General features: G+C 36.7%; 4 protein-coding genes, 2 long non-coding RNA genes and 1 pseudogene across 16 annotated transcripts; 3 read left to right on the top strand and 4 right to left on the bottom strand.

Annotated features, from left to right (window-relative positions):
- Window positions 1-24296: 24296 nt before the first annotated feature.
- LOC110618076 lies at window positions 24297-24954 on the bottom strand. Its single transcript, XM_021761105.2, has one exon. It carries the CDS (start codon window positions 24713-24715, stop codon window positions 24395-24397), a length of 321 nt encoding a protein of 106 aa, XP_021616797.1. The 5' UTR covers window positions 24716-24954; the 3' UTR covers window positions 24297-24394.
- A 2308-nt stretch (window positions 24955-27262) lies between these two features.
- On the bottom strand, window positions 27263-29389 carry LOC110618150. Of its 2 annotated transcripts, XM_021761219.2 has the most exons (4): window positions 29131-29389; window positions 28476-28698; window positions 28326-28389; window positions 27263-28035 (listed from the first exon to the last, which is right to left on the bottom strand). In XM_021761219.2, exons 2-4 carry the CDS (start codon window positions 28652-28654, stop codon window positions 27721-27723), a joined length of 558 nt encoding a protein of 185 aa, XP_021616911.1. In that variant the 5' UTR covers window positions 28655-28698; window positions 29131-29389; the 3' UTR covers window positions 27263-27720. The 2 variants fall into 2 exon arrangements, with proteins under 2 accessions (XP_021616911.1, XP_043813119.1); XM_043957184.1 differs by lacking the exon at window positions 29131-29389 and having other exon boundaries at window positions 28476-28718.
- A 3337-nt stretch (window positions 29390-32726) lies between these two features.
- On the bottom strand, window positions 32727-35585 carry LOC110616966. The gene is made up of 2 exons (XR_006350952.1): window positions 35106-35585; window positions 32727-34944 (listed from the first exon to the last, which is right to left on the bottom strand). It is a non-coding gene; the product is annotated as an uncharacterized LOC110616966 (long non-coding RNA).
- A 3849-nt stretch (window positions 35586-39434) lies between these two features.
- LOC110618265 lies at window positions 39435-42201 on the top strand (annotated as a pseudogene).
- Window positions 42202-46767: 4566 nt separating this feature from the next.
- LOC110617750 lies at window positions 46768-47337 on the top strand. Its single transcript, XR_002488430.2, has 2 exons — window positions 46768-47011; window positions 47089-47337. It is a non-coding gene; the product is annotated as an uncharacterized LOC110617750 (long non-coding RNA).
- Window positions 47338-47710: 373 nt separating this feature from the next.
- Window positions 47711-51502, bottom strand: LOC110617749. 4 transcript variants are annotated; one of them, XR_006351051.1, is made up of 6 exons: window positions 51411-51502; window positions 51222-51301; window positions 51014-51145; window positions 50781-50869; window positions 48366-48466; window positions 47711-48271 (listed from the first exon to the last, which is right to left on the bottom strand). XR_006351051.1 is itself a non-coding variant. In XM_043957646.1 (5 exons), the coding sequence occupies exons 1-5, from the start codon at window positions 51450-51452 to the stop codon at window positions 50648-50650; spliced, it is 399 nt and encodes a 132-aa protein (XP_043813581.1). In that variant the 5' UTR covers window positions 51453-51502; the 3' UTR covers window positions 47711-50647. The 4 variants fall into 4 exon arrangements, 3 of the variants coding, with proteins under 3 accessions (XP_043813581.1, XP_043813582.1, XP_043813580.1); XM_043957646.1 differs by having other exon boundaries at window positions 47711-50703; XM_043957647.1 differs by having other exon boundaries at window positions 47711-48466.
- A 353-nt stretch (window positions 51503-51855) lies between these two features.
- Window positions 51856-64520, top strand: LOC110618157 (pentatricopeptide repeat-containing protein At1g08070, chloroplastic). Of its 7 annotated transcripts, none has more exons than XM_021761233.2 (5): window positions 51856-53932; window positions 54420-54487; window positions 58991-59088; window positions 62866-63031; window positions 63619-64520. In XM_021761233.2, exon 1 carries the CDS (start codon window positions 52243-52245, stop codon window positions 53857-53859), a length of 1617 nt encoding a protein of 538 aa, XP_021616925.1. In that variant the 5' UTR covers window positions 51856-52242; the 3' UTR covers window positions 53860-53932; window positions 54420-54487; window positions 58991-59088; window positions 62866-63031; window positions 63619-64520. The 7 variants fall into 7 exon arrangements, with proteins under 7 accessions (XP_021616925.1, XP_043813571.1, XP_043813570.1 ...); XM_043957636.1 differs by lacking the exon at window positions 63619-64520 and adding an exon at window positions 62374-62446 and having other exon boundaries at window positions 62866-63281; XM_043957635.1 differs by lacking the exon at window positions 63619-64520 and adding an exon at window positions 62374-62446 and having other exon boundaries at window positions 62863-63281.
- The last annotated feature ends 7400 nt before the right edge of the window (window positions 64521-71920 follow it).

The following is a 71920-nucleotide window of genomic DNA, read 5'->3' as shown; positions in this document are numbered from 1 at the left end:
CAAAGGCCTCCCCCTCCTCCCAGGGCTCATGAACCACGAGTGCTCCCTCCTTGGGTTCCCGAGAAGCCTACTCCCCTCAACGCTTTCAGAGCCGAAGTGCTCATGGCAGTCCAGGATAAGGAGTTCCTCCAGTGGCCTAAACCCATGAAGTCGGAAGCAGATCAGAGGAATCCTGACAAGTATTGTCAGTACCACCGGACGCATGGCCACGATACAAATAACTGTTTTCAGTTAATCGCGGAGATTGAAAGATTGATAAAAAGGGGGCATCTCAAAAATTTTGTGAAGAAACCGGAGGGGCAGAGGCCTCAACCCGGTCCGGCAGCCCAAATGCCCAGGAGAACTGGAGCTAGACCAGTGAATGATGGGTCCAGTGGGACTATTAATATGATTGTTGGAGGAACTGGAGGACGGATGAATCGTCGAGGAAAGAAGAGAAACCGGGAAGGGGAGACCAGCAATGGCGAAGTTATGCAGATCGTTGAACACTCTCCCATGACCATCGCTTTCTCTTCGGAAGATGCATAGGGCATTCAGATGCCCCATGATGACGCGCTTGTCATTGAAGCAGTCATTCATAATTTTCGGGTGAAGAAGGTTTTGGTGGATGATGGGAGTAAGGTCAATTTATTGCCATATCGGGTTTTCCAGCAGATGGGAATCCCAGAGGAACAGTTGGTTCGGGACCAGTCACCCATCAAAGGGATCGGAGGAGCACCGGTACTTGTAGAAGGGAAGGTGAAGCTGGCCCTTACCTTAGGAGAAGCACCCAGAGCTCGCACCCATCATGAGGTGTTTTTGGTGGTCAAACTCCCACTGAGCTACAATGCGATTTTGGGGAGGCCGGCGTTGTTCAACTTTGAAGCTGTCACTAGCATCAGGTATTTGGCACTCAAGTTCCCAACGGAAGAAGGAGTGGGAATGGTCCGGGGCAGCCAGGAAGAAGCAAGGGCGGTATACTTGGCCACAGTAACAGAGCCAAGCTCAACTGGAGAAGCACTTGACTCGGAAGTTCTGGAGGTTAGAGATGAAACAAAAGAAGCCCGGACAGAGCCAGTCGAAGAGTTGGAGACCTTCCCCTTATCAGAAGCAGATGCAAGCAAGGTCTTCAGTTTTAATGCCAGCCTCACCAAAGAACAAAAAGGTGAAGTCATGACCCTGATCCGAAGTCACGCGCCAACCTTCGCATGGAAGCCCTCAGACATGCCGGGAATTGACCCCAAAGTGATGACACACCGATTGAATGTCCTCCCCGAGGCCAGACCAGTAAAGCAAAAGAAGAGAGTAGTGGGAAGAGAGAAGCAGCAGGCTACCCAGGAAGAAGTGCAGAAGCTACAAGAGGCAGGCTTTATTAGGGAGGTTATGTACCCACAGTGGTTGGCAAATCCTGTGTTAGTCAAAAAAGCCAATGGCAAATACATGATGTGTATAGATTTTACCGACCTGAATAAGGCCTGCCCTAAAGATTGTTACCCCCTCCCCGATATTAATAAGATGGTCGACTCAACGGCCGGTTTTGACTATATGTCTTCTTTGGATGCTATGTCTGGTTACCACCAAATCCCAATGGAAAAGACGGATGAGGAGAAGACCTCATTTATAACCGAAGACGGGACTTACTGCTACAGAGCTATGCCCTTCGGATTAAGAAACGCCGGGGCAACTTACCAACGATTAATGAATAAAATCTTTAAGAACCAGATCGGCAGGAATGTAGAAGTGTATGTGGATGACATGGTGGTTAAAAGTTCAACTTTTCAACAACACATAACGGATTTAAGGGAGATATTTGGGGTGTTAGATCAATACAGGATGAAATTGAATCCAGCAAAGTGTGCTTTCTTCATCAGGGGAGGAAAGTTCTTGGGATACATGGTGAGTGGAAAAGGCATTGAGCCCAATCCAGAGAAGGTGGAAGCCATATTGAATATGCCAGAGCCGACCTGTGTAAGGGACGTCCAGAGATTAACCGGGAGAGTAGTGGCGCTTCACCGATTTATGTCGAGGTCGGCAGAAAAGTGTTTGCCATTCTTCAAAAAATTGAGGAAGGTTCCGAATTTTGAATGGACAGAAGACTGCCAAAAAGCCTTCACAGAGCTTAAGGAATACCTCAGCTCGCCTCGCGTGCTCAGCAGCCCTATAAAAGGGGAAGAACTCCTGATATACTTGGCAGCCTCAGAGCAAGCAGTCAGCGCAGTACTAGTAAGAGTGGAAGAAGGGGAGCAGAAACCTGTTTTCTACGTCAGCAAGGTACTCAGAGACACTGAGGTCAGATACTCGAACATTGGAAAATTGGCGTATGCCTTGTTGTTAGCAGTCCGGAAATTCAAAGTTTATCTGGAAGGCCACCAAGGAGTTGTGGTGACGGACCAACCCTTAAAGAAGATCCTACGTAGGCCGGAAACTTCAGGACGGATGTTAGCATGGTCCGTGGAAATCAGCCCTTACTGTCTGGAGTACCGACCTCGGACAGCTATAAAATCTCAAGCGCTGGCTGACTTCATAGCAGAATGCTCATTCAACGAGGAGAAGGAAGGATCATCCTCGGAGATACCAAGAAAAGAAGGAGAGGGAGAGCTTTCCCAAGAGTCCAGCTGGAAGCTATATGTAGACGGAGCATCAGGCTCTGAGAGCAGTGGCGCTGGGATAATACTTAAGGGGCCGGAGGGCTTTAAAGTATGTTATGCCTTACGGCTAGAATTCAAAGCTTCTAATAATGTGGCCGAATATGAAGCCTTGGTGAACGGAATGTTGGTAGCTTTGGAAATAGGGGTAACCGACCTCGAGGTGAATAGTGACTCTCAGCTGGTGATCAACCAGGTGACGGGAGTATATCAGGCCAGAGATCCCATCATGCAGAGTTATCTCGATAAAGTAAAAACTGTGGAAGCCGACCTCACGAGCCGAGGAGTTATTACCAGATTTGAAAGGATACCTCGAGATGAAAACGAGGAGGCAGACCTGCTTAGTCGACTGACCAAAGAAGAGTTAGAGCAGCTCCTTGATGAAGTATACATACAGCATGTCAGCACACCTGCTTTCAAGAAGACAAGCACAGTACTGCAGGTGGAACAGAGCCCAACTTGGATGACTCCATACCTGAGATACTTGGAAAAGGGCGAACTCCCCGAAGATAAAGTTGAAGCCAAAAAGATAGCAGCTCGAGCTGCCAATTACCAAGTAATAAGGGGAACTTTATACAGAAAAGGGAAGTCCAGCCCATGGCTCCGGTGTGTGAGTCCGGAAGAAGCTGCAAAGGTAATGGAGGAAATACATAGAGGCCTATGTGGGGCTCACGAGGGAGCAGGGACATTAGCTAACAAAATATTCAGGCAAGGATACTACTGGCCCACTGTTAAAAAAGAAGCAGAAGAGTTTGTCCGGAGGTGTGACGTATGTCAGAGATTTGCTAATGCCATCAGGACCCCTGCCACTCCTCAAGCAAGCATATCCAGTCCATGGCCTTTCTCACAATGGGGAATTGACATCCTGGGACCTTTCCCCAAGACTACGGGGCAAAGGAAATTCGTAGTGGTGGCTGTGGAATATTTCTCGAAATGGCCAGAGGCAGAAGCAATAGCCACAATCACAGCTCGCAAGATGATAGATTTCGTATGGGGACATATCATCTGCAGATTTGGCATACCAAGAGTACTTATCTCAGACAACGGCAGACAATTTGACTGCAGCACTTTCAGAGCCTTCACAACGAACATGGGCATATGGCATAAATTCTCCTCCGTGGCTCATCCTCAGACTAATGGCCAAACAGAAGTCACTAATAGAGCTATCCTTCAAGGATTAAAGAAACGGCTGGATGGCGCAAAGGAGAATTGGGCAGAAGAACTCAATAGCACTCTATGGGCACTCCGAACCACTCCCAGAGCGCCCACTCAAGAAACCCCGTTTGCACTTGCTTATGGCACAGAGGCTGTAGTCCCAGTTGAGTTGCAGATCCCCACTCATCGAGTTCAATTCGTTAGTGAGAACGCTAATGGGGAAAAATTAAGGAGCAACCTAGATGCTCTTGAAGAAGTTAGGGAAGAAGCCCAAGTCCGAACTGCTGCTTATCAACAATGAGCAGCAATATATTACAATCAAAAGGTCAGAGAAAGAAGCTTGAAGGTGGGAGACCTGACTTTAAGAAACCTGGAGGCTACAGGAAAAAGAGCAGCCGCAGGCAAGCTAGCACCGACCTGGGAAGGTCCATTCAAGGTGACAAAAGTGGTTAAGCCCGGGGTATACCGAATTGAAGATATGCAAGGAAACCCCGAGCCCCACGCTTGGAACATCCAGCACTTAAAAAGGTATTTCCCTTGAAATATTTGTAAAGAAAAACATTGCATTTTGACAAATATAAATAAATGAAAATTGTTTATACAATATCTTTGTGAAAAACATTTTCCCATGAAAAAGAAAGAACAGGGCTCAGAAAGATATCTTGAAAATAAGACCTCAGTTAGGCACAAAACCAGCTGAGATGACGAAGCGACAGTAAGGCCCATGAGCCTGAATCTTGTGCAAAACCTTAAAGAAGGTGCCAAAAAACAGCCGGCGGGGCCCCGAGGTCACCCCGGAACGGCCGGTGAGGGTCTAAAAGATGCCTCCCGGAGCATGAAGACCGGGATCCCCTAGAACGCTCGGGAAAACAAAAAAACATCCGGCGGGGCCCCGAGGTCACCCCGGAACTGCCGGTGAGGGTCTAAAAGATGCCTCCCGGAGCATGAAGACCGGGATCCCCTAGAACTCTCGGGAAAACAAAAAAACAGCCGGCGGGGCCCCGAGGTCACCCCGGAACGGCCGGTGAGGGTCTAAAAGATGCCTCCGGAGCATGAAGACCGGGATCCCCTAGAACTCCCGGGAAAACAAAAGACAGCCGGTGGGGCCCCGAGGCCACCCCGGCTCAGCCAGGATCCCGTAAGATCTCCTGGAATCAAAAAACAACCGGCGAGGCCCCGAGGTCGTCCCGAAAATTCAAAGAAAACCAGGATCCCATAAGATCTCCTGGAATCAAAAATAGGTCGGTGAAGGACTTAAGGGCCTCCCGAAATGAAAAATTTCCCCACACCACATGCAGGGACAAATTATAAAATCCAATTCCGACCTCGGAAAGAGAAGAGCCCAGAGCTGTAAAAAAAAAAAAAAAAAAAAAAAAAAGAGACCGAGCACTCAGCTCGGATAGACTTATCTTCTCAAAAACTCAAGGTACGAAGAAAGAAACCGAACTTCCAGCTCGGATAGTCAGATTCCGACCTACTAAAAAGGCGCAAGGCCTAATAGCTAAAAAAGCGCCGATCTCGAAATAGATGCTAACAATAAAAGTTTAGCTACAGAGCAAGAGGCCTCGCTCTCAGCTCGGATAGATCTATGTTCACCAAGGCTGAAGACCGAGCTCCCAGCACGGATAGACTTACATCCTCAAAAGCTGAAGGTATAAAGGCTAATAAAAAGGCCGAGCTCTCTCCAAAAGGACTCATAAATGAAGAAATCCTTAGGAGGATAGAAAGGCTATAATCAAAGCCTCAATCAGTTTATATAAAACAAATATACAAAGTCACAACCAAGAGGGAAGGACTAAAAGCAGAAAACAGACATGATAGTTGCCATTAAAAAGGTACGAGATTTGATCTCTCAGACTATCAGCTAAGAGCTGAGTTCGCAACTTAAGATTAATTCAGAACTTATGAATAAAAATATGTAGTTTACATCACAAATACGAAAGATAAATTTCAAGAAATATGAAACACAAAAAAGAGGAAACTGATATTTCATTAATGACTGTTACAATTTATCTCTCCGGCGAGGTGGGAGGATAAATAGTCCTTAAAGGACTTACATCAGTAAGAACACCCTCGCCTGCATTATCTCTATTTACAGTCACCTCCGAAGGAAGCTCGGTGTCCCTTGGGCCAGAGCTCTCCACATTAATAGTAGGGGCAACTTCTGACCCAGGGTGGAGGCCTTCTTTCTCAGAATCAAGATCATCTTCCTCCGACCCTAGCTCGGATTCCCCTGAAGAAGACTCAGCTGGCCGGTCTATGTTCCTCCGGGAATCTCCTCGGGGCAAAGGGAAATCATCCTCCCCGTATAGCACTGACTCGCCATCTGAGTCCACTTCGCGCCTACGAAGCTCGGCCAAAGGAATATCAGGAGCCTGTCTAGCTTCTCTTAAACCGCGATTGTAGCCAGTTACATACATGCGGTAGGCCTTATCAATGATTGCCTGTTTCATTTCACCAGAAGCTTTATACTCATCAAGATGTTCTTCACAAGCCTCAGCTACAAATTCCTTAAACTCAGAAGAGTCTTTGTAGTCCTGAAGATGAGCTTCACAGGCCTGTTCAATTTTAACCTTCAGCTCATCAGACTCCTGATACTCCGCTATACACTATTCACGCTTTAGCTGAGCCTTCCCTTCGACATACTTTACCACCTCGAGCAGGGCTAAACATTTACGTTCCAAAGCCCTGACTTCATTTTTTAGCTGTTGTTGGCGAAGGTTGAACTCTTCAACCGATGAAGACAGATCTTTGATACGTTCAGAACTTGTGCCCAATTCCTGCTCAAGGACCTCCACCCGGGCTAGGGCACTTTCCCTCTGAGCCCTCGCCTCATTCAGATGAACTTGAAGCCCTTCAAAATCGGCCTTTAAGGCCTCATATTGACGCTGGACCTCAGCTTTTTGGCTTACAGCCTCATCCCTCTCCTGAAGAGCCGCTGTCATAGAGGACAGCTGCTTTACAACCTCTACACAACGAGCTTCCACCTCAGCGGCCCTCTCATCGGACTCCTGGAGAACCCTGCGAGTACGAGACAGCTCTGATTCCAGGAATTTGCTATGTTCTGCCGCCTCAGCCGCTCTGTCCTCAGCTCTTTTAGAGGCCTCCAGCACAGAATGCAACTCCACTTGGAGAGACTGGATCTGCTCCCGGGCGGCTGCCAGGTGGCCCCTCGCATCGCTGGTGGCAGCCAGGTTTTCATCGCGACGCGCTTCCTCGATCCGGCGGTCCACGGACTCCCGGAGAGAGAGGTCACGGGCATCCACCTCCATAAATAGGCCCGACACCTAGTACGGAAGAACAATTGTCAAGAAAAGAAACAAAGCAAACTCAAAGAGAAGTGAAAAAATAACTTACCATCAGAAGCATTTCTCTAATCGTGGATCCGAGCTCCTCACGAGAGCGAGATTGGAAGGACACCTGCTCCTTGGTAGAACTGGCCAAGTGACTAGTCAGGGCCAGAAGACAAGGATCCGAAGCCTCTGTTATCCCGCCGAACATCCGCTCCCAGAGAAGTGCGGCTACAGCAGAGGCCGGAGACTCAGAGGAAATGCCTGACAGGTCCAGAATGTTGTTAGTAGGGGACGACGAAGGAACAGCAGAAACACCCTTCCCCTTCCCAATGGGAGGAAGAGGTGGGGAAGGACCCGCAGCAGTCCTGGACTTCTTCCGAGCAGGAGATGGGGTAGGCGTTCCAGAAGGGGTTGGACGCTTGCCCCCGGTCTTCGATGGGACGCCCTCAGATCCCTCAGGCTCAGTCCTCACAGGGGCAGAGGCACCTTCAGCGGTAACCTCTGGGCTTTGACCCTCTAGGACGATGATCTCCATCCCTATCCCAGAGGTCTCATTGTCTTCAACAGGGGACTCAGACTTTCCCCCTGACACCCCCTCAGTAGAATGGGCAGCACCCCGCTCCATTTGTTCAGAAACTTGGGTCTGCTCCACAATAGCTAGGGAAGTTTCCCTCACGACCTCTGAGGAGGCTGGGGCAGATCTAGACCCTTCAGCAAGCGACAAAGTTGAGCTCGACCCACCGCGGCTAGATGGCTGAGCTGACTTGGTGCTGCGAGAGCTCGGCTTGGAAGCTCGAGAAGAAGCTTTGACGGGAGGTCGGCTGACCTTCTTGAAGGAAGCAGTTTGAGCCAGCTCCGCAGCAATCTCAGTTACCGAACGCCCATCCCCAAAGGCGTCAAAAATTGCATGAATATTCTCCCGAGACAGGTTAAAGTTCTTGGGGAAATTGATGCCATCCATTTTCACCTCAGAAGCTGCAAAAAACAAGAAGTTACAAAGAGTCAGCATATTTTCTGATATTACGCGCAAAGAAGAAACAGAATAACTGGACAAAGCATTATACCCGTGTCACGGATATCCCTAAGGTTGGAAGCAAACATACACTTTTCGACGTCATACTTCCTCTCAACGGAAGTCAGTCGAAGCAGCCCCACCTGCTCAATAAAACTCAATTGGGGCAAATCGTTACAGCCCGGTAAAATCTCTCCCCACGTTAGATCTACTTCCCATGATCGGCAGGACCCTAACTTCAGCTCCGCCACAAGGAAATTCTCTACCCAGCCCTTTATAGAATCCTTATAACCCGTGAGAAGAGATAACCCATTACGGGGGGAAAAGTAATAGAAGTTTTGCTTCGCCCTAACCAGGCGGAAAAAGGTGACAAACAGACAGGCCGTGGGTGTAAAACCCCAACCCAGACAGATACACTCAAAACAAGACATGAACAAAATACAGTTTGGGGATAACATCCGAGGAGTTACCCCGAAGTATTCGAAGACCTCAGTAAAGAAAGGGGAAAAAGGAAATGGCAGACCGAATTCCCTTTACTTTAGAAAGAACACTATACGGCGATTCTCTTGGGGATCGATCAAACCAGGAGGGGGAGGGTAAGGAAGAACTATCCTCTCATTGGGAAGAGGCGCTCGAATAAGATACAGTGGAGTATCTAAGAGCCTCCGGGAAATATGCTTAGTTATGTTGGAAGGTGTAATATGCGACTCAAGGTCAAAAACATAAGGAAGCTTTGAACTTGCCATGGAAGAACAAGGAAGCGTACCTGAGAACACGATAAGGTGAAAACACGCAGAAGGAGTCGCAGGAAGACAGAGAGCAGAAGAGAGCTAATTTCTTCGGAAGACAGAAAGAATTCAAAATGAAAGGCAATGATGAGACGGAACGTTGATCTGAACAGTTTTGTCTTGGAGCGGCGCGATCATTAATTGCTCTCGAAGTTTACCCTCTCAACGGCTAAGTAATAACCGGAGAGAAGGTAAAGGGGCAAAAGGATGATCGCTGGGCTTGTCTACATCTATCAAGGGCCAGGTCCACAATGATAGCCCATCACTTAAAAGCCCAGGCAAGCCCAACTTGTTCGGACCTGATTTCCAGCCAAGACAACTTAACCCACAAGATTCATCACTTCACCACATCCGTGGTAAGTATCAAGGAAATAGAAGGAAAAACTCAAAGATGCAAGCAGATGAAAGCATGATAAAGGTTAGACCTACTCATCACGTAGAATATATATAAGATTTGACTTGTTGTTAAAACAAGGGTTACGAGATCGGAAAGAGACGACAAGAGTACCTCGGATCCATACTGAGCTGAGAGCTTAGAGTTCAACTCATCAGAAGCCGAGCTCAGAGGTCGGATTAGTCCAGCTCGGACAACATGACCTGAGAGCCCGGCCAGATGAAGGAGACTCAAAGCTCAATTCATCAAAGTAAAGACCGAGCTCATAGGTCGGTCAGGCAGTCCAGTTCGGAAACTTGAAAGCCCAGTTGGCTAAGTGGATCCGGAGTTCAACTCATCAGAGCTCGTAGATATGGTTAGATCAGCTCGGAAAAAAGCAGGACAGAGCTCAATTGGTTAAAATTATAAGGCGAGCAATCTAAAGTATTTCACACATGATAAAGGAAGAACAGCTTGAGTATGAGAGCAGAACAAGAACTTCATTAAAAGAAAAGTACATTACAGCACGTTACACAGGCCTACATTACAGAATGGAAGACCACCCTTAAAGGATTTACATATCCGGATACTTCATCATCTACGATTATCACCTACCCTACTGATCAAGCACAATTTAGCCACATTTTTATTATCTCTTTTATTGCTTATTTACACATTTTCTAGCTTAATTTATGGTTTTTATCTTGTTTTTACAGAAAAGGAAGAATCTGGAAAATGGGAGAAAAAGTGCAGAAAATTTGCAAAAGGATGATTTGCCCAGTGATTTGCCCAAAAATCTGCTCCAATCACTGCCCAGATCAAGCTAAAACAGATACCCAGAGGCAACAGACAGCAGTGACATGGGCAAGCGATTTGACCAAGACAATCGAGAATCACTGGCCAAATCACTCGCAGAGGCATAGAGGACTGACTTACAGAGAAGCGATTTGCCCAGTGATTTGCCCAAGAAACTGGTCAAATCGCCGGGCAAATCACTTTGATAGCAGAAAATTACAGCAGAGCGGGAAATTGGACAGCAAACAGAAATCCGAATTTTCAGAAGTCCAAATCCAATCCAATCACTACCAACACTTATCCAAGAGCCACGAAAGAACTTCTCATCCAAGGAAATCCAATTGCAATCAAATTCAACATCAAAAGAGGAGTCCAACATCAAATCAAAAAGGGATTTCAAAACCCTAGACAATTCTTCAGCTATAAAAGGGTAGTCTCAAAACCAGCAAAGGCACTATCTTCTGATAAGGAACTCAGCACCTTCTCCCTCGCCAGAAACTCTTCAGCTGTTCTTTCTTTTCGTTCTTTTCATCTCTTTTGTGTATTTTAGTCACCATGAGTGGCTAAATTCATTATTTTCTAGTTGAAGTTGAGAATATTCAGATTTGTTATGAATTGGGAGGTTTAATACTCCATTGTTGAACTCTTATTTGTTTCAATATTTATGCAATCTGATCTTTTCTACAAGTATTACTTTGCTTTTAGAATCAATAAGGGCCCATTGCTTTTAAATTGCTTGAGTAATATTGTTTGAATGGTTTAGGTCCGTAATTGCTTGGATTGTTCAAATACACATTCAATCAGGTTGCATAATCTAAACTTGACCACGCGGTTGGCAAGGATAGAATTGGGTTTCTCTAAGTCTTAATGCAATCAACAGTTGTTCGATGCTATAATGCCCCAAGGACGTTCCTTGGCAACTTGTTGATTAGTGTTTGATTAGCGAACGTTTCCTAATCAAACTAGAACTAAGGAGGAATTTGGATTGTGAGAAGCGTCTTCCACAACCAAAACTAATTTATTGAAATCAAAAAGGAGTCTTCAAATAATCAATGACCAATTCTGAACAAACTGAATTAGACTCATACTTCAACTAGAAGCCTTTCTCTTATTGATTTATTCATCTTTAAATTACTGCTTTCTTTTGCTATTTAATTTTAATCATCAACTCAAAAACCCCCCTCTTTTAATTACTTGTTATTTACTTTACCTTGGTCATTATTAGGAAGGTCTTTAGTGTCAATTCCCTGTGGTTCGACCCTATTGCCACTATCTGCAAATTTATTTGTTGATCGTTTAATAGGTTTATTTTTGACGGCTTCGACAACCGCCTATCAAAAATTGGCGCCGTTGCCGGGGATTTGATTTAAACTAACGTATTTTCCCTTTATGACCAGGTCTGGCCGTAAAGACACTCTTCTTTACGACCCGGAGATTGAAAAGACTGCCAAGAGCTTAAGGAAGCAAGCAAATTTGAGGAACCAAGCCTCAAGACCATCTTCATCAACAACTCCACCTCACAGACCACCTACTGCCCCTGCTGAAGAAATTTCTGCACCAGCAGAAACTTCCACCACCGCACCAGCTACCATTGAGTTTGCACCAGAAACTGAATTTCTGGATATGGCAGAAAATCTAGCTATGGCAGCACCACCTGCTGCACCTGTAGAAGCTGAAAATCAAGCTAGAAACTTGCTTGTACAAGTACCCCAGCCACGGGAAAGAACTCTTGGAGAGCTAGATGAACCAGAAGGAGACCAAGCACCTTTGTGCATTGAGTATCCCCCATTGACAGCACCTTTTGAGCTTAAGACAGGTCTGATCCATCTCCTTCCCAAATTCAGAGGCTTAGAAAATGAAGATCCTCACAAGCATTTGAAGGCATTCCATGTGGTGTGTTCCACCTTGAGACCCCAAGGTATTCCAGAAGAGGATATCAAACTTAGAGCCTTCCCTTTTTCCCTTGACGACTATGCCAAGGAGTGGCTATTTTACTTGCCACCCGGATCCATCACATCATGGACTGATATGGTGAGAGCATTCTTGAGAAAATTCTTCCCAACCTCAAAAGCCATAGGCATCCGTCGAGAAATAAGTGGCATAAGGCAAAAGCACTCTGAAGACTTGTATGAATACTGGGAAAGGTTCAAAAGGCTGTGCACAAGCTGCCCTCAACATGATATTTCTGACAAATCTCTCATTCATTACTTCTATGGAGGTTTGCTACCCTCAGAAAGAAAATTTATTGACGCAGCCTGTGGAGGATCAATTGAGAAAAAATCAGCTCGAGAGATGAGAGACTTAATTTCCACCATGGCTGCAGCTTCTCAACAATTTGGAGACCAAGAGCTGCCAACAAGGAATATAAATGAGGTGAGTAATTCCATTTTATCATCCCAACTTTCTGAACTCACCAATGCTGTCCGAAGCCTTGTTGTGAGTCAAACCCAACAAGTCCAGCAGATTCAGCAGCCCAAGACATGTGGAATATGTGCCAACAACCACCCAACTGATCTATGTCCTTCCCTTCAAGAGGAGGACCAGCAAGTCAATGCGGTTGGAGGCTTTAATGGGCAAAGAAGGTATGATCCCTATGCAAATACTTATAATCCAGGTTGGAGGGACCATCCAAATTTCAGTTATGCAAGGGGACAGCAATATCCAAGCCACCAGCAAAGAAACCAAGCACAAGCTGCACCTCAAAATTCTAATGCATCTCTTGAAGAGATTGTGAAAAATTTGGCAAATACTGTGCAGAATCTTGAGAAACAAATGGGGCAAATGGCTTCATCCTTAAACAAAATTGAATCACAAGGAAAGCTACCTTCCCAAACTGAGATAAATCCAAGGCAAAATGCTAGTGCCATCACATTGAGGAGTGGAAAGGAGTTGCAAGACAATAGGGCTGAAAAAGTGCAAAAACAGGGCATGGAAGAAATTCTGCCAGAAAGTGATCAGGGCAGTGATTTGCCCAGTTTGCTTGTAGAAACTGACCCGATCGCTGGGCAAACTAAGCTGTCCAGCAGTGATTTGCCCAATTCTCCAAAGAAGGCAGACAGTGATTTGCCCAAATCAACAGACCAGGCAGAATCCAGCCAAAGGCAGAATCCAGCCAAAGGCAGAAACAGCAACCTATGGAGAAATTCAAGGTACCTCCTCCCTTCCCAAAGAGATTTGCAAGGTCCCAAAAGGAGAAAGAGGAAAAAGAGATATTTGAGACACTCCGCAAAGTGGAAATCAACATTCCCCTACTTGATGCTGTAAAACAAATTCCAAGGTATGCCAAGTTTCTCAAAGAGCTATGCACCAACCGAAGGAAACTTGCTGAACGTGAGAAGGTAAGTGTGGGGGAGTGTGTTTCAGCTGTCATCCAAAGGAAACTACCAGTCAAATGCAAAGATAGAGGAATGTTTGCGGTTTCATGCAAAATAGGCAATGTGGGAATAAAGAAGGCCATGTGTGACCTTGGAGCTTCAATAAATGTCATGCCTCTGTCTATTTTTAACTTGTTAAATGCAGGTACACTCAAGGGCACCAGCATTATGATCCAATTGGCTGACCGATCCATTGTCTACCCTAAAGGAGTGCTTGAAGATGTGTTGGTGCAAGTGGACCAATTAGTCTTTCCAGCAGATTTTTATGTTATTGACATGGAGGAAGACAAGAGCAACACTACCTCTGATATCCTACTTGGGAGACCATTCTTGAGCACAGCAAGAACAAAAATTGATGTGCATGATGGCACATTGACTATGGAGTTTGAAGGGGAAGTTATCAAATTTAATGTTTATGATGCCATGAAATTCCCCAATGATGTTTCTCATGTTTATGGCCTTGATGTTATTGATGATTTAAGTCAAGAAATTTTTGATTTTGATCAGGAAAACTTACTTTATGAAGGTCTTTGCAGGAAAGGAAAAGTGGACAGCAACATCTCTGAAGAAGACAAAACAACAGACTGTTGTAACTTGCTGGATGTGGGTGATTTGCCCAGTGATTTGCCCAAAAATCTGCTCAAATCACAGCTCAAATCAGACAGCATGCAGACTGAAAACCAGCAGACAGAAAATGCACCAGATCTGAAACCCCTGCCTAACCACCTCAAATATGCCTACTTAGGAGCTGGAAATACACTTCCAGTAATCATCTCCAGCCAGCTCAACCAAGAAGAAGAGGAAAAGCTCCTGGATGTATTGAGGAAGCACAAGAAGGCAATTGGGTGGACATTGGAGGACATAAAGGGTATCTCACCAGCAACATGCATGCATAGAATTCTCATGGAGGATGAATGCAAACCTGTTCGTGAGGCGCAAAGAAGGCTGAATCCACCTATGATGGAGGTTGTTAAGAAGGAGATTGTGAAGCTCCTAGACATTGGGGTAATCTACCCCATTTCTGACAGTAAGTGGGTGAGTCCCATCCATGTGGTACCGAAGAAGACCGGGATTACCATTGTCCCTAATTCTGAAGGAGAGCTAGTACCCACTCGTGTACAAAATGGGTGGAGAGTTTGCATGGACTACAGGAAGCTCAACACAGCCATAAGGAAGGACCACTTTCCCTTGCCCTTCATGGACCAAATGCTTGAGAGACTTGCTGGAAAAAGCCATTACTGCCTCCTTGATGGATATTCTGGATTTTATCAAATCCCCGTTGCACCAGAAGACCAAGAGAAGACCACTTTCACATGCCCATTTGGCACATTCGCATTTAGGAGGATGCCCTTCGGTCTTTGCAATGCACCAGCCACTTTCCAAAGGTGCATGATGAGCATTTTTTCTGACTATGTGGAGAGGATCATTGAAGTCTTCATGGATGACTTTACGGTGTATGGCAACTCATTCCATGAATGCCTAGCCAACTTGGAGAAGATACTTCAAAGGTGTTTGGAGACAAACTTGGTTCTCAACTATGAGAAGTGCCACTTCATGGTCAGCCATGGCTTAATCTTAGGCCATATTGTTTCAGCAAAAGGGATTGAGGTGGACAAAGCCAAAATCGACACCATCAAAAATCTGCCCTACCCAACCAGCATTAGGGAGATTCGATCGTTCCTTGGACATGCTGGTTTTTACAGGAGGTTTATCAAGGATTTTTCTAAAATAACTCAGCCTCTTTGCAGATTGTTACAGCAGGATGTACCATTCAACTTTGATGACAGCTGCAAATCAGCCTTTGATTTGATCAAATCACTCCTAATTTCTGCCCCAGTCATCCAGCCACCTGATTGGACCCTTCCATTTGAGATCATGTGTGATGCCAGCAACTTTGCTATAGGTGCAGTATTGGGACAGCGCATAGGTAACTCTCCTCATGTCATTCACTATGCCTCACGCACCCTAGATGCTGCACAATGCAATTATTCCACCACGGAAAAAGAGTTGCTGGCTGTTGTGTTTGCATTGGAGAAGTTTAGACCCTACTTACTTGGTACAAAGGTGATTATATACTCAGATCATGCTGCACTAAGGTATTTAATCAAGAAAAAAGAGTCCAAACCTAGGCTGGTGAGATGGATATTACTGTTACAAGAGTTTGACTTGGAGATCCGTGACAAGAAAGGCAAGGAGAACCTTGTGGCTGATCACCTTAGCAGAATTCTGACCGAGATGGAGACATGCCCCATCAATGAGACCTTCCCTGATGAGCACCTCTTTGCTGTCCAAGAGGAGGAACCATGGTATGCTGATATTGTTAACTTCCTTGCCACAGGTGATTTGCCCACTGATTTGCCCAAACACATAAGAGACAAGATCAAGAAGGAAGCAAGGTATTATGTGTGGGATGAGCCTTACCTATGGAAGCATTGTGCAGACCAAGTTATAAGGAGATGCATCCCAAACCATGAGATCACATCTGTCCTAACTTTCTACCACTCTTACAGCTGTGGAGGTCACTTTGGGCCACGCAAGACAGCCTTGAAAGTCCTTGAAAGTGGATTATTTTGGCCTAACATATTTAGAGATGCTTATTTATTTTGTAGGTCATGTGCAAGATGCCAACAAACGGGAAACCTTGGCAAAAGAAGTGAAATGCCACAAGCACCCATTATGGTGTGTGAAATCTTTGACATATGGGGCATTGACTTCATGGGACCATTCCCACCTTCCTTTGGCAACACCTACATACTACTTGCTGTGGATTATGTGTCCAAGTGGATTGAGGCCAAAGCAACAAGAGCTGATGATGCAAAAACAGTGGGTGATTTTGTAAAATCCCACATTTTCTCAAGATTTGGACTGCCCAAGGCCATAATCAGTGACCGAGGCACCCATTTTTGCAACAAGGTAGTAGAAACTCTCCTCAAGAAGCACCATGTCATCCATAGAACCTCTACTGCCTATCACCCTCAAACAAATGGGCTGGCTGAAGTGTCAAATAGGGAGATCAAGTCCATCTTGGAGAAAACGGTCTGCCCAAATCGCAAGGATTGGAGTACACGCCTCAATGATGCCTTATGGGCATATATGACAGCATATAAAACCCCAATTGGGATGTCTCCATATAGGCTGATTTATGGGAAAGCCTGCCATCTACCGGTGGAACTTGAACATAAAGCCTATTGGGCTGTGAAGAGCTGTAATCTTGATGAAAAAGAGGCTGGAGTTCACAGAAAATTACAGATTCAAGAGCTTGAGGAGATTAGGCGTGATGCATATGAAGCTTCATGGGATTATAAAGCAAGGACCAAAGCCTTCCATGACAAGCACATCTCCAGAAAACACTTCCAGGTTGGTGATAAGGTTTTGCTCTTTGATTCCAGGTTCAAATTATTCCCTGGAAAGCTTCGGTCTAGGTGGATTGGGCCATTTTTGGTTGAGCATGTTTATCCACATGGAGCTGTTGACATTAGAAGCCCACAAACAAGCAAAGTTTTCAAAGTTAATGGGCATCGTTTGAAGAGATTCTTTGAAAGTTTTACTGTCCATGTTGTGGAGGAGGTTCCCTTGGATCCCCCTTCCCAAGACTGTTGAGCAAGACACTGAAGTCCAGCCCAAGACAGAAAACAGGGCGCTACTGGGAGGCAGCCCAGATGTAGTGATTTGCCCAGTGATTTGCCCACTGCTTGCCCAAATCCCCGGGCAAATCGACTGAATATACCATAGTCACAAGTGATCGGGGCAGTGATTTGCCCAATTGCCCAGATAATTTGACCAAGATCACCGGTCCCATCGCAAAACCAAGCACATCATCAGCAAAGGGCGTGAACAGTACCAGCCCAGCAACTACAAGGAGAAGCGATCTGGCCAAGTGATTTGCCCACTGTTTACCCAAATCACTGGTCAAATCACCCTGTCAAGAATCCAGAGGGCCAGCAATAAATGATCAGGGCAGATCACATACCCTAATTACTTTAAGTAGTCTTTTCCTTTATTTTTAATTTTTACGCTAAACTACTGTTTTTATCTCTTCTTCTTCTTCAAGCTTTCTTCTCTCCGACCACCACTCACCCACCGGCAAACTCAGGACCACCATGGTAAGGATCAAGATGAAGGCCACCGGCGGACCGTTCATGTGGAAGAAATTAGGGCTTCCGAGACCCGTCCCTTCCGACAGCGATGACGAGGCGCAAGATGCCCCTCCACCAGCCACCGCCAGCGCCGAAACACCACCGGCCACAAGCACAGGAACAGGACGCACCGATTCACCGGCCGTCCAGATATATCGCCGGCAAAAGAAACGGCCAAGAACGCCGCCATCCACATTAGCCCCGACGGCAGGCCCTGAGGGCAAAAAGTTTCCCGAAACCACCACTCCCACCGGCCACAGCCAGAAACGGCCAAGAACTCAGTCGCCACCGAGGTTCGAGCCCGAACCGGAACCTACCATCGCCAAAGACACTGATGCGCCAACTGATTCCACCAGCGATGTGCCCAACGCTGTGCCCAACGCTGTGCCCAGCCATATGCCAAGCAATGTGCCTAGCGATGCGCCTACTGACTTCACCAGCGCTATGACCAGCGATGCGCCCAGGGACTTACCAAGTGATGTGCCTAGCGATGTGCCCACAGACACACTCAGTGATATGCCCAGCAATTTGCCCAGCGATTTGCCCAGGCCAACACACCCAGATCACATCGTCAAAGCACTGACATTCAACAAAATTTCTGAACGCACCAGGCTGCTTAAAATTTCATCCTTACCATATCATCCAGGTAAGTATATCCATCATGCCACCCTTGGAGCACTGAAACTACATTCCCAGGTACGTTCTCTAATTTCTGCTATTGGCTGGGACACTTTCTTCCTCCTGCGCATGCCATCCTTCCTGGAACTCACACAGGAGTTTTTCACCACATTTTATTTTGATAAACCTGCCATGCACAACATACACACACCTGGCACCATTGGATTTAGATTGTTGGGGAAGCGATTTCGCTTATCCCTGCAGGAGTTCGCCATAGCCATGGGCTGTGAATGCCCACAGTCAACCTGGGACTTCCCTGCTGAGTTTGATCAAAACTCTGCGTACTTGGAACTCAGTGATAATCCACCTGACTCATACTCACCCACTAGGTCCAAAGACCTATACCTCAGCAACCCCAGTCTGAAATACCTTCACAGATACCTGGCCTACACATTCTCTGGGAGGAAGGATGCCTCCAACATCCTGACCAGAACTGAGTTGTATTTCCTTTGGTGCATGCACAGGGGCAGGAAAATACATCTTGGATATTGGGTTGCCACCCAACTATCCAGCATTATACAATATAATAGGCCCTTGATTTTTGGTCCTTTGATCACTGCCATTGCAGTGAATCTCAAGCTATTGCACCCCGCATATACTGACCTCTCCCCCACCCCCAAAACAACCCCCTTGGACTTACGCACATTGGATGATATGGGGTTGCTTTGTAAGGTGGGGGATGTTTTTTCTATTGCACCTGCAGGTCCAGTAACGCCACGCCATGAGCGTGTTTTCAGAAGAAAGAAAGTCACCATAAGCACCAGCACACAGCAGCCAGCCTCCACCGCAGAACCAGTAAATGAGGCAACCCAGGCAATAGGCCAAGGACCAGCAAATGAGCCACCACCAGCAGCCCCTCAGCAGGATGCTCCTCAGCCACACGAAGATGAAGCCCCCAACCAGACAGTCGAGGCTCGTCTCAGTAGGATTGAGGACCAAATGCAGAGGATGGAGCACTTGTTGTACCTGCTGGTGGACCACTTTCTGCCCCAGCACCGTCACTGATAGCGATCTGCCCAGTAATTTGCCCAGTACTTGCTCAAGTCACTGGTCAAATCACCCCCAGGCCAGGAAATATCTTTCCCTTTCCTTTTTCATTCTTTTATATATATACTTACACATTGAGGACAATATGTGGGATAGGTGTGGGGGTACTGGAGAGTCTTTATTCCATTCTTTTGATATGTCAATCCTTTTGATTTCTTTTTGTTTCTTTTTGTTTTTATTTTTTTTTTTTACCCCTTTTTGCACACACCAGAATTTTTTTCACACTCCTAGCACACACACACAGAATTTTGTAGCTAGTTGCTTTACTCAACATAAATAACAAGGTTGAAAGAGTGCCCTTATCTCATGACCCCATTGATTGGCCACCCCTCTAAGCCTTAGTTGAATTACTCACAGTATGCTACCTTCACTTAGGAAGTTCTTTACTTGAATTGAACCCTTAAACTTGTTGTGGTCAAGGGAAATTAAAATACAAATACATGCAAACACAAAGTGAGTGTAACTCCCTATGAGCTGATTTGCCCAAACTATCATAAAAAACCAGCACAAAGCACAAATCACAAACTTGTTCCAATGGTCTAAGACTATGAACTGAGCCTAATAGCCACTTGGAGAAGTAACTGACTGAGTAACCGGGGGTGTATCACCCATGTACACAATCGCGTAAAAAGGTCAGTAATTTTTTCAAGCAAATAAGTTTCGATGGTCTAGACTATGAACAGAGCTAGTAGCCACTTGAACAAGTGACTAACTGAGTAACCGGGGGTGTATCACCCATGTACACAATCGCGTAAAAAGGTTAGTGACTTTTTCAGGCAAGAATAAGAATAAGTGCTGCTGAAAATAAAAATATAAATAAAAAGGAGAAAGAGAGAAGGTGGCAGGTCACTCCTAGGGGTTGCATTAAAACTAACATAAAGGAATAAGCATGATTGATTCAAAAACCTTTCTCTTGACCATGGTAGGTGAAAGGAAACAAGGAAAGGAGAGGATGACCTTAGTGCATGTACTCTACACTGTGATAATTCAGATTAGGAGTCTAGGGGGAGCTGATTAAGTGGTACTTAGGCTCTAAGGAAAAGGGGCTTGATTGGCTAAGTTATTTGTTGCTTGAGGACAAGCAAAAAGCTATGTGTGGGGGTATTTGATCAAGCACAATTTAGCCACATTTTTATTATCTCTTTTATTGCTTATTTACACATTTTCTAGCTTAATTTATGGTTTTTATCTTGTTTTTACAGAAAAGGAAGAATCTGGAAAATGGGAGAAAAAGTGCAGAAAATTTGCAAAAGGATGATTTGCCCAGTGATTTGCCCAAAAATCTGCTCCAATCACTGCCCAGATCAAGCTAAAACAGATACCCAGAGGCAACAGACAGCAGTGACATGGGCAAGCGATTTGACCAAGACAATCGAGAATCACTGGCCAAATCACTCGCAGAGGCATAGAGGACTGACTTACAGAGAAGCGATTTGCCCAGTGATTTGCCCAAGAAACTGGTCAAATCGCCGGGCAAATCACTTTGATAGCAGAAAATTACAGCAGAGCGGGAAATTGGACAGCAAACAGAAATCCGAATTTTCAGAAGTCCAAATCCAATCCAATCACTACCAACACTTATCCAAGAGCCACGAAAGAACTTCTCATCCAAGGAAATCCAATTGCAATCAAATTCAACATCAAAAGAGGAGTCCAACATCAAATCAAAAAGGGATTTCAAAACCCTAGACAATTCTTCAGCTATAAAAGGGTAGTCTCAAAACCAGCAAAGGCACTATCTTCTGATAAGGAACTCAGCACCTTCTCCCTCGCCAGAAACTCTTCAGCTGTTCTTTCTTTTCGTTCTTTTCATCTCTTTTGTGTATTTTAGTTACCATGAGTGGCTAAATTCATTATTTTCTAGTTGAAGTTGAGAATATTCAGATTTGTTATGAATTGGGAGGTTTAATACTCCATTGTTGAACTCTTATTTGTTTCAATATTTATGCAATCTGATCTTTTCTACAAGTATTACTTTGCTTTTAGAATCAATAAGGGCCCATTGCTTTTAAATTGCTTGAGTAATATTGTTTGAATGGTTTAGGTCCGTAATTGCTTGGATTGTTCAAATACACATTCAATCAGGTTGCATAATCTAAACTTGACCACGCGGTTGGCAAGGATAGAATTGGGTTTCTCTAAGTCTTAATGCAATCAACAGTTGTTCGATGCTATAATGCCCCAAGGACGTTCCTTGGCAACTTGTTGATTAGTGTTTGATTAGCGAACGTTTCCTAATCAAACTAGAACTAAGGAGGAATTTGGATTGTGAGAAGCGTCTTCCACAACCAAAACTAATTTATTGAAATCAAAAAGGAGTCTTCAAATAATCAATGACCAATTCTGAACAAACTGAATTAGACTCATACTTCAACTAGAAGCCTTTCTCTTATTGATTTATTCATCTTTAAATTACTGCTTTCTTTTGCTATTTAATTTTAATCATCAACTCAAAAACCCCCCTCTTTTAATTACTTGTTATTTACTTTACCTTGGTCATTATTAGGAAGGTCTTTAGTGTCAATTCCCTGTGGTTCGACCCTATTGCCACTATCTGCAAATTTATTTGTTGATCGTTTAATAGGTTTATTTTTGACGGCTTCGACAACCGCCTATCACCTACTATTCTAGTCTTCAGTTTGGAGGACTTCTCGCAGCTCGAAATGTGAGTTTTTCAGAAAAGGCCAAGATCTGTCCCGCTATTATAGGGGAACTGAACAAGTTGATTCCCATAAGCATTTCTCACTGTCCCCCTAGGCAAACGTTCGGTTACCCGAATGTGATGCACGGTACATTCGAACAAGCTCAGATATTGTATGCCGGCCGTGCACCACACATGAAAAACATAAGTCTTCGGGCTATGGCTCCGAAGAGATCGCGAAGTACACATTCGAAGAAATCACTGGAGACTTGACTGAGTGCAGCAGATCTCAGTCCCACGTAATACTGGTACTTCACACCAAAGGGAATAATAATATTGGTACTTCACACCAAAAAGAACAACAAGCTGAGCGCCGGCGCCACTCCCATTTATATCAAAAGAGGACAACAGGGGCATCGAGGAAATTCCCTTTTTCTCTGCGGAAAAAGGTGAAGTTAGAGCGAACCCCTCAATAGCCCAGAACTTCTTTGGAGCCCGGACAACAAGCAGAGGAGGAGGCCGACCAGACGACCTGGGTAAAGCAGTTTCAGCAGCTTGCCGAATGGTCCCACCCTTCGACTGCCATACCAGAAGGATCTTCAATGCACCATCCAGACGCCTTAGAGGTAACATCAAATTTTCAAGAATTTTGAACTGACCCATTTTTATTTCAGGAACTGCAAAAAGTTTCAAAACAGAGACAAGTCAGAAACAGTTCTCCCTTAAGATAATAAGAGCAAAATCAAAGCAAACCTCTGGGGCACAAGGCAATCTGTTTGAAGAAGGCGTCGAATGGACCTGCCACAGATAAAACAAGAATTTCTCATTTCAACAGAAGGCTCAAGAATGAAGAAAAGCTGGCACTGATATATACTCGGAGCCTGAGGACTTAGCACGAGGCAGAGCTACACTAGACTCTAAGCCAGTGATGTCAGATTCTTAAAAGATATTCACGGGAAAGGAAAGAAAGGAGATGTCCAGATAATGATGACAAAAAAAGCAAAGGCGGAAGAGGACAAGAAGAATAGAAAAAAGACAGAAAGAGAAAAGAGCAAATAGAATTCAGAAACTGCGCAACGACTGAAAGATGAAAGGATGTTATTAAGGCACCTGAACCCGAACAGACGCGATCATAAAAGTTCTTGGTATTCACCCCCTCGGCAGTTGGAGCAATAACCACCGAGAAGGTGAAGGGGCAATTGATGACCGCTGGATTCCTTCTTCCCGGGCCAGGGGCTTGACCACAGCCCAAAGCCCATGACGTAGAGGCCCACACACCTGATGTACATAACAAGCCTGGCTCATCCAACCCTCAAGGCCGGGCTCGACCCATCCTCTTCACTCAGGCTTAGCGTCCGGCCCAACTCTCGGCCCAGCCCAGGATCCAGAAAAATATTCACTAGACAGCCTGGCAGATCCGCTCGAACGTACGCACGAGGAGAATCAGAAGCCGTTACGCATGGAGCAGGCGGCTGATACCCTAGTACCTCCGAATCTGCATGGCAGAGACGCGTGGTCCAATCCTGGAGAGACCTTTACACGTCACCAGCGAGCAAGACAATGTATAAAAGAGGAGTCCCCTCCTCAGAAAGCTTAGGCCTTATTCAGTAATACAAAACCCTTGTAAAACCCTATTCTATTTGATCTCGGATCATCAGGTTTTTTCTCAAAGCATTAGTGAGGCTCATCTCCATTAAAGTTAGCAGCAGCTACAGCTGGTCAAAGCAATTTCATTATGTAACATAAGGCGCCATGTCTTCTGTGTTCTAATCTTACAATTGAAATGCAAAGAACAAAAACAAAACACCATCATCGTCTCTTTCCCTGAGCAAGAGGAGTGCAGTCCTTGGAATTTGAATAGGACGATGAAGAAAGGGACATTGAGAACGAGAAAGGAAAGGACAAAAATCATGAGCAAGAATTAGACTCGGAACAAATTGAAGTAATATTGTGATCGTGGCTTGGGCTAAGGCCGCGAGGACAATCACAAGAGTCAAGGCGGCGAGGGAGGGCCATGTGTGGGCTTGGCTTCACTTGCTGATACAAGGAGTTCCAGAAAGTCTCAACTACAGACAAAAACAGAGCACTACCCACTTGACCAATCCGAAAGGAACAGTGCTCAGATATTGTACATCAATTTCAACCAGTAATTACACTAATTTAAATAAGAGCTGAGATATCGCTGACGTTTGTGATTATTGAATTGCCTTTTGCTTCTGAAATTCCATTTGTCGTTCATCTTCTAAATTTTTCTCACAATTGAATTCTTAATAAACTTGCTTTGCTTTACGGTCTAATAACAACAGTTCATCTCTACAGTGAATTTGGTGCTATATTGATCTTTGGTTAAGCAAATCCATTCCAACACATGAACACAAAATTAAGAAGCAAATTCCTTAACATTAAACTATCATCAATAAATTCTGTCGGTAATTAAAACAAATCAAAGTTGCCATCTCTCGGCGACAGCTTTTGAAACTAGTTGATGCTCCTCAAGTTCCAAAGATCATAATCCCAGACAACATCACTAAACATTTCAGTACAGGCCTCACCCATATACTGCACGTCCCAGAAGGGCAACCAGATGGAACCCCAAGACATTTGCTCATCCACAACCCCTCCTAACCATGGCAACTCCTCCCAATTTATACAATTCTCCACAAATCCCTGAGTCCACTCGCCGCCAATATTCTTATCTTGCACTTTCTCAACTGCCCTCTTGGCCTTCATCTTCTTCGCCATTGCCGCCCTATTTGTAGCTTTGGTATTTTCAGCATCCACATTTCTCTGCCTCTTCATGATTTTCTTGAAACGAGAGTATTTTAGTTTTGCAAGAGTTGGGTAAGGGGAGCTTTGAAGAAAAGTTTGATAGCATTTATAGAAGGAAATGGAGCTGCATGGGTAGTGGTGACGAGGGTCATATGCCCATGTAGCAGACAATGAGGACAAAGGCCATTGACGTATACCAATTAATTAGCTGCCTTACCAGTTTCCCATGTGCCTTAGTTCAATGAATTATCAGTTACGAAGACGCAGAGGTTGGTTAAAAACTGAGATCCTCAAAATCCAATTACATGTTGCCATGTCATGGGAAATGAAGATATGGGCTTTTGGATGACGTGTGAAGTTAAATGAGAAGTTCAATGAGAAGAAATTTCTTTTATAAAATAATAGTCATTGGACATCCACATACAGAAAGTTTGGATATGGATCTTCACCAGTGGTTGCCGACTTGAGGGTTAGCTGTGGATGAAGAGGCAGGCCAACTGTGAATTTTTTGATGGTTGAAGACGGTCCACTCATATTTGTGTTCAATTACAGCTTGGGAAATTCTTGCCCACCCTATCTACATAAATACAAAGCCTAACATTGGTTATATATGAAACTAGATTATTTTGGTAATAGTATATTCCATCGATTAATAATTTATAAAAATTTTAATTTTTAATTTTCGATGATCGGTTTATTTATTTTTAATTTAATAACTATAATTAATATATTTAGTTTTAATTTATTAATAAAATATTTATTTATAATTGTTATTAATTTTACTAAAATAAGTTGTATTTATTATTTTTTATTTATAGAATTAATTGAATTAATTTAATTATGATCTATAATCAATTAGATATTTTAATTTTCAATTAAATTGATTTTTTAATTTTAAATCAATTAATATTTTTTAAAATTGATAAAATTTCAGTAAATTAGAATTTCTGATTAATTAGAATTTCAGTTAGAAACTGAACACTTACCCACCAATTTATAGTGAGATAAATAATCTATGTTTATAACTTGATTTGATGTAAATCCAATCTAATTATTTGAGGAAAATTTTTTATTTCTTTCTTGTATTATATAGAATCTCATTAATTAAATTTTCTTTTTTTAAAAATATATTAAAATATTTATAAAATTTTAAAATTTAATCACTTCATTAATTTTTATTTATTAAATATTTTAAATATAAAAAATTAATGGGATAGACCTTTTAAAAGTTAATAGATTAATTAATAAATTTTTTAAATTATAAAAATTAAATATTAAATATTTAATAATTAAAATTAATATAATAACTAATTAATAATTTTTTAAAACAATTTAAAAAATTTTCAATATATTTTTAATATTGCAAAGTTAAATAATCAAAATTTTCATATAATATATATAGATTAAATAATAATTTTTTCAATATTTTAAATTATTCACACGCAGCTGCATCTACCTCCATACAGCATCCTCATTTATTATGTTCACACAACTTTATTACGTGTTCAATATTTTATCACATCTTATTTTAATTTATGATAGCTTAATTTTTATTCTTGTAATTAATAAAAAAATCATATTTTATAAAAAGTATTTTTCATAATTTATATAATAATTTTATATAATATTTTTTTAAAAAAATATTTAATTGAACCGAGTCATGCACCTATCCATTCATGGATTCTTGCTGCATGTTTGATAAATATCTTCATTTATAAAATTAATAAATCAAATATTCAAATTATTATTTTAATGTAGATATTTAAAAAGGACTTTATTTTTTTGAAAAAAAAAAATTTTTAAATTCTTTAACAATGAGAAAATGTACTGTAACAAGTCTAGAGATAAAATTGTTCTAAAAAAATAAAAATAAGATTGGAATTTAAAGTTAAATATCAATTTAACGGGGCAGATGCCTTTAATAAAGTAGGACGCTCCTCTCAGGCTCTCCTAAGATAGCAACGGTTAGAAGATAACTAATTTTTCCCGACGTTGGGACTTGAAGCGCCCAAATCAAATATCAGTGGACGGTCGCTAAAGAGGCTCACGCACTCAGGCGCCACTCCGGCTCTATTATTTAAAAATTTTAAATTTTAAATAAATGTAATTAAAGATGCACACGCTAGAACAGATTCAACATTTTCTTTTCTTTTTATATTATGCTTCCATCTCTTGGATCTGAGCCTTTTTTCTAAGTGGGTATGGAGATTGAGATTTTCATTCATAGAGATAAATGGACACATTAATCAGAGGCATCATGCTCCACTCCCATGCCCAAAACACATAACTACAGCAGAGCAGTTGCAAAAAGCGCATAGAAATCTTTAATGTACAAAAAGAAAAGATCATCTTTTTTCATGCCATAGATGCTGATGGACAAAGCAAAGATCGTGCTGCTACTACCTACTGATCACATCCAGAATACAGACAAGAAGCTACTGATAACCAATTCTGCTTTTCTTTCTGCCCACTAGCGTGGTTTACAAGCGAATATCAAATGCATCATCGCACAATATTTTCACTTTTCCAGGTTCCAATTCAAAAGCAGATCAGACAACGTAAACAGAATCATTCCGGTGAACAAAAGAAGAGTATATTTACATTATAAATTAGTACATCAAAGACTCAACGCCGGCTTGATTTTTGTACAAATTTCCCTTCATAAGCCGCTCATTGGAGATCCAGGACCCAGAACAAAAAAGATACAAAAAGAAAAAAAATTTCACATCTCACCTGAGATTCATAAGCAGGATTGAGTGGAAAAAGAATGATCTCTTAGTTCAACCCAATCCCATAAAATCAAAATTCTAGTAACCCTCCATTATTCTTGTTAACAACCACTGATTCGACTTGCACAGATACATCATTACATACAAAAGAACCCTTGAAAACATATTTACACTAGCAAAAGATGCAATCACTTTCCCTCATGAGAATTTCAAAATTCCTCTCACTACCGAAGTTGTTTGACGCGATTGTTTGTTTAGCTCTTTTTAAATATTTACTTTTTGTATAATTGAAATGGGGTTTTCTCTCTATGCCAAAGCAGGGATGCTGCAATTCCTGCGATCCCTGTCGAGGCAATCAAACCCCTCGACCCTCACCGCTGGTTTGTTTCCAAAATTTGATCGAACGCAGCCTCCTTTCCTTGAAGAGGAAGTCGGAGATGATGATAGACCCGACGGAGGCGGAGTCGGCATGGGCAAGAGTGGTGATATAGGGGAGAGTTTCTCATCCCCAAATCGAGCGTCTTGAATTAATGGGTTAGCTACTCTGCTCGGCGGCGACCCGCAAAAAAAGGGCGGCGACGAGGCTATTTGTGTACAGGATTGATCCACACCATAAACACCCTGCAAATTTTTACCCATATGAAGTTAATCACGCTGCTTGAACAAAAGCTAAAAAGTGACAGATCTTTTGCACGTCTAGAAGTTAAATAGTATTTCTCCTAGAAATCATGTTGATGAACAGAAGAGAAATATCGCCATTGTCACAGGAACGGCCACGCCCAGATTGTTTATTAGCAGAATATTTTATTATATATCAAAATAAATTATTTACAAGCATCAGCGCAAAAACGAAACCAAAGCAATTTTCTCTTTTTTTTTTTTTAAAAAAAAGGGAGAAAAAAAATCCTCACCTTTGTCAGGATGATGTCCAAGAAATCAGTTCCTCCTTTTGAATCACAAAGCTCAGCTTGGTGGCTGAAATTCCAATAAACTTTATAAGCAAAAAGGAAATAGGTTTAAATTATTTGTTGAGAAGAAAATTAAAGAAAAGAAAGGGTAACCTGAGCTGCCATCTTAGAGACCTGACAGGCTGATCGTTAACGGTGGCGTTCAACAGACCAAGTCGTCTTGGTTTGGGGCAAACAACCGGATCTCTCCGCTCCGAGATGGGAACCGACACGGGACTCCGGATCTCGTCAAGGGTAGAGAAAGCGCTTGGATGGATTGCACACTGATTCATCTTTTTCCTTTTTTTTCCCCTTAAAATCTTCTCTGGAAAGAAGTCTGGACAGAAGCAGCACAAAAAATTTAGCCATGGAGTTGATTATATAATTTACAACAGATCTAACTCGTGTCTGAACTGTTAAACATGGAGATCGAGTCAAACAAGACTTAAATAAATTAGCCAAAATAAGACACAGGAAACAGCGAAGAAGACGATTTGCCAACTTCACATATTTGACCCCTTGATTCCCAATTAATTTTCAAAGCAAACACGTTTAATTTTTCTTTTTTTTAAAAAAAAGTCATTACATTTTCGCTTAATTCACGAACCAGAAAACCGACATCTGTAAGAAAGTTCCCAAATTTAGATACCATCTTAGATCTGAGACAAAAACATCCGAAAGTAAATATCTTTTTTTATTTGGTTGAAAAATAAGATGATTATAAGCATGCTTAGGATGAACATAGCAGGCATGGAAAGAGGAAATATACCGTAGGTGCTCAACTGTACAGCTCTCCTCCAAAGGAGGACTTGTGAAGTGAAGCTCTCTGTATATATTTATTGTTATGATTAACAGAAAGAAAGAAGAAAGAAAGAAGAAAGAATGGAGAGGCTGATGAAAGATAGCAAGTGAAGAAGAGGGACAGGAAGGTCCCGTTTGGTTTTATAAGAGGAGGAGAAATATTTTATAAAGGAAAGAGACGGAGGAAAAGTATGTAGAGAGAGAAAAGTCGTTTAGGGTACCGGGCAACAGCCCAGCCATAGGCAGAGAAAATTGTAATAAAATTGAAAAGGACAGAGAGAGAAAGAGAGGAAAAATAAAGGACCACCTCTCTCGCCTCCGCGGCTCCACCAGCAACAACACTTTCTCTCTTTGCTTTTTATTTAAAATTTTTTAAAGTATTTTATTGGCGAAATTGAATCGGCTTTGGCAGCATGACCCCTGACCCCTCACCATGAGAGAGGTTAATTTAAATTTAAATTTAAATTTAAATATTAAAAAAAAATAATTGTGAATCTGAAAAGGTGGGTAGTGTTTAGATCGCATTCACAAACACAGTTACACTACTGGGACGTGGTGGGCATCTGTCTTAATTTATTCCAGCTCTTTATTAAAATTTATTTTTATATAATACTTCAAAATTATTAAAAAAATAATTATTACTTAATCAGCTACTGGCATTATTAAATAAAAATATGGTGTTAATTGTTTCATTATTTTAAATGATAATCTTTTATAGAAAAGTAAAAATAGAAAGCATGCAAAATTTTTATTTGATTCAGTCATTTGTTATAAATAATAACCTAATTGATGATAAAAGGGATAATTTATATATTTTTAAATTATTCAAACTAAAAAATTTGGCAAGAAAAAAACATTAAGAATAATTGAAACTGGTTTCTACAACAATTTTTGGGTCTTGAAGCATGGAGTCATCATGGCTTGTTTTATTTTATTTTGTTTAAAAAATATTTTACGATAAAAAAAAAAAAAGAAAAAGAAAGAAATGATCACGTGAAGAGTGGTGGTGGGAAGAAACAGAGAACGCATGTTTTAAGCTGCCAAGGTTCCCCGAATTGGGAATGAAAAGGCCACAGTGGCCACGTTTCATCCATCGGTGTCTCTGCATCAAGTGGACATTTTCTTTTCTTTTCTTTTCTTTTCTTTTCCTTTCTTTATTATTATTATTTATTTATTTAAAAAAAAAAAGAAAAAAAAAAAACTTGAATTGATACGATGGTCATGGACCAACCAACCATTTTACTTGTACTAAATCTGTTTGAGGATTCGTTTTTATTAAATTATTTGATCTGATCCAAGTCATAGGATTCTCTTTTTATCATTGCTGTTCTCTGTCTCAAAGCCCTGCCCTGTCCTGCTCTGCCAATCCACTACACCCAATTGCACTTCCCTCTCTCTCTCTCTGGAAAAAATGTCTTTTATTTTCTTGCCCCCTTGTTTTGATGTATTTCCTTCATTCCTCCCACTTTACGTGTAAAAGAAATTTCTTTTTACTCTTTGTAATTTTCATTAATTACTTTATTCACTTATTTTCCACTTTCCTGATTGGACCATATTATAGTAAATAAGTAAATTTATAACAACACTATTTCAAATGATTTATAATTTACTTTATTAATAATTTTTTTATTTATCGTTATTTTTTTATTTGTCATGCAAATGACTATAGTAAGCTGAAATTAATCGCTAAATTAAAAAAGAAAAAGAAATGGGTCCTACGTGGTTGTGGTTGGCGTTGACCTCGGACTGAAGTTGACTTCAGAAATTAAGCAATGTCAAATTGCAAAGCAGTAGGAGCAAATACATGTAATCAAATCCTTTTAAATAAAACTATTTTTTTTATAAAAAAATTTAAACGTACAATTAGAATAATTTTATTAATAAAATATCTGGTCATAGATTAATAAAGTTAATTTTTAAAGGAAATAGTCTATAAAACAAGATAAATGAAAACTTTAGTTTGTCATTAAAAAAATCCAACACAAAGAAAATATAATAAGAGGTGTGATGAGCTAGGGAAATAAATAAGCAAATCCAAGAATTTCCTACATAGCATAGCAAGGCGTGTCAGATTTCAATTTCTTGTAAAATTTCATTGCGCAATTCAATTGAAGATAGGCATAGGCGATGTGCTCAAGATATGGGTTGGAATATTAGAAAGTGCAATCGAATGGAAGCATACTTAATTTAACACGGAACAAATTAGTTTCTAGTTGTTGAGTTTCTCAATTTTCTAAATTTTTTTTTCTCGTAGTTGGCTGTAATTCCAAAGCAATTTGGTCATTTTTCGTGTATTCTCATCTTAGTTAGGCAAAAGCCAAGGATTAGATCTCTCTCTAAATCACATTCGAAAACCAATTCTGGTCGGGCTGGGAAATTAGCAAAATTGGCATCAACAAAATCCCCATTTGGTGTTGAGCTCATTGATTTGGCTTTGATTTATATCACCTTGGCATTACGCTAAGTATGTCTGGTTTCATAATTTTTGACCTAATTATTCCTACCACGTGTCATCAATAAATATAATAAAGTCTTGACCTACCCCAGACACATTATTTGGTTTTACTTTTCCTTGATTTGCAAGAGAAGAGAAGAGAAGGACATGGCATTAGCATATGGCATTAGCATCTACTATCAAGTTGAGAGTCCTTTTCATATGTTAATAATATTAGGTTTATTTCAATTGCAATTAAAAAGCTCATTGAAAAATTTTAAAAATTATTTATGTTTTCAATATGTAAAAGTTAAATTAATATATTTTTTTTTCAAATAACTCAAAATAAGGTAATTAGGCTGCTGAAGTTAGGTCTTGGAGTTATGTGAAAGAAAGAAAAAAAAGAATTGGTATTTGGGTTGGTGTGACCCACTATGATTTTTCACTAATCTCAAAACAGCAGGGCTTTTGTTGGATTGATTGTTTGTCAAATCCAAATAATGAAGGCTTAATTGCAAGAGAATTCCATTATTCAAATGCCTCTCATTTTCTTTACCACTGTCAGCCAATTAACAAGTGACCCATTTCATGAATCTGAACTTGATGTGTGATGGAGCAATATGAGTTTAATATTCAAGCATATGAAATTTTGTTTGTGTCCTAATCGATAGAATCAATGGAAGAGTGAAATAAGCAAATTTGATGTGACACCAAATCCAATTGGGCAAATAATACTGACTAATGTTAATCCTCTGCTTTGAGATTCCTATTTTGTGATGCCAACAATTTTGGACCGTTCCAAATTAAAGTTGAGGGGGGGCTGCACACAAAGTGGTTTGGCTTTTTTCCCCTATTGCACATCAAAAGCAGCTGGATAACTCCACTCATAAACAGATATATGCTGAAAAGGACTAAGGGCTTGGTTTCTGTGAATTGGTATTTCCCCCCTTCCATTATCACAGCTCTTTCTTTTCTTGCATTATGAACATTATCATTCATTAGAGAAAGAGATTGCTAAGGAATTATAATTATCCTACATCCAAGAATCCAAACCAGAGTCTAAGTCTTTTATCATGCTGATGGGGAAGGCACAGAGAGAGAGAGAGGGGCTTTCTGAAATTTAAACCAAATTATAGAAGGGCTCTGAATGAACTGAAGATACAAAAGCAAGATATTACAGAATAGTACAAGCACTTAAAAACTCTAATAAAGAAGAATATGAACGCCCTGTTATATCTCTAACTGCAATGTTAAGTCATCTTAAAAGTAATTCTACAATAAAACGTTTCAAACAAAGCCTGGCTGAGATGTAGCAGACTAGCGGCTGCAGCCTTGTTCTTTGCAAAGTATTTCTCAGTTTAAGCAAGGTGCTTGCTTCTTAGCAACTGATGGTTTCACTTACTTCTTGTGGCCAGAAGGCAATACAGTACAGTGAGAGAGCAACCAGCAGCCTCAAGCTTCTCCATGGCTGATACCAAAATGGCACGAGCTTTAAAAGCTCATCCAAAAGAAAACAATATAACTATTGCAACCTTTTATACTTTTTCTCACATGCAATTAAACTACGCTATCCTAGGATCTAAATTCGTATGCATAACATGATATATATTCATTTTAATAGCATGTTTTTGCCATGTCAAAAACGAAATGGAAATTAGAAAAGTAGTGTAGACATCCAATTTCACTATAGAGAAAGGCATTTTCATGTCATGACATACAACATTATTAAAGAGTACCAAAAGTCAAAAGAAGCTGGAACAGTTTTCTAAGTTGGATTCTTCACCAATTCAGCATCAAAAGCAGCGGTCAAAGGAAATTTGTATCATGACACGTTACATACAACTTTTTCTCAGAGTTTATTAGTTTGCTAAACGCAATAATGATTTCCAAAATGGGAAATTTTTGAAGTTCCATATCATTTTAAGTGAAATTCATATCTTATCTAATATTTATGTCAATATCTAAGATATCAAGAAATAGATGTTGTAATTGAGTTCCAAGTATAACAAAATTAGAAGCCATTCGCAACCAAATCAATTGCCAGAGAAGGCGAAGCAACCTACTTTCCCTTTTTGAAGATCAGAATTTTCGTCAGAAGGTTATCAATCACTAGACATGGAGAATATCAACAAATACAGATGTTGGATAATGCTTCTAAACCACCCCCTTTTCAGGTTTAAACAAGGCATCTGACTTGGAAAATATTAACTTTTCTTGATTTCAGGATAAATTATGCTAGCTAACTTCCACACAACATCAAAATTCAAAATAAAGTATTTCATGAATCTAGAAAAACAGATTCTCTAAACAAATTATGGTGATGCACTATTTTATCCTGCTCCTATATGGCATACTTGTGGCTCCAAAACCTCTGTTAATTTGATGGGATAGCAAGAAAACAAGCAAGTCCTGAGCAAGCCTCTATTTGATCCTCTACTTGCGGCTCACTAAATCATTCACTTTCCTGTAAAACAGTTATTACTCTTATGAAATATTAAGTATACCCACATTTTTATCTAAAAACTACCAACGCCATAGTGGAAGGAACCACAAATCACAATCCATCTATATAGTGCATAAGATGCTCCCAGCATCTCTGTTTTGACGTTCAAGCTCTAAAGTCCCTTTAGGGAGTTCAATATCAACCGAAAGTTCAGGAATCTCGAATATCATCATAAGAATATGATTCAATGGTGGGTCTTAAATTTCACCACCAAAGGAGCAACTAGATATCAGCTAACACTGAAGTAAAAAGCCAATCTGCTACTTATTAAAATATGCCATCATTATTGACATTAAACCATTTCTTAGTAGACATACTAAGGCAAAATGAACTAGGTATGATACTCAAAGAAAACCTAAAAGACATTCCGTATGATAAAATTAGCAACAAAATTCAAGAATGACAAAAGCAATTGCAAACAGAATTTCTCCAATTTCAAATTTGACAAAGGAGGTCAAGATTTCCCAGAGGGCATAAAAATTCCTGAATCATAAATTTTTGATGCAAAAGTAAATGTTATTGCATTTACATATTCTTCTAGGAGTAGAGAAACTAGAATCCAGAGTGTTTCTACTTTACATGTTATAGTATTTCAGGCTACTTTTATTAAATTGCCAAAAAAATTCACAAAAAGGCAGCCACTAGACTGCATCCAATTTTGACAAGGTGTCGACAGCAAGGAAGAAAATATGGGGTTCATATTCCTTGTTTCTTACTATTGCAGTCATTTCACATCCTAAGCCTATTTGTTTCCCGTTTGAAAAACTCAACTTTTGCACGGTCGTTTTCTTCTTGAAGCTAAATATAATCAAATGCCAATAAATCTCCCCATAACTTTGGCAAAGCTGAAAGTGCGAGGAAAAAAAAATCAATTAGTTCCCTACCGCATTTTAACAAACACAAAAATCGCTCCAACTTATAAAGATATTAACAACTAAAATGTAAAATACCCCAGCAATCATCCAACAAGAACTATACATACAAGCCCAAAAGTGTTTCCAAATACCTCCGGCAATACTCGCAATTTGGGATGTGACATTAGAGTCTGGCAACCTTCAAACCCTTTTCTTACACCGGTAACGGAGTGCGATCTCTGTTTTGATTCATATGCCGAACCCATAAATATAGCTTTGTCCGGCGGAGATCCCCTCCTCCATTTCTCTTTCCCTTCTTCTCGACCAGCCTTAAGCTCACATTTGACATTGGAGAGTCAACAGCAGCAGCAGCAGCAGCAGCTACTTGATTGATAACTACTAAGTAGCGGTCTTCCATTTGGATTACTCTTGAAGCGGAGTTTTAAGAGGATTGAAGTTGCAGGTCTTCAAAAATTTGTCGACTTTCAATGAGAGGAAAACGAAGAAGAAAGGTTTGGCTTTGAGACTTCTAGCGAGGGAGAGAATTGCCGGCACAGAGAAGACAAAGAAGAGTGTGCGTACCGCCATTTTACCAAATGCTTTTTCTTACCACCTATCCTCCAAAACTCTCTTCTTTTGTAATTCTTTTATTTTGATTTTATCCATTTATACAATTTTTAACCAAGGTAATTTATTTTGAGTTCATACATATTTATATTTAATCTTAAATTGAGCTGAATTTATAAATTTTTTTAATTTAAAAATTTTTCATCATATATAAAAATTAAATCATAAATAATTTTTTAAAAAAAATCATTTAAATATTTTAAATAAAATTTAAACCTAAAGCGGGCATACTTATACCACATCCATATTATTTTATTACTTTCAAATATGTATATGATTATATTATCATTGTCTATATTAATTATATAATATATAAAAAAAAGGAAATGAATAAAAGTAAAAATAAAAATCATTAGTTGGGCCGCAGAATTGCAGGCCCATATCGCCACAGGCCGGTTTTCCTCCCGATGATCGCTTCTTCGCCTTTCGGGGAAAAAAAAAAATGCCCATATTTAATTTTGTCCAAATTGAAAATTTCAAGCCAATTAAAAGTACAACTATTTTATCAAAAAAAAAAAAAATACAACTGTTCGTATGCTTAAATGGATGATGAAATTAATTTTTTATTTTTAAAATTTTAAATTTTTTAGTTATTTATTATTAAACTATTGATTAATATATTAATTTTTAAATATTTATTATTAAACTATTAATTAGTGTACCGATTTAACATAATGAAATAATACACTTGAAACGTCTATTAACATATCTATATCCCTAAGGACCTATAGAAGACACAACCACATGCTCTTCTTTTCCTCTTTCTTTGTCCACAGATAGAAACAAGCATGGCTTTGTCTCTCTCTTTATATATATACACACTTCATCATCCTATGAACATTGTCATTCGATTAAGTATACAGAGTATTTTGATTTTACAAATAAAATATATATTTAATATATTTTCGTGTAATTATGTTAAAGACTACTAATACAAATTATAATCTTATAATATTATAACTCGAACTTAGGTTAATATATTTTCAATGTCCATGATCATTACTGTTTACCTCTAATTAACTTGGACCTAATATAAAAAAAGAAGTAGACCCAACAACATCAAATAGCGAGTGAAAATTTCAAAAATATGCAAAAAACCCAAAATCAAAAGAGTCTCTGAGGGTGACAAGGCAATGAAGAAATCTGAGGTTTCTCATGTGACTAATTACACATTTGAAGCTAATGTTATAAATGGTACTTGATAACAAATTGCTCTTATATTTGAATGAAACTTGACAAGCTCTCATCATCTACATTACAACTATGCAATTTGGTTCTTTTGATAAAGGGATATAAGTTAAAGAGAGATAGAGAATCCACATCCAAATGCATAAAGACATTTGGATTAGGTAGCTTTGACAAAAATCAAGCTTACATTCTCTGTATGTAAATAAAAACTGCATAAAATCAATAGACAAGTTTTCAATCTCAGAAAGAATGGTCAACTTGTCCCTTACAAACGAAAATAATTATTTCCTTTTGAAAAATATTGTTAAGTCTACTGCCAAAACAGAACCACAGAAAACTACAGTCTTGTGAATCCTTAAATTTTGGGTCCAATCATCATTGCCATCTCTCTTGCTTTATCATAAAAAATTAATGAATTGGATTTTTTTATTAGACTACTCTTTAAGAATGCACTCGTCTTCTTTCTTTGCAGTGTAGTTTCTGGCCTTTCTACGACTACTTCTATCCCTCTACAACATAGAGCGCCTCAACTCTTAATTCCCTCATCAAAACTAGATTTTATGCCAAATAGAGTGATTGCCATGCTCCAGATCTCTCTCATGATTCTCATGATCTGACTGTGAGCTTTGGTTGCCTTTGGTTATTCTAAAACCCATCTCATGTCTTGGTCGTGTATGATTGGCAATTCTCATGGCTGGGCCGTGAATTTTGCTATACTAATTCCTCTTTTCCATAGTGCTTTCTCCCTTTACATGGTAAAATAAATATATAAATGTAATAGATCATATATCGATGGTTTAAAAAAATAAGCCAATTCAATCCGCCTTCTAATTGAAAATAAATAAATTACGAGCAATTTAATTATTTCATTTATATCCTAATGAATTTTAATTTTTAAATTTATTAAATAATTTAATTTTTTAATGAGTTGAATATAATAAATTTGAATTTGATTCGTTTATTAAATAAAAGATTAAACTTTAGAAAATAAATCTATTTAAATTAGATATTTGTTAAATTGTTTACAAGCAAACCTCTTCCTTCAGAATATTTTACACATATGTAAGTGCAATTATTCATTTTCTATGAAACAGATATCCACATTTTCTAAAAGATATTTAGTGTTGCTCACATATTTTAAAATAAATAATAGGATATATGTTTAATTTAAATAATATGTTTAAGACTTTATTTCTTTCATAAAAAAATATTTAATTAAAAAAATATTTTTATACATTTTATGATATTTAGGAAAAAGTGATAGATAGTTACCCTTACTGCTTGTGAAGAAAACCTGAAAAAATTAATTTATAAAGTTGAAAAAATTAAAAGAGCAATAAACTAATTGCTACTCAGAAAATTGATAAATAAAACTATCTTATTGACTAGAAGGAATAATGATATGCCTTATTCTCATTTGGTCGAATTATGTTATTCATGATTTAAAATTTAAAAGGTTAAATAGAATTAAAATAAAATTAAAGGAGTAATATAAATTTTTATACAATCATGAAGGACAAATTCATGCCATTATACTTCTTTTGGGATCTTTTTAGCAAAGTTAGTTTTTAAAGTATCATTCCTTTATCTCAGAAAATGACCCAAATGGAATGTCAATGGTAGAAGTGAAAATGGTTAAATAAAACAGGCAACAACATTAGTAGATTATACATGAGTGGGATGTGGACCACTTGAATGAAAAAAAATACAAATACTTGTAAGAAAAATTTCAGATGTTTGGGCACACATGGCCTTTGCCTGCTTCATTGCTCTGGCCATACAAATATGTTATGCTAATCATAATCAAAACCACCAAGTCAAGGCCAGAAGATAGTTGTGGTCCATGCAATTGAACCACCTGCTATCAATTTGCCTCCTTAAAATCCAATGAGCTTCTATGCTGCTTTTGCCTCATTAATTTTCAAAGGAAAACACAGGCGAAAACAGCAGACGAGCTTAACATTGGCAAGGCATTTTCTTGAAAACAAGCAAACCAGGTTAAATTCTTGCCTTAATTATCTCTTTCTTTTGTTTTATTTTTCATGTTGTCATAAGATAATGTTACGAGTCAGATTTCATGTACTGTACTAATCATCTTCTCGATTTTATCAAAGATGAATCATGCAGGCTAATGAGATTAGAGGAGGCAATCAATCTCTGTGTACATATATATTTCACGATACAGATAGAACTGAATAAATATATTGTGATCTAATTGCAAAGGTGATCAGTTGAATTAATATAAAAAATATTATTGAAGAAAAAGGAAAAGAGAAAGGCCTTTTTGTGACCTTGTTTCAGAATCTAATTGATTGACAATGACAATGAAGAAGAAACTAACATGTTCCAAAGAATAAAACAACAATCATGTGGGGTTGAGATCACTATATTCCAACTTAGATCTCACAAAACCCTAACAATTAGATATTGATGTTAACACTTCCATGATCCATGGCAATTAGTCCACAGTACAATGATGCCTAGGAAGAGCCTTACGCTCAAATGGGGACCATAAAAAACTTGTCGCTTGGGTTTCTTTATCAGAAGAAAGAGAGCAAAACTTTGCTCAGCTTTGGGAAGATCTGCTGCAAAGGACATGAAGCTAAGATATATAGAAATCTGAAACTATTGAACGTATTTCATTATATATATGATTGAACATTGATGCTGTAGTTGTAGGGCAATAGAGAGCTAAGGTAGCCTCCTTGATTGAGGCACAAAAAAAAAATGAAAAAAAAACTAAGGCAACGTCCGTCTCATTTTCTAGCTTCTGTCTCTCTCAACCAAACCAAATGACACGAACCACCTGCCTTGGCCTCTCCCCATACACCCCCATCACCCTTTTTAAAGTCACGAGACCACACTGTCCCTTCGCTGCTCTCTCTTTCAATGAGAGAGAGATAAGTCCAGAGGGGTTGGCAGATAAACTGATAGAGAACTTTCAAAGCTCTTTTTTCTCCACCTTCACTCAACTAGCCTCTATATTGCAGTCTCAAACTGAAGTCTTATAATTTTCTAAAGCTTTAGTTATCTTCCCATCTGAAAGATTGTTTACCTTATTTTCCTTTCTTCTGTCTTTCTCTGTCGGTACCATGTAGGTCTCCCCCACAACTCAACCCCCCTTCTTCATTCACCACCACCTGCTTGCTTCTTTCTTATTATTTTCTTTCTTTACTCCCTCTCGGAGTTCTCTCTCCCTTTTTTCAGCTTTCTTTTATAACTTTTGTTTCTCTCTGTATTTTTCCAGGAGACCTGAGAGGAACCCATTAGACCTCAACAATTTGCCTGACGATTATACTAGAGATAGTAAGCAAGTACTCGATGCCAGCTCTTCCTCTGGTATGTGCAATTTTTCTTCCTTTTGTTTTGTTTTGGTTAAAATACTGCAAGAAAATTGATCCATAACGACTATTTTCTGATAAAAAAAGGGTAAATGCTAAATACAATCAAGAAATTACAAGAAGAAAACCACAAAATTTTCCGCTGGGTGTGGGATGGGGGTAGGATAATTGCACCCTTCAAAAGCTAGTGCAAATTATTCTATCTCTTGTTTGGCATTGTGAAGCTTGAAGTGATGAATTAGAGGAGGAAGAAATAGAACAAGAGATAAGAGAAGTGGGCGTTTGAATGGCCTTCCATCTTTATTCACGATTTGGGAAACTAGGGTTCGGCTTTATGGGCTAAGAATAGTCTCATCGAAGTTGCTCTAATTGGTTGCTTTTGTTGCAGGCTATAGGAAAAAGAAAAGCGGCGCTAAGGATGGAAAAGATGAATGCGGTAAAGTCTACGAGTGTAGGTTTTGCTCCCTCAAGTTCTGCAAATCTCAAGCTCTTGGAGGACACATGAACCGACACAGACAAGGCAAGTCTTTTCTTTTCTCTTCTTCTATCTGCATATGTTGTTCAACGAAACCAACTAACAATTTTTTATAATGTTTTTTTAATAGAATGGGCAGTGGTTGTTATTTAAAATGATTTCCCATGAAATTCTAGTTGATAACGTGGTCATATCAATTTCGAGGAAAACCAAGTTGATATATTGTTGAAACTCTTGGCTGAGGGGATTTTGGGGGTTGAGTTTTTTTTTTTGGGTTACTTTGATTTGATCTTGATTTGATTTGTGCCGTTGGCTGCTCAGAACGAGAAACAGAAACTCTGAACCGGGCTCGCCAGCTGGTCTTCAGCAGCGATAACCTAGCCGCCCAAGGTCACCTAGGGTACGTACACAAACAATGAATATCCATCACAATTGCTCATTTATCTCTTTCATCTGTCCTTTACAACATTCTAACGCCATTTTTTTTCCTTAGAAATGAAATCATTTACCCACTTTCTGTTTTAGACTAAAAACATGAATCTTGATCTTTCTACTTTGTTAAATCTAGATTTTCGGTTGTTACATATCAAGGACATATTATACTTGATTGATTTCAGTATTATGTGTTTGATTTCAATCACTAGCTAACACCAGCACCAACATTATTCATCTTCTTCTTCTTGTATGATCACACTAAAATGGACGTAACGTTCTAATGTTCCTGGCAGCTGCCATCCCATGGCGCCAGGAAGCTATCCATCAGGCATTGCAGATCCATACAGATCAGTGTATCCAACGAGACTCTTCTCTGGATCTTCTTCAGGTCTCTTGCCTCCAGCACCACCACAACCACCTCATCAACCGTATCTATACACATCTCCTTCTCGCCTGACTCCCTATCCTTCGCAATGTTCTCATCAACAACCCATTAACGATTACTATATTGGCCATGTCCTTAATAACAACAGTTCACAATCATACCCTTCGCACCAGAGCATGACCTACAACATGGTTGGTCAAGAATCTAATTACACTTGCATTGGTGCACCGGTAGGACATGGTGGGCTTAGTGGTGGTTCAAGCCGTGGACCAGAGGGAAGTGGTAGAGACGGGTCACTGAGCAGTCAGGAGGAAGGGTTGAATTGGGGAAGGAGCTAGCAGGAGGAGCTGGATCACAGCATCATTTGGATCCTCCATCGATCAATCGATTTCAAGATGGGTTTTAAGAGATTGTGTTATTAATTTATTTTCTTTTTCAAGGTGGGTTGATAGTTATGAGAAGTATTTATCTGCTTTGACACGGCAACCAGAGAGAAAGGAGAGGGACCTAACAAACTGACAAATGGGGTCATGCAATGAAAAAGAGAAGTTTTTGGGTTGATGTACAGGGATTGGGGCAGCTTTCTGAGCTCATTTACACTCTCAGCTAGTTTGGCTTGGAGCAACAGGGATTGGAGGATGGGGTTTGTGTTGGTGTTGGTGTAATTGTACTATCCAACTGTGGAAAGAAGGGGACTAGAGCTTGTGAGTGGGACAAGGACTTAGATTTGAACTGAAAGTTACTAACCCCTTTTTGCATTTGTAGTTCGTTTTGCATGGCAATGCATTTTTCTATTGCTTTCTTTTATAGTATGATTTTGCTTTCCCTTTTTCTTTTTAAATATACATATATTTTGCTCATTCTGGTTCTCTTTCTAGCCTTCAAAGTTATCTTTGAGCAAATCTTCTCTTCTCTTCCCTTCCCATTTCCCCATCTCTCGCTCTCTCTTTCCGTCACTCTGAAACTCACAAATTCGCAAAAAAAGAAATAAAAAATGGGATCTTCTGGTTTCTTGAAACATTTACTGCTAGACCAGATGTCCATGTTTTATGGTGAATCGCTTTCACCGAAGAACACACAACATGATTCAATGATCCAGAGAAAAGTTAGGAATTCCATTCAACAATTTTCTGCTGAATGTGTCCACTGAAAAGTCTGTGAAAGCAGTGGATTTCTTCTTTGTGTCCTTGTAACTACTTTTTTTAAATCCTTTTCCTGTTTTACTAGCAATATGTATCAGTGGATAAATGTTGCGAAATGCTAGCTTGATGGGTTTTTTGGTCTCTGTCCAAAATTTGTATTTTGCTTTAGTGCAACAAACAAACATTTTAATCATATCCAAATTCTCAGTATTACAGATATGATGATATCCATCACCTTCAATTAATCTTTAGAAGGTTATAGTTTGTTTATGCAAACTTCAATTTGCGTTCAGCCTTTAGCTATAGCAATTAGATAAGCCTCAATGCTGATTTTCAAACACTTTTTGTTGGTCTCTAACTTAAAGCATTATACAAACTGATTCTTGGAATGCCCAATAACCATTCTTTTAACTTTTAGGTTTGAACAAATTCATTTATTAAGAAAACATCCTCGTGGTGCTGAAATTTTCTCCAGGGAGAAGGCTGCTCAAGATTCAGACATGGATTATCTCTGGGTGTCCCCATAAGCATAACCTGAATTAGACTTTATCTCAACTTGCATATCCATTTCAGATATCTGAATACTTATTTTCCTCGAATCAATTAACAGGTTTTGTTTCTATCTGTCTTGGACTCTCCATGTTTTCACAAAAGTTATAAAGATAGCCAAAAGAACTCCATGAGAAGAAAGCCATTGTTTATTGTTACCTACCCAGAAAATTTTAGTGAAGCCTTTGGGAAGACTTAAAAATGGAAATTTCACAAATTTGTGGCCAAAATATTTCACTTGATTGTTCAACATGATGAGGAGTTTCAGGTGCTTAAGTGAAAAATATATGAGAGATTGAAGAATGATAGGCCAGAATTTGTGCAATCTAACAAGGGCAGAACTTCAAGACTAGAATCAAAGGACCAGAGCCAGATTACTTATGAGAGTCAAATGACAGTAAAACCCTAACCCTAGCCCTAACATATGCGCAGACTACCGAAGCAATAGGTTAGGTGTGGATGTCTGCAACTGGCCACCACTTGCTTGCAATTGTGATAGCATTATGTCAACCAACGAAGCTACTTCGCGGCCCCATGCTGCTATTGCTTAACCTAATATGGTTACCTAGCTGGATCCAGAAAATTCCATTATAACATTTTTCATGGATAGTTAATACTAGCTTTTCTCTTCTGGAAATAACTAGATAATGAGAGGAGATCATTTAAGCTAAGGATATGGATTTCTTGAAAATTTTAAATTATCTAAAAAAAATATTATTAAACTCTTAAATTTTAAAAAAATTCATTACTTCATTTTTATTTGAAATTTACACCATTAAAATATTTTTTTATTTTATAAAATCAAATTCTTTAACTATTTTATTTAAAAAATCCATCGATCTATCTGAATATTTATATTATTTAATTTTATAATTTTAGATAAGTATACGTGTTCATACGTTTTATTTTTTATGATTAAAGATAAAATAAATTGATTAATAATTTTTTTTCATAAATTACTAAATAATTTAATTTTATAAAATAAAAAGATATTTTACTTAAATGATTTTGATATAGAGACAAACTAGTGAATTTTTTTAAAATTAAGAAATTTAATAGAAATTCTCTTATAAAGAAAATTACGATTTTAAATATTATTTTTGCAATAATCACCTTATTTCTGTATTTTCTTTTTCAATCCATAAGATTTGTTTTTAATCTTCAAAGGTTTCAGTATCCTATTTATTTTTTTCTTTTTAAATTATTTACGAGATAAGTTATTTATTTATTATTTAATTTTATTTTATATAATTATTTTTTTATTAAAAAGTTATAATTATATTTATTTTATGTTAGACTATTTAAATAAACAGAAATAAATTTTAAATTTTTTAAATCTAAAAAAAATGAGTTTAATAAATTACGTGCTAAATTTCTTATTTTTTTAAAAGATCTCAAATATAGGTAAAATCAAATAGTATTAATCTGATTAACGAGTTAAGTTATTCAAATTAAAAAAAAATTATAAAATGGGCAAATTGATTTAATTTGCAATATTTTTTATTTACTTTAAATTTAACTTGAGAATTTTACCCAGTAAACTAATTAATCATGAAATCCTAATAGATAATAGCATATGGGGAACTAGTCTTTCTTCATATAACAAAATTAATGGAAAAAGAGAGAGAGAGAGAGAGAGAGAGGTCCACAGTAGAAATATCAATCAGCTGTTTAGCTACAAAAAGATCTTTGTCAACCTGAAGGCCCGTACATTTTCTCGAATGAATCTCGGGATCAAACACCTGAGAGTTAAAGAAACTACACTAAAAAAGTTGCATATAACTGTCATTACTGAAAAACGAGAGAGAAAGCAGCAAAAGCAGAGCAAAAGTAGACGGACGGCTATAACATAGAATAGATTCAGCTTAATTATTTCATGCAATAACAATTGTGTTGGAATGTTTAAAGCTGCTTCTCATCGACTTCTTTATTATTAATTAATTATATTTATAGCCCTTTTTCAATTTTCTTATTTTTTATTTGTCTTCTTCTTCTTCCACAATCTGATCATGATATCCAGTTTAACAGCTTTATTCTTTACTTGATGTGTCATAATTACCATATAACTTTATTCACATTTTATTAATCTCCCTTTGCCACTCAAAAAACCCATATACTTTATAGAGAATGATTTTTATATTTCAAAATATATTAAAATTAATATATATATCTTTTATATATTTTAATTCTATCAAATTAAAATTTTATTTATTTAATTTTTCATTAATTATCTCTAAAATAGTTATTTCATACTACAAATTTATATTCATACTCGGACTAAACTCAATTCAAATATTAAAAATTTATTTTTTAATAAATTTTTTCGATTAGATTCATTTTAAAAATTGAGTCTGCATGAATCAAACCGAACCAGATTTGATGACACTACTTTCAATCAATGGGATTTCTGATTTTAACATAATATATTTTTAAATTTAATATTCCACTAAATATGATAGAATAACAGAGCAACAAATTTCAATTCAATACTTATATTATTTTTTTTCTATAAATTTATTAGAAAATATCAATTCTTACCTCATTTATTTTAATCATTATAATATTTTAGTAAGTTTAATGAATATTTTAAATAATATAATGTACTGAGTTAATAAGAAATTAATATATTTATATATATAGCTTTATATATTTTTTAAAAAAATTTTAATATAAAATTTAAAGTAATTGAAAGAAATAGTTAATGCTCACACTATAAAGACGATAACAAATTTATCGATATAAAAGCACAAAAAAGTTTGAAAGGCTTTTATTTTTGTTTATAAGAATATATAATTTTTATAAGGGAAAAGTATAAAAAAGCTAAAATACAAACCGTGGATAATTTAATAATCGGTATTTTAAATTATTAAAAATATCAATAAATAATTAATAATTTCTTTTACTTATAATTTTTTTTATAATTTGTTTGATAAATTTTTTAATTTTTCTTATATATTTAATAGTTATATTAATTTGCATAAAAAACTTTAAATTTAAGTGGTAAAATAAAATATATTCAATTAATTATAAATTTGAATATGAAAATTTATTTAAATTTAAAAAATTAATGGTAAATTATAATAGAGTTTTATTTTATTTTATTAATAAATAATATGTTAATTAAATAATATTTTATTAATAAAATTCTAATAATAGTTTAACCTATCTATTTAGGAGATTTTTGATTTAAATGCTGGATGCATTAAATAATTTTAAACATTTAAATAGTTAAATAATTTTCAAAAATAATAAAAGGTAAGTAATGGTAACTGATATGGAATCTGTTAAATAATTTTCAAAAATGATGAAGGATAGCTGATGATAGCTCATATGGATCTATCAGCTATGTTTTTGGATAGCTCTAAAATTAAAATTATTTTTTATATAATTGTTTTGATTTTATTTTTTACTTAAATTATATTATTCTTTTAAAATTTATTAATTATAATATTTATAATTAAAGTTTTTTACTTTAATAAAAATTTCAAAATTATAATATATAATACATAAATTAAAAATATTATAAATAATAATTAAATTAATTATAATACTTATTATTTTATGATAAAAATTATACTATATGGGAAAATTATTATATTTTAAATTATTATATATATTATATCCGTAGTAGGTGAGAAAATCACTCGTTTGATCGATATTTTAAGTTTACTATACGCGTATCTCGGTTATTTAATCGTCGGTAAAGGCAAATTCTCACGGTTGACATGTGCAGGGGAGGAGCTAGGGGGGACTAGGGGTGACGTTTGAAGCAACCAATGGAAACTATCTCCATGCCAAGGCGGAATTCAAGACAATGGAAAACGACCCATCAGTTGAACAAAATCAACAGATCACGCCTTTGATCCAATGATTCCTTCTTATTATGCCAAGGAAAGGATTACCATCTTCCACGCAGGTTTTTCTCTATTGCTCTTATTTATTTACTCATCTCTTCTCTGCGAAAATTAACGTACGAATCTTGATGTGTTTCAGATTTGTTTTCGATGGGAGTTTGATGCATAGATGTTGGTGTGTCTTTTTTGAAACAGACGTGGGTTGGAGTTGCATCAGAGAGGGATACATCATATTCATATATATATGGTTCTGTTCAACGCTCTGATCTCTTCTCTGTTGTAATACAAATTTGTCTCTTCCTCTATTCTTTGCCAGCGCCCATGTCCATGTAATGTTTTTGCTTGTGCTTTTTACTGAGAAATGAATATGTTACCTTGCTAGGGTTAAGCCTCCGTGCTTTCTAGACTGCTTCTAGGTCGGGTTCTTTAGGAATACCAACAAAAACTTGGTCGTCTCTATACGTAATTAGCTGATTTTTTATAAAAAAACCCTGAAATCCCTGACACTATTTACAAATAGGTCCCTATATTCTGAAAAACGATGTCTTGTAGTCCCTAATATTTGTGTCTGTTATATATAGTCCCTTATTTGATCTTCCCAAAAAAAAAAAAAGAAAAAAAAATAATGTTGGTTATTGATTTCTTTAAGAAAATAACAAAAACATTTAAGAAGATATTCCAATTATAAATCAATTATTTCAAATTCGTCCCAGTGTAAAAAGGAAAAAATAAATCTAATGGTTATCTACTGAGCCCGACTCTAATATATAAATGAAGGAGATGAAACTTTTGTTTCATAGCCTCGATCATTCGATGTATTATTAGCAACTGCAACCATCCATCATTTATCCATGGGTAAAGATATGCTATTTCAATTAAAAATTCGAAGGACGAACCCTCGAATTTATTGCTGAGAAACTGAGAATTTTCAATCCTTAACCATGAGAAAATAATTGCGGTAAAAACCCATGAGAATGGATACAACGCACGGTTTTTCACTTTGATGCATGTACAACTTTCACCCAACAATATTTCATGTCATGTAATGTACATATTTGTTCCTTTGTTTTCAATTCTGCATGTTCCCTGTGATCTTTTGATTTGCAACAGACCAGCATCATAAGCCGTGGTTGAATATCAACTATCCAAGCACTATGATGACTTCCTTTCTAGCTTCAATGAACCAAATTCAACACTTGCTATTTCGGCAGCAGCACGAGCAGGTGCAGTGTGCTCTCTCTGCTAGGGAATGGCAGCTCAAGCTCTCAAGAAAGCATCAGAAGACAGTGATGCTGTCTGTCTTTTAGCATTAGTAACTGAGCCTGCAGAATGGCTCCTGGCTGTTAGTTCAATGTCGTTAGCATCAACCATCAGCATGTTATTCATGGGGCTAGGAGGCTGAAGATAGATCCTTGCCTGGGTTGCCCATTGTAAGGTGAGGATTTAGGGGAGCTCATTTCATGGGAGGCAGGAAGGGCAGCTTCAGCCACAATTTGCTTTGATCCAGTCTAAATAAACTAATAAGGGCATAATTCACAGCTTAATCATTGAATAGACAACAATAGAATCCAATTGAGTTTCACTAATGTGCTTCAAGGAAAAAAGAAGTGTCATTAATGTCTACAAATTATTCACCAAGCTTAAAGATGTGACTAACTGACTAACCTATTTGCCTAAATGCTTAACCCACAGAATGAGCATCATGTCAGTAAAGATCAAGAAGCTTGAAGATTATAATATGAAAGATAGGTCGAGTTGGATGACTCGCATGCTCACTAATGCTTTGTGACAGAGTTTCATTTTTAGCCGAGAAAGGTATGATGAAACCAACTAAGTCAGTTTCCAGGTGGGAGCTCATAACATACCCAACACAATCAACTTTCCACCTAGGACCTTTATTATGCAATAGCAAGCCAAATGCTAATACTCCTGAATCTAATCTACCATATAATATTTCACGTAAGTTTGAATAGTGTAAACTATTGAAAGAACTTCAAGCTTGATATAACTGGCTGATATCTTCCAGTTGCAAAAGATATCACATACAACATCTCGACACAAGAATTCCCACAGCTTACTCTTTCCAGGCTATTTCAGTGACTCAAATTTGTGACCTCCAAGTAGGAGCGAAAGGGGTCAGGACTCGGGATGTGGGGATGTGCATCAACCAGAAGTAGGGACTTGGAAGTATCAAATAGTTTGAAGTCTATCAACTGCCTAATGAACGGAGAGTAAGCATAGCCAACCTCTTTTTAATAGAAAAAGTTGATGCTTGATTCCACAATTGGAACAAAAGGGGAACCCATATCTAGGAAGAATTTGAGAAGGCAATTTCAAATAGATTTGGAGATCCTGGATTGAAAGATGTAGTAGAGGAATTTAACAAGTAGATGTAGTAGAGGAATTTAACAAGCTTAGGCAAGAAGTTCCTTAGGCAAGAAGGAATTGTGGAAGATTATCAAAGTATATTTGAAGATTTGAGGGTGAGGATGGAGAGGCTAATGCCAGAATTGAGGGAATGATATTTTTTGTCCAGTTGGGAGGACTGAAAGATGAGGTTAGGTTGATGGTGAGAATGTTGAAGCCCGATCCCTATCTCAGGAAGTAGAGGTGGCAAAATTGCAAGAACAATTAGTAGAAGGCAAGTAAATTCTCAGAAAATCAAGAAGATCCACAAGTATATTCTCTTCTCTTCTCCTTCTATCTCTCTTCTCTATCTCTCTCCTACCACAGTATTCTCCTCTTCTCTCTCATCTCTCATTCTCTTTTCTCAATCTATTTTTCCCAAAATCATAATCTGTTAGAGACAAACTCTAACAGAATACTGTGCATGTGGGGATGTACCATCTACCAGATGTAGGAGCAATAGAGGTCAGGACCAAGGAAGAAACAGATTCAAGAAACAAGAAGAAGAGTATAAACTGAAGAATAAAGCTAAATGCTTAATTGTGGTATGATTTCTAAAATAAGGAGGGAGAACTCTCTTCTATCACCAATTAGATGATCCAGAAATATCTTGGTAGCAATTCACTTAAAAGTCATTTGTACAGACAGTGACAATAACCAATCACTTATCCAAAGAACAAAACAAATACTCTGATTAATGAAATGTTGGTCTATCAATCTTCTGTGCACAAACCTGTATTGCCAGGAATAAAATATTTTAATTACACAAAATCATCAATATTCAACCTCAACCAATGTGAACAAAAGAAGCACTGGAAGAGTATACCCTGCTATAAGCACAAAATAAGTATCTCCCATGGCATATAGCTAGATACAGGATAAGAAGTCCAGAAGATTGTCCTTTGATGAATTAATTAAAAAGATTATTCAGCCAGTTTGGATCCTAAATTTAACATATAATAGGCATCAGCAAGGCAAGCATCATGATGCAACTTAGATCCATTAATTTTGTTCAAGGCATGGATGGTTCTTAGGTGGCAGATTTATTAAGCTTGTTATTTCTACATTGAAATCATTACATAGGCATTCTATATGATCAGACAAATAAACTTTCTTGGCTTCACCCCTTCATCTGTAACCATTTGTGGACAAGTGAGTTCTGAAAGATGGTTGTCTCATGCAGAGGGAGACAATCAGAGTTGGCAAGAATGTAAAACCAAAATGTCTTTAGGTTGGGGAAGCAGCATTTCTCTTGGATTTGTTTTTTTTTGTAAAGATTTCCCTCTTGGAAATTATTGAACAAGCATAAGATTAAAATCAAAGCATAGTATAACTGTGATTACTGTTTCTGCTGTCAAAAAAGACAATAGTGAATCAACAGTTATCTTTAACAAAGAAACAAATACTTGTGGTTCATATGCTTACTTCTGACCATCAAGAATTGCAATTCGTGTGCAAGAACAAACCCACAGAACAGCTCCAATATATCATAAGCAGCCCATATGTTTTGTTCTCTGATCACATGCTCCACCCAATAAAGAAGAGAAATGTACACAAAGGAGGGGGAAAAAATCAACCGACATAGCGACAGAATTTGAAACAAAAAAAAAAATCCCGATTAAACAGATGAATAGTTATTTTCAAAACTGAAATTATACCCGAATTCTAGAATTGCTTCTTGTCCAGCCTGCCAAAATTGCGCAATTTCCTTGAGCATGTGTTTGAGCCGCAAATCTCTTCTATTTTGCGGCAATTTGATGCGTGAGAATGATAAGGTCAAGCATGTTTTGCTGCAAAATCAGGAGAAACAGAATAACCCACAATGTAGAATTGTAGATGATCAATGGTCAGAAGGTATATTTATACCTCTTGACACGCGGGCCGCCAAAGGAAAAGCAAAAAACCATAAAAGTCCCTGTACTCTCGGACATTAACCAGAGAGCTCCCTGATATTACATCATCGGAATAATAAGCTAAGCTAAGAATACACAACTAATCAATTTAACAAAGTATACATCAATTTAACCATTCTCTACAAAAAGGAACAGCAATTACTGAGAGAAAAGTGAACGAAAATGCATCTGCTAAAAATTCCATGATCAAATTAATGCTGCCATGAAACTTTGAGCTGAGACGAACCCATGAAACAAAATCTTTGCGTTAAAAAAATGATGAAAGACTTAATTTTACAAAATATAAATGAATAATATCAAAATACAATTAAATAATTTATTTTCAAACTTTGAAAAGAATTACTGTCAGATTCTTGTAATTTTAGGAAATAAACTAATTTCATTTTTTTAAAATAATTCAATTAAATAATTTTATATTTGTAAAAAAATTATTCAATTTTTAAAATAATAATTTTAAAAAAATATTAAAAAGTTTAATTTTACAAAAAATATGGACAATTTAATCAAATGATTTCAGATTAGAAATGAATTAATAAACTTTAAAAAAAATTTAGGGACTTAACGTTAATTTTCCCTTTACAAAATCGACTGCCGCAGGGAACGGAAATTTTCAGAGAAACACGTTATTTGAGCAGATACTGTCCAGCGTCTAAAACCTCGATTGCCAAATATCCCTAAATTCTATTGTCTTTATCAGCAGGTATACTGATCTTTAATCACGCGCAAGCTTATGAACGCTTCAGTAGAGCTTTGCTGAACAAAAATTTTACTGCTAGAAAGTGGCAAAATTTGCTCCAAGTTTAGCCCCAAAGCTACCTCACATACTTCTTGAAGAGAAGTTCATATCAATCTTAGAGTCATGTAAGACCCCCAAGCACTTTTATCAAATCCAATCCCAGATAATTACCCATGGCTTTGAATACAATGATTATATCGTTCCAAGGGTTCTCTCTGCTTCTGCTTTGCTTAAGCAAATGGATTATGCCCACAAAATGTTCGATCAAATTCCTTATCCAAATCTCTCCAGTTGGAATGCAATGTTTAAAGGTTATTCCCGGAACGACTTGCACAGGGAAGTTTTTGTCTTGTATAGCCAAATGAAGAGAATGGATATTATGCCTAACTGCTTCACATTCCCAATGGTTCTTAAATCGTGTATAAAGATTAATGCATTCAGAGAAGGTGAAGAATTGCATTGTGTTGTGATAAAGAGTGGATTTAGAGCCAATTCATACGTGGGTACTATGTTGATTGATTTGTATTCTAGCGGAGGAGTGATAGGGGCGGCTTATAGAGTGTTTGGTGAGATGCTAGAGAGAAATGTGGTTGCTTGGACTTCCATGATACGTGGTTTCATACTTTGTAATGATATGGAAACTGCACGTCGCCTTTTTGATTTGGCTCCTGAACGTGATATTGTGTTATGGAACACTGTGATTACGGGTTATATTGAGATAGGGGATATGGCAAGAGCAGAGGAGCTTTTCAATAGGATGCCAAACAAGGACGTTATGTCTTGGAACACGATTTTGGTCGGTTATGCCAACAGGGGTGATGTTGAAGCTTGTGAAAAACTGTTTGAAGATATGCCGGAAAGGAATGTCTTTTCATGGAATGGGTTTATCGGAGGTTATGCACGTGATGGGCGTTTTTTTGAAGTATTGAGTTCTTTCAAGAGGATGTTAGTTGATGGTAATGTGGTTCCTAATGACGCCACACTTGTGACTGTGTTATCTGCATGTGCAAGATTGGGTGCTCTTGATTTGGGTAAGTGGGTGCATGTGTATGCTGAGAGTAATGGATATAAAGGGAATGTATATGTTGAGAATGCTTTGATTGACATGTATGCAAAATGTGGGATTCTAGAAAATGCAATTGGTGTGTTTAAAAGCATGGATATGAAAGATTTGATTAGCTGGAACACCATGATTGGTGGCCTAGCGGTGCATGGGCGTGGAGCAGATGCTTTAAGCTTGTTTTCTCAAATGAAAAATGCCGGTGAAAAGCCAGATGGAATCACCTTCTTAGGTGTCTTGTGTGCTTGCTCACATATGGGTTTGATTGAAGATGGCTTTGCATATTTTCAATCAATGATTGATGATTATTCAATTGTGCCTCAAATCGAGCACTATGGTTGCATGGTTGATCTGCTTGCGAGAGCTGGGCTTTTAGTTCAGGCTGTGGATTTTGTTAAAAAGATGCCTATGGAAGCAGATGCTGTCATTTGGGCTGCCTTGCTTGGGGCGTGTAGGGTTTACAAAAATGTTGAATTGGCAGAACTGGCACTTGAAAAACTCATCAAGTTTGAGCCAAAGAACCCTGCAAACTACGTGATGCTTTCTAATATATATGGTGATCTTGGAAGATGGAAAGATGTAGCACGATTAAAAGTTGCAATGAGAGATACTGGCTTCAGAAAATTACCAGGTTGCAGTTTGATTGAGGTCAATGATGGTGTTTTTGAGTTTTATTCTCTGGATGAGAGGCAGCCTGAGAGTGAACTAATATATGGAACCTTGAGGGGTTTGACAAAATTGTTGAAATCATCTGGATATGTACCAGACTTTGTGGAGCTTGGGAAGAGTAGCTGAATATAGAAGTCATTATTATCAAAGGATAGTGGAAATATGATGGAGTTTTTCCAATCAGACCATAAAATTGAATGTAAGTTCTCTTATCTCCCATAAGGAGAGCTTATAATGATATGGGACAGATTGGGATTTGAGATTTCAGCTCTAGAAGCAAATGCGTGGATAAATCTATGTAATTAGTTTTGTGAGCTTAAAATTCATCTACGCAACTGATGCAGTGTTACACAATAGCATTTTATGTGGTTATTATGTTCCTCCTGATTGTTGGCTGAAAATTTGATTATTCTTTAAAATAATTATTTGTGCATTTGCTCTTTTAAAAGATTTCCCCTTCCATCGCATGTTAACCTTAATAGTTTTAAAATGTGAATGTGATTGCCATAGAAAAGTTAATGAAAAACTTAATTAAAAGTGCTGGGAACATTTATTATAAATAGTTAGGGAATAATATGTAATTATCTTACATAGATACTGATTCATTTATTAAAAATTCTAAACCCTTAATTTCTGACCTCTTTCTGAGGCATGCTATTTTCCATAATTCCTCCTTTTCTTTTTAGGTGCTATCACAGCTTACAGGGCAGCTTTAGCATACCATGTTGAGTCCACCTGCCCAGTCAGATTAAAGGTAGACTATCTGTATCTACACTTTTGCCTTGGTATTCTTAACCCCTTTACTTTGGCAAGTTTCTAAACAAACTTTGCTGTAACTCTGAACAGAAATTTCAGTATTAGCTGCTGTTACATAATTTCTGTAGAAAGATAATATTTGTTGTTCTTTCACAATAAAGATTACAACCTATTTATACATGAGATACAGTATCTAAACAGGAAGGAAAATCAAGCCTATGATTATACAATCCCTAAGATTAAGTAACTAACCCATCTATCAATATTTACTTCCTATATTAACATATTTACTTCCTATAACCTATAACACTCCCCCTCAAGTTGGAGCATAAATGTTAATTATGCCCAACTTGTTACGTATATAATCAACTCGAGTTCCATTTAGAGCTTTAGTGAAGATATCTCCTAATTGTTCTCCAGTTCGGATATGTCCTGTTGATATTATCTTTTGTTGGACCTTTTCACGAACAAAATGACAATCAATCTCGATGTGTTTAGTCCTCTCGTGAAATACTGGATTAGAGGCAATGTGGATAGCTGCTTGATTATCACACCACAACTTAGCAGGCACCGAATTTGTGAACCCAACTTCTTCTAATAGTTGACATACCCACAAGACTTCACAAACAGCTTGTGCCATGGCTCGATATTCAGATTCAGCACTAGAACGGGTGACCACATTTTGCTTCTTACTTTTCCATAAGACCAAGTTACCTCCCACAAAAACACAATACTCAGTAGTTGACCTCCTATCAACCTTCGAGCCTGCCCAATCAATATCAGAAAAGCATTCGATATTTGAGTGTCCATGGTTACCATAGAATAGTCCTCGCTCTGTCCCAAAGCATGCCACTGGGCAAAAGTAGGAGAGGACATAAACTGACTTACCACACTCACTGAATATGCAATATCAGGACGAGTCACCGTCAAATAATTCAGCTTGCCAATTAATTTTCTATACCTTTCAGGATTTGCAAATGGCTCACTGTCTTCTATGGTAAATTGAAGGTTAGGGGTCATTATGGTACTACAAGGCTTAGCACCCAATTTTCCTGTTTCTGCTAACAAATCAAGAACATATTTTCTTTGAGACAAGAAGATACCTTTCTTACACCGCATAACTTCGATTCCTAAGAAATATTTCAATGAACCCAAATCCTTTGTATGAAACTGTGTTTTAAGAAATTCTTTTAGGGATGTGATGCCAGCAATGTCACTTCCTGTGATAACAATATCATCCACATATACTACAAGCAGAATTACTCCACTATCAGAATTTCTATAAAACATTGAGTGATCACACTTACTCATCTTCATTCCAAACTGTTGGACCACCTCACTAAACCTGCCAAACCATGCCCGAGGACTCTGTTTCAAGCCATAAAGGGATTTTCGAAGTCTACAAACCTTGCCTGACTCTCCCTGAGCAACAAAATCAGGTGGTTGCTCAATGTAAACCTCCTCTTGAAGATCACCATGAAGAAAAACATTTTTAATATCCAGTTAATACAAAGGCCAATCATGTGTAGCTGCCAAGGAAATAAACAATCGAACAGATGCGAGCTTGGCAACTGGGGAAAATGTATCAGAATAGTCAACTCCATAAGTTTGTGCATAACCTTTGGCCACTAAACGAGCCTTGAGGCGAGCAACAGATCCATCAGGATTTACTTTCACTGCAAACACCCATTTGCACCCAATAGCCCGCTTTCCTGGGGGCAAGGACATCAACTCCCAAGTACCATTAGTGTCAAGGGCCATCATTTTCTCTTCCATTGTAGCACGCCAACCAGGATGGGACAAAGCCTCAATAACAGTTTTGGGAACTGAAATAGAATCTAAAGCAGTGGCAAAACAACGAGAAGAAGATGATAATTGATCATAAGAGACACAAGCTGAAATAGGATAAGTGCAAGTATGTTTACCTTTGTGAAGAGCAATGGGCAAATCCAAATCAGACAGTGAAGGATCAGTGGGAGCAGGATCTGTCAACGAAGAAGCGGGTAGTGGAGCGGAGTCAGAGTCCTCTAAGCGTCTGGAATACACATGAAAGATGGGAGCGCGACCTGGCACATGAGCGAAAGGTGTAGGAGTAGTCTGAGGAGACAGAGAGCAAACAGTGTATAACGAGAGGTCATCTTCCTCCCCTTGAGTGTTATAAACAGATGATGGCAGAAAAAACAGAGTGGACTCAAAGAATGTTACTTCCGCAGACACAAGATACCGATTCAGATAAGGAGAAGAATAACAATACCCTTTCTGTCGTCAAGAGTAGCCAAGGAAGACACATTTGAGTGATTTGGGATCCAATTTAGTAACCTGTGGACGAACATCACGAACAAAACAAGTACACCCAAAGATACGTGGCTCAATAGGAAACAAAGATTTAGCGGGAAACAAAATATTATAAGAAATATCACCATGAAGGATGGAGGAAGGCATGCGATTGATCAAAAAACAAACCATGGATACAGCATCAGCCTAAAAACATTTAGGTACTTTCATTTGGAATAAGAAGACTCTGGCTACTTCAAGAAGATGTCGATTTTTTCTTTCGGCAACTCCATTTTGTGAAGGAGTGTCAACACAAGAGGACTGATGAAGAATCCCTTTTTTTAACAAATAAGATTGAAATTCCTCAGAGAGATACTCTTTAGCATTATCACTTTGCAATATACGAATGGGAATATTGAATTGGATTTGGATTTCAGCATGAAACGCACAAAAGATAGAAAATAATTCTGAACGACTCTTCATTAAAAATAACCAAGTAGTACAAGAGAAGTCATCAATAAAAGTAACAAAATACTTAAAGCCAGATTTAGACACAGTAGGACAAGGACCCCAAACATCTGAATGTACTAACTCAAAGGGGGACGAAGTCCGTTTATTGACTCGAGACACTGAAGGTAAACGATGATGGCAAATTGACAAGACTCACAATCTAAAACAGACAAAGAATGAAACTGTGGATATAACCTCTTCAAAGCAGAGAGAGAAGGATGCCCCAAACGACAATGAACATCAAAAGGTGTTAAACGCGTGGAACATGCAAGCGATCTAGGTAGTTGCTGATCCAAGACGTAGAGACCCTCTGACTCAGGCCCTCTACCAATAATCTGCTTCGTCGAAAGATCCTGAAAAATACAGTGATCAGGAAAGAATGAGACACAACAATTCAATGCACGAGTGAGTTTACTAACAAAAAGCAAATTAAATGCGAACTTAGGGAGACAGAACCCAGAGGATACAGAAAGAGAAGGGGTTAAGTTGACATGACCAGAACCCATGACAAAAGATTTAGTACCATCAGCAAGAGTAACATAAGAAGGCGATGCATGAGACTCGAGATTGGACAAAAGGGTAAAATTACCTGACATATGATCGGTAGCACAAGAATCAATAACCCATTTGGAGGATGAAGATACAAGACATGCAGTAGAGTTACTTGACTCGGCAATTGCAGTGATAGAGGAGGAATTAGAGGATTCCAGAGATGCCTGGTATTGGATGAATTGTGCATACTTATCTGCAGATATTAAAATTCCCTGATCTGAAGGGGCCTCAACTGCCATATGTGCTATTTGTGTGCGCTAATTCTTATTCTGTAGAACAGTACCCGTGAACAGTACCGATGAACAATGTCCGTGAATAGTATCAATGAACAGTACCCGTAAACAATACCGATAAACAAAACCCATGAACAGTACCGAAAAAAAAAACCTCCACCCAGCATCCGAACGGCAAACAAACCTCAAATCTGACAAGGGGACGGTGTGGCAACTTCAGCGACGGTGAGATTCAAATGTTACCCTTTATGGGTAACCCAAATGAACAAAGCCTAAATCTCAAAAAAAAATTTTAAACTTGATGAGAGAAAAAAAATTATATCTGTACAAGAAAGGCTCTGATACCATGTAGAAAGATAATATTTGTTGTTCTTTCACAATAAAGATTACAACCTATTTATACATGAGATACAGTATCTAAACAGGAAGGGGAATCAAGCCTATGATTATACAATCCCTAAGATTAAGTAACTAACTTATCTATCAATATTTACTTCCTATAACCTATAACAGTTTCAAATTATCATTTTATATCTGTTTCTTGATCATCACATTACAAACAAAGAAACTAACATGTGAAATGGAGATCTAAGGTTCATGCAATAACTCATAGCCTTACTAAGTTTACAACATTACCTTTATTCATTGATTTGTATAGAACATCCACCATGTCTATAAGTTTTCTGGAACACTCTAAGGAATAAAATAGATTGCTGTTATCAAATTAAGATAGCATTAGATCTTCACAAGTGGACCAGGAATATGTGAACTAAGGTGCTTATTTTGCAGCATAATCATTCTCCTACTTGCTGCTGATTTTTCCATGTTTGTAAATGTAGCTGTTATATGGAACTGCTCTTTTTTGCTTTCTCTTTTTTCTGTCTTTGTTGAATAAAGGTATTTTGCGTGATATTGTTTCTTAACTGTGGAAGTTCTGGATCTGCTCCATTGTTGGTGCTGCCCACAACGAACCCAAGAATCAAGGCTCTTGACCTATTTTGGATGATACAAGTTGCAAGTTCTATAACAGGTTCGTACTGTGCTTTGATTCTCACATGATTGATGGTCAGCTTGCCTTTACATGGATCCTTGCAATTTATGCCCCAGAAGTGTTGGCGAGAGGCTTGATGTGTGACATCTTTATCAAAGAATAGCATACACCACATGACTAGCGTCGTCCATCTAGACTTACATGGCTAAAAAATCGAGTTTTGAAGAGTGATCACGGAGTATTTATTGAGGCTTATCATGATTGAGTTCTTCAAGAATAAGGGAGAGCATTCAATAGGTAGTAAACCAAAAAACTGAATTGTCTAAAAACTCAGACCAAACCGAATCAATATTTTAGGAAAACTGATTTACGAGAAACACATATGCAAACACCTCTCCATTGGGTTTTTCATCCCATCCATCAACAATCATACATTATCCAACATCCAACTATAAAATCACAAATCTCATGGGCAAAAAAAAATCAATTCCACAACCAAACATGAAGAATTTAGAAATTTACAGGAAAATCCACATGAACAAAACAGAAACATGCAAAACCAAAATCTTCTTTCCATGAATGTAGCCTTAAAGGCATCTTGAATAATTCTAATATTCATTTACACAATTTCAGAAGCTTTCTTCAAATAAAGCTATATTTGCTTTTTATAGCTTTATTTTGTCCTTAGATTCTATATTGAATCTTGTTATTTCTAAGGTCTTGGATTAGATCTTGCTTTATTTCAAAGGAGTTTGATCATGTGTTGATCCTTTTCCATGCTGCTCGCTGCATCATTTACACCCACACTGTGAAAAAAAATTTAACCTTGAATTTAAGTGTTGAAGAATCAAACACTTCATTGGAAGAGCAGGGCATATTGTCTTCTTGCTTGATATCAACAAAACTGAATTAAGCTAGATTGAATTGAAAAACTTCACATCTTCCTTTGCATCCTTAAAATTAGCTTAGACAAATAAAATCAACAAAAAACTAGGAAAATTATTAGAAATAATTTTGGTTATTATTAGAATCTCCATGGCTTGATGCCCTTCCTTGCCCTAACACTTTCCTCAAGCTCCTCTTGCTCTCATTAATCTCAACTTCCTTCTCCAGTTTAGATTTCTCAAATGATTCCAATTCAACCTCGTCTTCATCCACATAGCAAAAGGCATTTCAAAGGTGTCACAAATTCAAGATAATCTCCTAGTTCTATGAAGTCTTTGATGGCTTGTCGTGAATCTCTGCAAGTACATAAATTCCCTCACCATATAAGTAGACTCATCTTGCTCTAGTTCTCCTCCTTGCATTCTTCCTTCAGGTTCACACTAGATTATTATCTTATATATTCTTTTAATGATGTTGACTGATTTTCCCCTTGGATACTTATAAGTCTTTTGGCCGATGTCGTTGGACCTTTATCATTTGATAGGAGTGAGCTTGGTATATGGATTATTCATTTTGGAAGGTTGGAGCTAGTATCTTTGTTGCTTCCACTTGTGGTGTTTTTAGCTATCTTGTTACTAGGGATGGCAACAAGTTGAGTATTTAAAGGTATTTATTACGGATCGAACTCTAATAAGACGGATTTAGATAATTATATTCGGGTTTGGTTTTGAAAATTAATACCATGGAGGGTACGGGTCAAATTTGGATTTTATGTATACTTGTATAGGGGTACCCTGTACCCAATATCCAAATCTATTTATATAATTTATTAATTTAATATAAAAATATATTTTATTATAATATTTATAAATATTTTTTATATGCTTTCGTTTAAAAATTAAATTTTTTTTTGGAAATATTAAATTTTTTAGATGAAAAATATTTTTTTATATAAATTATTAATTAAAATATATGAAATTAAACAGATTTGGATTTTATTCGGGTAGTAATAATTGTGTTTACCACGGGTTCAGTAGTATATGCTAATTTTTAATTGGATTTAGGATGGATTCAGATATTTATGGAGTTGTGGTCTGGGTAGCGTACACGTACCCTACCCATTTATATCCCTACATGTTACCACTTGAGGAAATGCTGTGCATATCTTCACGCCTGCAACTGTAACCCCATTGTCATTTCTACCATATCTAGCATAAAATTCTTGGTAGCTCCTTTCATGTAACATCATCTCGGCTTTTAATGCCAAATTCCCTGCTGCTTGCGCACTCAGCCTCATTTGAATTCTGACCTTGTAATAAATAGGCTTTAATCCCCTTAAGTACCTTGCAACTAACACTTTCAGACAAGTGATTTCTTACTGCCAATCTCAGGAATTTGGTGGTATGTTCATTCACACTACAGTTCTCTTGGGAGCAATTTTGGTGGGATACAAAGAGATATTGCTCATAATTTGGGGGTAGGAAATAGGAATCTTCCCCTTAATAGTTGCTGCATCCTACTCCAAGAAGTCACTGGATCGAAACCTTCTTGATTTCTGGCTTTTTTTAATTGATTCCACCATACAAGATACTCCTCCCTTTATCAGTAAGCTATCAACTTGAGCTTTCTTCAAGAATTTCTGCATGTTCAAAGAACTGATCTACCTCTGTCAACCAACCAAGAAATCTCTCGATATCAAGATCACCACTAAAAGTGGTTATATTCATCCTCATCTTAATCTATCTTCTCTTCGTCACTTTTTGTCATCCCCGACTACAGCTCTTCTCTTAGGATTAACTAGGATTGGATCAACTTCGGCTCTACAGGGTTACTTCCTTCAGCTTGAATAGCTTCTTCTTGTTTATTGCCATCACCATTCACTCTCATCATGGTACAAATTGGTCTTGAATCTCTTGCAATTGATGTCCCAAATCTGCTTTCATTTGTTCCATACCATTATGCTATTCATTGATTGGTTCCAAACTATTAAAAACCCCTTGTCACCACTAACACTGGTGTTGGCCATCATAATAAAGGTGAAATCACTGCTCTGATACTAACTGACAACGAGCAGCGTGGAAAAGGATTGACCAGGATCAAACCCTTTGAAATTTAGCAAGATCCCTTAGAAATAACGAAATTCAATCCGTAATCTAAAGATAAAATAAAGCAAACATATCTTTAATGGAAGAAAACTTCTGAAATTATATTGATGATTTTTAGAATTTAGATAATGCCTCTAAGACTACATATTTATAGAAGAGTTCTACTTACTCTTCAAGTTTAACATCAATTAAAAATCTCCTAGAAACTATAAAAGTCCCCAAAACTAATAAATACTCTTAAAAGATCAACTCCTAATAAATGCTTATTGTTAGACTAAAATAAACGCTTCTTGAAGAAGTCAATCATGATATTACTCCTTGATGGTTCTTCCAGGCTCGGTTTGGCCATGCAAGTCTAGATGGAACACAGCTAGGTCATGTGGTGTAGGTGCACGTATTGTTCTTCGGTAAGGATGTCTTTTGCATGCAAATTTTCTTTGTGGTTAATTTTAACTGAGATCACTTGAGATATGAAGTAGTGTTGAATTAACAGAAACAAACGTTTCTTTTGGGCTACCAAAAGATTTCAGGAGTTTTTGGATGCTATCAATTTTGAAAAATAGTAATTCAATCACTTCATATGGTTGGGTTATTTGTGAAAATTATTTTAAGGGAAGCATGTTGGTTACTTGGTTCTTCAGTTAACATATAAATTGTGCATCTTTTATTCAAATTTAACCTGAAGAACCACATTCCAGAATTGCATGCAGTATGGGGCCTCTTCATTTGAAGTTCAGATAGTGGTGAAGATAGCTGCTAATTATCATGCCTGCAATCCCCCTTTTCGTTTCCTTTGTTTGATTCCTTTCTTTCTCTGGCACAGCAGTCTCTTTCTGAATGCTTTGGGAAGGGTGCAGAAATGTGTTTCTCTGCCCATGAACAACAAGATGAAAGAAGCTATATGTCGGTCATCTAGTGTCCTTGCATTTCTAGGCTTCCTCCTCCAAAAAAAACATGCTAGAAGCTCCTTTTGACTCGGGGAAAGTTTGCAGGTAATAGTGCAGAATACGTAGAAGCTACTGGACATGTCAAAAGCATAGTTTTATTTTATTTTCAGTTTTGAAGTTGCAGCTTGTAACATACAGTTATTTTTCTGATATAATGCGTGCTGATTATATGAGCGATTTGACGTAAATACTGTTGGGTTCAGTGCAAGCTCTTTAATGAGGCTTTGCTGTTTTCAATAGATTCTTACTTTATAATTGAGCCTTTATGCAAATAGTTATAGTGGAATTGGGTTCAGACTTCAGAGTCACTGGTGGGTTGACCTAATTGATTTGATTTCTATTAAGACGAATAAAAGCTTAATCATATTTGCAGGTTAAAATTCCTCCCATGACGGAAATTTTCATGGATTATTGGTTTAGTCAATGCAATCTCGGTGATGCATTTGCTTTTCCTCTTCACTAATGATTTTATTCCTGGTCCCTTCAGCTTAGTAGTGAATGCATTTTCTTTTTAACCTAGTTGATCATCAAATTTCACATTTGATTTCCTGTTTCCAGACTTTTGCTTCGTGTTCAGTATATTCCATACTTTGTAAATGGCCTATTAAAACTGACAGTGGTTGCACATGCAGGTTCTTTGGCCTGAAAGTGTGTGGAAGCCGGTGCCTTTTTCGTTGATTTAAGGGAAGGAATGCAATGAAAAGACCATGTAAAAAAGCCTTACTCTGCCTAAAACCAGAAAGCTACAGAAGAAAGGCACTAGCTCGCATATAAGAAAAATATATACATACAAGAAAAAATGTTATTTGATTTTCTGTAGGTATTATTTGAATTACAATAAAAAAGACAGGAGGAACGCTTACAAAGAAGACCGTTGGACTGGGAGAATAACTGTACGGGGAAGAGACTAAATTTTGAAGCTGTGGATATCCTCTGTTATGTACAAATATCTGACCAACTAGGCTTAATAGAACCTCCGAAAGGATCTATCAACTCAAGGCAGCTAAAAGAAAAGGAAACTAGCAACAATGAACCAAAGAGCACCGACCAAAGAATATCGAGAAGCATCAACCACCAACATTTTAAGAGGCCAAAATAGAGCGTTAAAGCTTCAAATCAATTGAGGGAGAGCGATGGCTAAAGCTCTACTGCAATCAAAGGCCATGAGGGTCACCAATTACGATTAGTCTTGCTATAATATATCCTGGCCGAACATAGATTGAAGTTGAAGTAAAAGGACTTCGGACGACAGAAGAGGCCCAAAAGGCAACCTCAGAGCACCCAATAATTAATACACGAATAATCAAAGTGACATTTGAGCAAAAATTATTAGTTTAAAAAACTGTGTCTGTCTGCCTTTGGAGCATGCCTAAACTTACAATCATTAATCAGCTGTTTGTGGGTTCCACTTTCAACAGCTCTAAACCCCGAAAAAAAGAAAAAAAAAAAACCTAGATTGCTGCTAATTTAATTAACCTTCTTCAACATCAAAGACAAACTCCCTAAATTAATGCTACCTGTTTTGTACGTATTATGTTGAGTTTTGTCTCTACATGGGGTTTTCCATTTGCTTAATATTATCTAATTCATTTGTATAATACAATACTTAATAAATGCTTGATCATGTGTTATGGGTTTAAAATATATTCCTTAATTCGTGTGATGCCGAGTTGTAATTAAGCCAAGTGGAGTGTAATAAAAGCAAGTTCTATTAGTGGACCAATTTGTAGTTGTTATGATTTTAAATTTTCTAAGTTGTCCAATTCATGCCTGTCCCTTTCCTATGAACTTATTGTGAAATATGATGAAGTAGGAAGTTCCAAAGCTCTAGAGGAGATGACAGCGGTGGCGGTGGTTGCTGGTTGCTGGTTGCTGCGGTTCTGGTGGTGGATGGTGTTGTGAAGCATTCTCAGTCAACTTAATTTCTTGATGGAGTACTCTAGCCATGCACCTCCATTTTCAATCAAAATATTTCTTATTTTCTAAAGTAGGCCTTCATCCACAATAAAATGTTAAATTGTGATTTGTCCAGTCAATTTTTTTTCATCTTTAATAAGTTAAAAAAAATTTCAATCAAGGATAATTTATTGATTTTTCTTACTTTTAAGGATAAAAAGTGAAAGAAATCTCGAATTAAAATTTTTTTAACTATTAAGATATTTATTTTTATGGTGAGAAAAAAAAAGAAGCTATTTTCCATTGTATAACTTAGTATAATCTATTAGTTGCATTAAAAAAAAATATATATAGAGCAAGAAAAGATGAATAATAAACTCTCTGGTTAATTGACTTTTATTATATAAGAGCAAGTTTAATAAAAATTTTTACTTAGTTATTAAACTAAAAGTTAATTATATATATTTGAAGGCTTTTTTATTTAGTTATGATATGAATTTTTATAAGCTGTCCTCTCTTATTTTTATTTTTATTCTAAACCTTTAAAGTGTAGTGAAGGTGAAATTTCAAATTTGAATTTTTTTTTATTTTGTCTTATTAGAGATATTCATCTTTATAGTTAGTAGAAAGAAAGTTAGTTGATGGTGTTTATCCTATTAATTCTATTTAATTTTTTTATTTTTTTATATTAAAAAATAATAAATATATTTGGTATCAATATAAATTAGTTGGATGATATGTAAATAAATAAATAAAATAAAATAAAAACTCAGTGATATGAGATACGGAAGAAGCAAATGAAAAGCGGAAAAAAAAAAAAAAAAAAAAGCAGAAAATAAGCAACTAACCTTCGGTTCATACGAATCTCAAGACTTTTTGAGTGATAAGTCGCAATCCATAACGGTTTCCGGAATTCCAAATGATCACACTCTTGTAGGAATTTTAACCTAACAATTATTTTCATCACTCACATTTTAAATAATAATAATAATAATAAGCTCTACTATTTATTTGCTGGCTCAAATCTGAATTTTCTCCTCATTCATAGAATAATTTGGTACGTGTCAATTTTTGTCCTAATATGTCCTATTACTTTCTATTCCAACAGTTGTGGAGTTAGGGGAAAGTTTGTATAAAATTACATTACATTTTCCCAAAAATTGACCAGTAGTTTAAAAATAAATAAATAAAAATTGAGAGAAGACACACAAAAGAAAAAATACAATATATTATTGAGAGTCTACATAGACTGGATCATGTTTCCAAACCACCACTAATCTTAATTTGAAACCTGAAGTTAATGGTCAAGCCCAACAAAAAAGAAAGGTAATGGGTTGTGAAAATGGTCTGATTAAGACATATCTAGGAAGTTAAAAGGAAAGACTTTAATGGCAGGACAGACAGGAGCCTCCATTTCTACCTTAATTTCAAAGCCATTGTCAAAAGTCAAGAATTACAGAAATTGAAGGTGGAGGCTTCTCTATGTTCTGTTAGCTAACTGTGCTTTTGGAATACTGTTTATATAATACTAATCAAACTGCTACTGTTCAATTCGTTGTTGAACATTGGACCGTTCAAATTTTCAGGGTTTTGCATCCTAAAATGGAAAATGCATGAGAGAATGATACCCTCAATAATTGCATAATTAATAATATTAAATATTATTTTTCCACAAATTAGGTCTAGTGGTGCAATGAACTTGCACGAGTTTTGTGATCCCTCACTCACTGCGACAAACATTTAGAAACATTCAAGGCTCCGATCCGATGTGACTCGTTTTAACCCATCTACTTAGCTCGATAATTCAAAATGATTTGATGTCATCAACATCCAGTAATTAATTAATTAATTAATTAATTATGTTTCTCATCAAATTATTGAGCAAATCACCCTCCACTGGGGTCTCCTTGGGAACATTTGTCAGATTTCTCCCTGTAATCATTTCTACCGCACGATCTACTAGAGCTCACATTCACAATAATGCATATATAATAATAAAAAAAACTTTATATTTATATATTGATGAACTCATCTGAACAAAACATTTGAATTAAGGTTTACTTTCATGAAGAGATCAACAAGTTGAAATTAATAAACAGAAACTGATAGTTAATTTGAATAACTTAAAGTTTTTTATGTACAGTTTTCATGTGAGATTTTTTGAAAAAGTCAAGTCTTCAATTAAAGTTGATTCAGAAATATATATATTTTGATAATCACTGTATTGCATTTCATCAAATTGAATGAAAATATTTTTTGATAAATATATCCGACAATAAATGTATCAGATAATTCATTAATAATAAATAGTCCGTTAAAAAATATAACGCCGATTAATTTATATCCTATCTTTTCATCTATGTCATATTAATCCATTTTTAGTATGCGCATTTAAAATATTAGCCAGAGTTGATAAAATCTATCGTGTAGAAAATTTATAAATATTTTTTATTAAAACGAAATTTTATTAATCTACTCGGTAGATATTTTTTATTCATACAGAATTTTATTCGATCTATTCATTCGAAAATTTATAGATATTCTTTACTCATATGAAATTTTATTCAATTTACTCGATTTTTATTCAGATCGATTGCTAATGATTGATTGGACAATATACATGTCGCCGTTATTTGTAAGAAAACTTATATATTATATGTAATAGTATATAATATTAAAATAGATATAAAATATAAAATATTTGATGATGAAATTTATATATATTTATAAATAAAATTTAAAAAAAAAAAGCTCAAATCAATCGTCTTGCAATTAAATTATTATAATTTTAATCAGAGTTTGATGTCAGCAATGAGAAAGGATATGGAGATTAAAGTAAGACTCTACTAACAAGTTACCTGATGACAAATCACAGATTCACACGAAATCCTTCAAACAAGAGATGGTGTCAAGTAGTTGACTTGCTGACTTTTATACATCTTCATACGTAAGGATAGAAGTGAGAAAAAAAAATTAATTAGTAATTGAAAAATTAAATTGAATAATTTAAAATTGATATTATAATGCAAAATATCAAATTTAAATATCAATAGTAACTAATCATTGAATACTCATTTTTAGTGTAAAAATAGATCTATTTATTTTTTTTCACATGTATTCAAAAAAATATAATTTTTTAAGGACAATTTATCAAAAAATTTACTATTTGTATATTTTTATATTTTAATTTTAATTTAATTAGTTAAATCTTTACATTTTAGTATAATTATAATTAATCTATAAATTTTTGAATTTGATGGTTTATATAATAATTTAATAATTTAATTAGCATGCACATATATTATTATAATATTTTTTTTAATTATCAATTAATCAAAAAAAATTTTAACATTTGTATCATTTTATAATTTAATTTAAAGATTTAACTTTTGGATATATTGATTAACGTTTATATTTTACTGTAATTTTGATAATTTTTAAATTTAAAATTAAAATTAAAGATAAAAAATTTAATTATTAAATATGTTGTTGACATTTTTACAGTAATAAATTTTATTTTATGATAATAATTATTTTTTTTTGAAATGAGAATTAAAAATTAAGAGAGGAGAATCTTAGAGTTCTTAAATTTACTCGGATGCACTTACTATAAGACTAAGTTTGTATGTGTATTTTATAATAATAATTATAAATATTTTATAATAAATATATCATTTAAATCAAAATAATAGCATATCCAAAATAAAATCTATTTACCATTAAATTTATCAATTTCAAGTATTATCATTTTTAAAATTAAATATATTATTTCACTATAATTAAATATGAGTTAATATTATTTATATATATAAAATTAATTTATATTTAAAAAATAATAAAACATTATATTTAACATCTTATTTTAACACTTATATTTTAATTTTTAAAAATTAACTAAAATTATATTAAAAAAATATCCAATCAATTAAATTAAAATTTAAATATTTAAATTACAACATACATTAATGTAAACATTGAGTTTTTTTCATCATTTAATTATTAATTTATATAAAAAATAATAATACTAATACACCTAACATGTCAGTTATACTATCAAATTGACACATACACTATTAAATTTAAAAATTTATAAATTAATTAAAATTCATCAAAATATAAAGATTAACCACATAAAATATTGAATTTTTTAAATTAATTGACTTTTTTTAAACTAAAAAAACGTATAACTATAATTAATATAATCAAAACAACAAAGTTTATATTATTTTGCCTAGTATATTGTCTAACTTATATTGCTCAATTACTTCTTAGAATTAAGAAATTTTACTTTTAATTATACATTAAATAATCAGAAATAATATGTAACAAACATATTAAATAATTATTATTTAAAAAAAAGTGACTTAAAACGAATTAAAAAGAAAAATAAGGTTATTTTATGTGATGGAGCAGATTCAGTTATTGGTTTTTATAAATTTTAGTTTATTTTATTATTTTCATTGAGACGCTGAAAAGAAATTCAATGGGTATAATTTTTTTCCATTTATTATTATTATTTTTATTTTATGAATGTTTATGAAATATAACATGTGATTTATGAAATTTATAATAAACTTATAGTTAACTATTTAGTCATTATATCAAAAAAAAAAAAAAACTATTAATCACTTGTTCTAACTTGGTCAGTGGACTATTTAAATTTATAGTAATTTTAAAATAGAAATAAATTAATAAATTTTTTTAAAAAAATAAGAATTGATAATAATGTTATTGTCATTTTTATGATTAATTTTGTGAGATAAGAATGATTTCAATTTGACTTAATGGGTGAAGTTTTTGTTTTTTTTTTTTTAAAAAAAAAAGAGATTCTATTAACAAGATAGAAAGAAAAGATATATCAGGCCATAAATTGATGGAGAACTTTGATCAAAGACATGCAACTTTTGGAAAACTTTATGTTTCAATAAGAAATTTGATCATCACATCCTTGGTGGGTCTAGGTCTAGGACATCAATTCATCATTACAATGACGTCTTATCATGATTGGGGATATAATTAAGACTAATCAATTGATAAAAAAGGAAAGAAATCTAGAAAAGAGATGGATAATCAATCTTCTAATCAAGTATGTATATAAAGGGAGAAAAGCAGGCAGGCGATGGGATTTGGCAGCTTAAGGTGTGATCAGTTAGCGATTTTATGTGCCAAAGGCACGCGCATGGCTGCACTGTTGATCTTCAAAGATTTTTGCTTTTTGTGGAAAGAAAGATTTGGTGACTAGGGTTTATGGCACACTAACTATCAAATCTATCAAATGATTTTCACACAAATTCAAAGATTATCATTTTAAGATAAGAATATTTTTAACTTAATTGGAATGCCTTTCGCACAAACTCATCTTTTAATTTTTTTTTTTTTAATATGATCTTCAGGTTCAAGCTCGTATTTATAGGTGTTATTTTATATTATTAGGTTTATACATGGAAAACTAGATGCAGCGATTAATTCAATTTATACTTTAATTTTTAATTTTATTATTTTTTTTATTATTTTTCATGTTAGAATAATAATTATTGGTGTTAAAATGACTCACATGCCAAGGAAAGGAGTAATGATGGTAGTGATAATTTCTTCAACCCTAATTCCCACCTTTTCCGCGCTAATCAAACTGTTCTTTTTGACTTCACGAAGCCGAGCTGTTTAGACTTCCAGAAACTTTTACACAGACATCAATTTAATTTAAAATTGATATATTATTTAAAATTATAAATCAAATCGACCATCTAAATGCCTACAAGAGTTCTCCTAAAAAGTATTTTGAACTCTGTCTCAATACACTAGGTGTGCATGCAACTCTCAGAACTCAAAGTTCATACTCCTAACTAGGTGTAAACTCTGTATCCCCTTGACATAAAGAAGGTGAGTTTTGAGAAGCTCTCGTCAATAATTGATGGGACAACGTGCGATCACTGGCACTAAAGAATGGTTTTCAAGTGGTGGGGCAAAGCTTCAGCTCGCCAGAGTTTGTTCATGCATTCAGATATATAAGTCGTAACTCTTTTAGTCTGATTGATGGATTGATGGATAGATATGATTGATTTTATAACTAAGTTGAGTTTGATAAAGAAGGCCTTGAAAAAGGTAAGTGTGATGTATGTTTATCTGATTAATGATTATGAAAATGCCACGCAACTCAGTGTTCAAGTTTTGATCTATATCAATTAAGGTGAGATTAAAAAAATTTATTAAGATTCAGTTATTCAAGAAAATAAAAAAAATAATTATTTTTAAAATAGAATAATTAATTTTTATAAATTATTCTAAAATAGTATTATTATTTCTTTTATTTTTTTATATTCTATACAAATATGAGATTTCCTGAAGTATTTATGATAGAGTAAATATTTTTTTTTCTTTTCAATAATATTAACATGGTATCAAAGCAATAATTGCTTCCATCGCTCAGAGAAAACTTTTTCTTCCATCTTGAGTCTTCTCTTTTTTGTTACAGAGTCTTTTCTCCTCCGAGAAAAAAAAAAATCATTCTCTGATCTGAGTCTCCCCTCCCACGCGAAGTCTCTCATCCGTCCCGAGTGTTTCTTTCTCATATGTTTCGAGAAAGAAAATCGCTCTAACCTCTGATCTGAGTCTTCTCTTCCACGCGAAATCTTTCATCCGTCTCGAGAGTTTTTCTTTTCGTTCCGAGTATTTTTCTTTCCGTCTCGAGAGTTTTTCTTTTGTGCAAAGTTTCTTTCTCGAGAGTTTTTTCTTTATGTTCTAAGTGTTTTTTTTCTGTTCCGAGGTTTTTTTTTTCATTCTGTTTCGAGGGTTTTTTTTCCGTGCAAAGTTTCTTTCTCAAGAGTTATTTCTTCCGTTCTGAAAGTTTCTTTTTCAAGAGTTCTTTATTTTCTTATCTTCTACTTTTATTCATGATTGTTGAATCATTCGTAACCAGAAATACAAATTCGAATAGTAATTATCTGTAAGGCTTTAAATAAAACTCAGAACAGAGCAACTGTGTTTGCTGGTATAAAACTCAGAACTGAGCAAAACTAGGTTTGCTGTTTTTCTGGGGAG

This window comes from Manihot esculenta, chromosome 6 (assembly GCF_001659605.2).
Source record: "Manihot esculenta cultivar AM560-2 chromosome 6, M.esculenta_v8, whole genome shotgun sequence".
In the NCBI taxonomy this organism is placed as follows: domain Eukaryota; kingdom Viridiplantae; phylum Streptophyta; class Magnoliopsida; order Malpighiales; family Euphorbiaceae; genus Manihot; species Manihot esculenta.
The sequence above is the reverse complement of the archived record's forward strand: the minus strand, read 5'-3'. Positions and strand labels throughout refer to the sequence as shown.

Coding starts and splice junctions, on each gene's coding strand:
- LOC110617749 (XM_043957645.1), bottom strand. CDS start 51,452: ATGGAATTTTTAGCAGATGCATTTTCGTTCACTTTTCTCTCA. Junction 50,870..51,013: donor GAAGCAATTCTAGAATTCGG/GTATAATTTCAG, acceptor GCATGTGATCAG/AGAACAAAACATATGGGCTG. Junction 48,272..50,780: donor GCAATTCTTGATGGTCAGAA/GTAAGCATATGA, acceptor GCCATTCTGCAG/GCTCAGTTACTAATGCTAAA.
- LOC110618157 (XM_021761233.2), top strand. CDS start 52,243: ATGGATTATGCCCACAAAATGTTCGATCAAATTCCTTATCCAAATCTC.
- LOC110618150 (XM_021761219.2), bottom strand. CDS start 28,654: ATGAATCAGTGTGCAATCCATCCAAGCGCTTTCTCTACCCTTGACGAG. Junction 28,390..28,475: donor TCTCTAAGATGGCAGCTCAG/GTTACCCTTTCT, acceptor TTGGAATTTCAG/CCACCAAGCTGAGCTTTGTG. Junction 28,036..28,325: donor TGGACATCATCCTGACAAAG/GTGAGGATTTTT, acceptor AAAAATTTGCAG/GGTGTTTATGGTGTGGATCA.
- LOC110618076 (XM_021761105.2), bottom strand. CDS start 24,715: ATGAAGAGGCAGAGAAATGTGGATGCTGAAAATACCAAAGCTACAAAT.